General features: G+C 37.9%; 1 protein-coding gene and 1 long non-coding RNA gene across 3 annotated transcripts; both read right to left on the bottom strand.

The window, feature by feature from the left end:
• Window positions 1-30,074: 30,074 nt before the first annotated feature.
• LOC148323168 (uncharacterized) lies at window positions 30,075-47,960 on the bottom strand. Its single transcript, XM_088315654.1, has 4 exons — window positions 47,879-47,960; window positions 47,587-47,640; window positions 30,731-30,867; window positions 30,075-30,632 (listed from the first exon to the last, which is right to left on the bottom strand). Exons 1-4 carry the CDS (start codon window positions 47,958-47,960, stop codon window positions 30,429-30,431), a joined length of 477 nt encoding a protein of 158 aa, XP_088171780.1. The 3' UTR covers window positions 30,075-30,428.
• Window positions 47,961-51,396: 3,436 nt separating this feature from the next.
• On the bottom strand, window positions 51,397-65,443 carry LOC148323167 (uncharacterized). 2 transcript variants are annotated; one of them, XR_015846548.1, is made up of 5 exons: window positions 65,190-65,443; window positions 55,840-55,931; window positions 55,082-55,137; window positions 51,640-51,785; window positions 51,397-51,543 (listed from the first exon to the last, which is right to left on the bottom strand). It is a non-coding gene; the product is annotated as an uncharacterized LOC148323167 (long non-coding RNA). The 2 variants fall into 2 exon arrangements; XR_015846549.1 differs by lacking the exon at window positions 55,840-55,931.
• Between the last annotated feature and the right edge of the window lie 6,646 nt (window positions 65,444-72,089).

Here is a 72,089-nt window from a genome sequence, read left to right as displayed (position 1 = left end):
GAACTGGTTGCCAACCAATTGCAGACATTAAAACTCAGACAACTTTAAAAAGATACTTCACACGTATTCCATTTGCAGTAAAAATTTAATATTTTGTCTATAATTAATTATTAATAATCCACATTTACTAACTAAACAACTAACTAAACTGCCGCCTGTGCCTGCCAAGAGTTGTGAGGTGTTGAGTCAAAGAAGATCTTCCCTTGGGCAGTTAAGTTCATCTCACACATCTTGCTCGTTAAACATACTCGGCACGGCGTTTGTTTTTAATATCACCTGCTTGGAATGTCTCCTCTTAAACTGTAAATCACTCTGTCACAAATCACTGTTTGTAAAAATTGTGGAATAAAAGGCTTAACATGCCATTTCTGGTCGACCCCTTGCAAATTGCTGCTCTGCATTATGGCATTGTTTTTCTTTGTCTCCCCCTCGTTGTCCAATGTGTGTCTGTTGTTCAGCAATAAATTACACACGTTACGTCTCATTGGACCCATCATGGATGTACCAGTGTGTTGAAAATGATGTCAAAAAATTGAAATATCAACGTGGCGGTGCATTTTTCGGCTCTAATGCGTTTTTCCAAGCTAAACTAATTCATTACTCCCAATCACTTTGATAATGAATTTGAAATAAAAATGCAGACTATAAGTGGAGAAGAAAGAATTTCCAAATTCACTTTGACCTGTACAAACAATGGGCCTCATTTATTAACCGTGCATTCGCACAAATCTGTGCGCTGCTAAACGTGTGTCTGGATGTCTGCAGTCCACATCTTCTATGTTTGTCACTGTTTTGACACAAAATTTACTGTAAATGCAAATGAATCCATGATATCACTTTAATTTAATGTACACCTGTATCTACAATAGCAACCTATTTCCATGAAGTATCTCATCTGGGTATCTCTCCGTATTCAGTCAGAAATGTGCACTCTGGTGCCAAGACACTCTAATTTCTAGATAATGGTGCTATCTTACATCCTATGGTAGCACAGCCAATACACCTACCCATCAATCCAGTTGCAGACACCACACCCGTAAAATCCTCCAAACAGACCAAATTACCACAATGCACTCTAAATAACTGTTTCGTGGCTCTAATCTGTTCCAATCATCAGCAAGGCATTTCACCCTCTGCAACTAGCACTTTGCTATCTGTTTACTCTTGGTTTGCTGTCCCTGTCACATCGGAAGGTTGCAAAAAAAAAAAAAACAAAATAAAAAAAAGTCACATTTTTGTAGGATGCGGTGTTCTGGAGGAAGAGTCAAAGGCAATCTGCTGTCATTGTGAGGCTGGCATTGTTCCATCTGACCTCAGGAAAAGGAACAGCTCCATGCATTACAATATGCAGATGTCTTTTCCCGATGCCCCTTTGCATTGGTTTACTGTTCGATCTTGAGGCAAGTGCATCTGACGGCTACATTAGAAGGGAATGTTATGGTGGGCTAGTGGTTACTATAAAACAGACCTTGGCTGCCACTTTGTGTTTGCAAGCAGGGCTGAGCAGACACCCTACTTTAATTAAAGGTATTTACACAGGCCATATGATACCCTGCAACAATAGTTATGGATCTGACTTTTACCTGAAGCCAAACATGCACTAATGAAGACCAGCCTCAGTGAGACTATTGCTCCAGTTGAAACGTGACATTGTAAATCAGTCTCATAATAAAGAAATGGCCTTTTGGCTAGGGCAGTACTCTTTTCTTCATCTGACTTTCCTTACTCTAAAAAGGAGGAGGATTCATTATAATGTGTGATTTATCGATGGCTAATTCATAGCAATCATATTGATTGCACATTGCAGCTATGGTTAGCAGTGAGGTAATAAGGAAGTAATGCAAATATATTAACACAATTTGAATTAAACAGCTAAGACTCGAAGGCTTTAGAAACATTGCTTGATCTGTAGTATTTTGTAATGTGTTGTACTACAAACTAAAACTGAGATTTACCAAATTATTATATTCAGAACTTTAAATTTCATATAAAAATTAGAGCGTGGCAGTCCTCGGGAGTATTTCACTCAATTAATAAATTTTCCATTTTCTATTAACTATGCCCGGAGATGTTTAGTAGTGTTACTTAAAACATATTAGAAGTGGATATTACCTATAAAATGTGAGTAATAAAAAGTTTTTTATTCAACTGCTGATTCTCATCAACTGGCACATGACTAGACAAAAAAAATGGTCTTTGAGAGTAAATGTCGGCTCCCAAATCAATGATGAATATCTTTCTACAAGAGCTCTCTTGCAGTGATGCCTAATGGGTATAAAAAGATATATCCATCTCATTCAGGCCTCGACTATCAGAGATGTGTAATCTTAATGGGCAAAATATGAGAGGCCAGACAAATACTGAAGCTTTTAAGAGGTTGCAAAGTGGCAGGGGAGACTTGCAGACTCAGCAACTATGAAATAGCTCCATCCAGGATAAAAGAGACATTCATGTGAAATGTGTGGTGCATGCATTAGTTTCGGAGTAAGTTTAGCAGTCTGTAACAGTGTGGTGCGCAAAAATTAGACAAATTGTTTTTAATGACGAACTTTTATCACCGCTGTAATAATGGAAAGTAATTCAGTTTTCATTTGAATCTGTATTGTCGAAAATGTTTTATGACAACTTTGAAATATTAAATGAAGCATTTATAGTATACATAATTGAATCCCGTTAGAGCAAATGATTTTTGTTTTCTTGCATAAACTTTTAAATTTGTGTGACCAAAATGCTAAGTGTGAATTTAACATTCAACATGTTTGGCTGTTTTCTTCCTTTGAAGCTGAAATAAACAGCTGCATTTTGAGTAAATGGACAACTTGGGTGGGATTAAATGGATAGGTCCTAAAATGGTTCAGGTCTTTCATGGAGGAAAAGAGTTACTTTGTAACCATTGAAAGCTTTGAATGTGATCAAAGGGCCATGACATGACAAAGTGGGTTCCCACAAGATCCGTCCTTGGACCCCTTTTGTTCAATCTGTATGTGTTACCTTTGGATCAAATGTTTTAGAACGCTAATGCTGGCTCTCACGGTTATGCAGATGACACAGTTATATTTATCAATGTCCCCATAGGACAATAGTTCAAGTCATGGAGTGTCACTGTCGTGAGCAAATTATCCGGTACCCGATGAATATTTGCACCCGGAGCAGAATGAAAGAGAGAGAGAGAGCGTGGGCAAAAAAACGGAAGTTATACACATGGCTGTGTGAAGAAGCAATTGAGAGCCAAAGTAAGATTCTGAAGTAGCAATTAATTTGAGCATAGTGAATAAGTGCAATTAATACAGTCATCTTTACAATGCAACCGCCCCCCAGAAAATAAACATTATAGTTATCCTTTCTAAAACCAAGGACCTCCTAAAAAAGGTATCATTATACACATTATAGTGTTCATTATTACTGCCATACCTTATATTATTATTATTGTTTGGAGATATGGGGAAATACATAGAAACCAAATACTCATCCTATTTATTATCTTAAAAATGAGCCGTTATCAGCCGCTCACAATATCTAGAACCAACCAATCCATGATTTATCAAATTAAACACTCCTAAATTCCACAACTTCGTCAAATTTGAAACAGGGCAAATAATGTAATTTTGCCACTGTGTTAAAAGGCTTTTCAAAACAGGGTTGCTGCGTTCTGAGTTGTTTGGAGGTAAAAGGTATCTTCCGGTGTTTTGAATATAGATGATAATCCATGGACGGATGTTTTTTAAAAATTTTTTTTTAGTTGGAGCGGAAAGACAAAATGCATGGACGGAAGAGCTATAAAAGTATGAAGACGGATGTGGATGGAAGACAATTATTTTTTTGAATAAGGACTGAGGGGCGATGATGGAAGGATGCATCAGGTCATGGACGGAAGACAGAGAGGACTGTGTAAATTGCCTGGTGGATTTTGCATACATTTAACATCAAATATTGTATATTAATCAAATATTCTGTGTAAAGGGAAAATATGATGGCATTCAACCAAGGACACCAAGTGTTAAGATGTGAATTCAGCTTCAACTTTCATTTAGGTCGGACACCAAGATGGTTGCCTTAGGCAAGCAATTGACCCCCGTTGACCTCAACAATCCAATCACACCCAGAGGACTAAAACAAAGGGTGTTTGTGATTCATGGTTTGAAATTCTGGACAAAATGGAATTAGCCATATACACTGGGTCAGCTCAGCCATTAGGCTGAGTCCCAAATCATCCCCATAGCTCTTCCAATTAAGCTATCTAAGTTGGGCAGATGGTTGTGACGCGATTGGTGTGTCATATTGCCCTTATGCCCACATTTCGTACCCTCACTGTCATCTATCACGAGAGGAGCTGTAATTAGCTTGCTATTCTGCCATGCAAACGATTCCAAGCTTCTGAAAAGGCCTCCCAGTGTTTTGAATGACAGGGAAAGCATTGAAAGAGGGCAAATGGTAGGAGGGGTGAGAAGCCAATCATTGTGTGCAGCATGACATTTGAATTGTATTTCCGGCACTTTAAAGCAGCAATTACATCCTGTCTATAGAGTTCCTGCAAGGATGTTTTTTCTTTGTCATTGTTTCATCACAAATGTGCTATGAACTGATCATGTAATCCTGCCAGACTGAAGGCTCTATGTAAAAAAAGGCCTTGTTTTCTAAGATGAATGCATCACGATAGAAATTAAATGCCATTAGCTTTAAGAAAAGGTAGGAGCATTTTGATGAGTCAGTGAAAATTTGGGGTTTATAAGTCAGTGACGTGATCAAATGTGGTAATTTACAGTATGCTGATATACCTGCAACCCACGGCTCCAGAACTACATGTGGCTCTTTCATCCTTATGATGTGACTCTTAATTAAATTACAGTAGTTTGTTGGCTTTCTAAATGCAATTCTGAATGCAGTAGGGTGCCAAAAAGTTTTTAGGTTATTATTGTCACTGAAAATATGTATCACAAGCATCGATGTGTAACACCAGACAGAGATTTAAGGTACACTCGGCCCCGGTGGATAAGCCATAAATCCAAAGAAAGAAAAGTTTCTGAAGAAAATGATGCTAAATGCTCAGGCTACATGAAATATAATAAAAACAAACATCGCTCACACACCCTCACAGATGATATCTTGCGTATCATGTGTTCAGATGGTGATGGTTCACAGTTCTGATGTGCCGACAGCATACAAATGTCCACAAATTTGACTTCCCTAGCGTATATGTAGCTGCTCCACAACATATGAAAATAGCAAGTGTCATGCGATAATGAGACCTGTCAATGACTTACCGTTTTTAAAAAAACAGCAATTTATTTCTTGTATTCTAATATATACAGTAATTACCTGGCAACTAAAGTTGCCAGTAAATACCTGTAAATAAATAATACGGGACCGTGCGAGAGCTCCGGAGGAGACCGGCCGGCGTGCGTGGCAGTTAAGCCGAAGAGGAACAACTTCCGCCCGGGCATGAGCGGCGCGAGGCTGTCAGTTATGAATGAATAAATAAATAAATGAAGAATGCCACCTTTCATTTCACAGGGCACACCGGACGGCGTACCAGCAGGTAAAAGTCGAAGTAATTAAATAAATACAAAAAGAAGTAATTGAATAAATACAAAAATAATGGCTGGGGAATAAAAAAATAAGTTTTAATAATAATTTTTTTTGTTTTTTTGTTATAACATGAATTTCACTCTCTCTCTCTCTCTACCCGAATATATATATATATATATATATATATATATATATATATATATATATATACAGTGAACCCCCGCTACTTCGCGGTTCACCTTTCGCGGGTTCAGTGCTTCGCGGGTCTAAAAAATATTCGGGAGCATTGTAGTTTCGCCGAGCGGCACAAGGGGGCGCTGAAGCGGTTAGACGGCCGGCGTGCGCCGAAGAGGAGAGTGGACGAAGAAGAGAGTGGCCGAAGAAGAGCAGGTTCCCCCGGACACGATTGGTGGCGTCGGACACCGTGCGTGAGCTCCGAAGGAGACCGGCCGGCGTGTGTGGCTGTCAAGCCGAAGATAAACAACTTCCGCCCGGGCACTCGCGCGGCGACAACGACAACAACATAACGTTCACTCCCCTGCTGCCTTCACAGCCTCCACAGAAAAGAGGAAAACACAGAACCCTTGAACTATTTACAAAGTCGCTACACTATCTTTGTATCACCACCTTTTTTCCCGTGTCTGCGTTTGGAGAGTCCTGTTCAATCCTCCAGTTCTGCTGGAGGATCATAACATTCACAGGGCACACCGGACGGCGTACCAGCAGGTAAAAGTCGAAGTAATTGAATAAATACAAAAATAATGGCTGGGGAATAAAAAAATAAGTTTTAATAATATTTGTTTTTTTGTTATAACATGAATTTCACTTTCTCTCTCTCTACCAGTATATATATATATATATATATATATAGGTGCGAAGTATATATATATACACGGTGTTTTTTTTTTTTTGTTTTTTTTTGAAGGTGCGACGCTACTTCGCGGATTTTCAGTTTTCGCGGGTGGTCTCGGTCCCCATTAACCGCGATAACCGGGGGTTCACTGTATATATATATATATATATATATATATATACATATATATACAGTGAAACCCCGCTACTTCGCGGTTCACCTTTCGCGGGTTCAGTGCTTCGCGGGTCTAAAAAATAATCGGGGGCATTGTAGTTTCGCCGAGCGGCACAAGGGGGCACTGAAGCGGTTAGATGGCCGGCGTGCGCCGAAGAGGAGAGTGGACGAAGAAGAGAGTAGACGAAGAAGAGCAGGTTCCCCCGGACACGATTGATGGCGACGTTTCGCGCGGTTCGGACCGTATCAGAGCTCCGGCCGGCGTGCGTGGCAGTTAAGCCGTAGATGAGCACCTTCCCCGGGCACGGGCGGTGCCAAGCGGGCCCTAAGTGTAACCGAATGGAAGCTCCCGAGGAGGAGGGCATGCTCGCGTCACAGTAAGCCGAAGAGGAGCACCTTCCCCGGGCACGGGCGGTTCCAAGCGGCCCCTAAGTTTAACCGAATGGAAGCTCCCGAGGAGGAGGGCATGCTCGCGTCACAGTAAGACGAAGAGGAGCACCTTCCGCCCGGGCACCGGCGGAGCGCGAGGCTGTCAGTTATGAATGAATAAATAAATAAATGAAGAATGCCACCTTTCATTTCACAGTCATGATCCGTGCCTGTCATGATCCGTGCCTGTCATGCCGCGTGTGTTTTTGTTTTTTCAGCTGTGTGGGCGTTCCTCCAGCGATCGTCTCGTCAGCTGCTGCGAGACGCGCTGATTACACTGACTATATTGTGATTATAATAAATATCTTTGTATCACCACCCTTTTTTCCCGGGTCTGCGTTTGGAGAGTCCTGTTCAACCCTCCAGCTCTGCTGGAGGATCATAACATTCACAGGGCACACCGGACAGCGTACCAGCAGGTAAAAGTCGAAGTAATTAAATAAATACAAAAAGAAGTAATTGAATAAATACAAAAATAATGGCTGGGGAATAAAATAAGTTTTAATAATAATTTTTTTTGTTATAACATGAATTTCACTCTCTCTCTCTCTACCAGTGTATATATATATATATATATATATATATATATATACATATATATATATATTTTATTTTTATTTTTTTTAAGCATTTTTGAAGGTGTGCCACTACTTCGCACCTATATATATTTATATATATATATAATATATATATATATATATAGGTGCGAAGTATATATATACACTGTGTTTTTTTTGTCTTTTTTTTTTTTTTTTTTTTGAAGGTGCGACGCTACTTCGCGGATTTTCAGTTTTCGCGGGTGGTCTCGGTCCCCATTAACCGCGATAACCGGGGGTTCACTGTATATATATATATATATATATATATATATATATATATAGCGGCACGGTGGCCGACTGGTTAGCACGATGGCCTCACAGTGAGAGACAGCATCGGTTGTGGGTTCAATCCCGACTCCAGCCATCCTGTGTGGAGTTTGCATGTTCTCCCCGTGCTTGCGTGGGTTTCCTCTGGGTACTCCGGTTTCCTCCCACGTTCCAAAAACATGCATTGGCAGTTCGATTGAACACTCTAAATTGCCCCTAGGTATGAGTGTGAGCCCGGATGGTTGTTCGTCTCTGTGTGCCCTGCGGTTGGCTGGCAACCAGTTCAGGGTTTGCCCCGCCTACTGCCCTAAGACAGCTGGGATGAGCTCCAGCGCCCCCCACGATAATAGTGAGGAGAAGCGGTACAGAAAATGTATATATATATATATATATGCCTGGTTTTAAGATGAAGGCTAGTGCAATGGAAAATTATTACGTTTCCATTGCATCTTTAAACAAAGAGTGTAATCTGAAGGACTCAAAAAGGATCACACACGACTCTCCACCACTCCATTTTTTTGATGGAAGGATAATCGATTATAAAATGATTAGATAGGGACATCCCAAGCAAAAGCTCTCAAAATAAAGCAAGACAAAAAATGTGATCTTTGCCCTTTTATTTTTGCAGTTACAATACAATCCAATTTTATTTTCATAGCGCATTTCGCAACAGATGGAGCTGTAACAAAGCACTTTCCATATGGAGTAATATAAATTAGCAGGTAATAAGAACACAAATTAAAACACATAAAGACATTTACAATAAATGCCAGAACAATAGCAGAACAGAGACAGTCTCATGTTGAGTCGAAAGTTAAAGAATAAAAATGTGTCTTCAAACGGATTTTAAAAATGGACAGAGAGGCGGCTTGCCTAACATTTTATTGAAGCTCATTCCGTTGGGAAGGAGCAGCAACAGAAAAGGCACAATCCCCCCGAGGCTCCGCTTAGTCCTCGGCACCTCCAGCAGCATTTGGTCCACAGACCTGAGGCGTTTGCTTGGAAGCACTTATCGGAAGTTGAGGCATCATCAGCAGTGCTAGCGGGGTACAAAATGGTACCGGTAGATACATCACTGGACCCACTCGATTCAGCATTATCATTGTCACCTTCTTTATCACATAGAGAGAGGTAAGTGAGACATTTCTTTGGCCGCCCCCACTCAGGCTTTGTCCCTGCCTTTTAACTGGAGATCGTATATTTTGCTGTCTTTTGTTGCTTGTATTGATACGCCACTGGTGGCAAAAATAATTACATGTTTTTAAAAATGTAAAAAAAAAACATACAAAATGAAACATGAATTTAACATACATTGCGTCACTTTATCTTCATCCTGCAACACAGGATAATATTCCACAATTATTTTGAGTCATCGCAGTGATTTCATCCTTTGATAGGTATCAGGCTGTGTGTCCTTGGCTTGCTCGCAAAATGGATACAATGCTGGTAATTGTGTTTCTCACCAGCCTACATTTCGACTCGTTTGACATACTCAGTCGGATTCCTCTTCTCTGCTGCAGGGGGCCAACTCAAAATAATTCTTGCAGCATAGCTCTAACTCAGTGACGGTGTAAACCACATATTGTGGAGGACTGGGGAGCTGCAAGGTCCTCAAATGGGCTTTTATTCACGACAGTTTAAGGGCTGGCTGCAGCAAATTCCACGGGTGAGGATTCCATTTCAGGCGTCAGAGATGCAATTACTTTCCCCTGATTTAGGGTGAGAACAGAATAATCTCAAGTACTTCAAGTACAAAAATAGATGCACACTTTGCAGAGTTTTGTAGTGTGACACGTTGCTAGACAATAAGCACCTCAGGATCAATCATTGACCACAGTTATTTTCTTCTTATGAATTTCTCAGGACCGGGAAAGAGGTCTCTCAAATCATCTCTGCTCAGTGTTGACAGCAAGCACTCATCAATGTTACCAGCTAATAAAAAACAAAACAAAACATCAATACCAATGCATTAAGGATCATCAGTTTATAACAAATACGGACACAAAAACTATAAATAAATTAACCTTCCAGAACAGATGCTGCGACATCATCCATTTTCTACATCACCTGTCAAATAAAATTATTCTTGTTACTATAGAAATGCAGCAAACTATGGATTCCTGAACTAGACCCAATATGTCCCAATGATTTATTTCAAATTACTTTATTGCTCTAAATCTAGAGGGAATGCCAATTTCCCAATAAAGGTCTCGAAGGCCTATCTGGACATCGTCTTTCAGTTACAGTGCGACAGTTTTAGACTACAAACATGCAAATACTTTTGTTAAAGTTTTGCATTAGTGAGCATGTGGCCATGTCAACTTGTGCGCATATGGATATCTATTAAAAAAATTACTTAAGTGTCTTCAGAAACATGTCCGGCATATGCTAAGCTAACGCTAGAATATGTTTGTAAGCTCCGCTTTAAATTCAACACACAATAAGGAGCTCCAACTCCAAAGCCCGCCTCAGGCAGTAAAGTGGCGCTAGGTTACATGACTACAAGAAAGAGGTGCACGTTTAAATTTGTACATCTACATCTAATCTGTAACTATATGAGCGTCCGAAACAGAATCACTATGAACTACAAAGTTCTGTTGATATAACTTAAAAGTACTAGGTGCTGACAAATCTGAGTTTGATTGAGTTTTTATATAAACACACAAACTCTTCAAAGTAAATGTGGTATATTCCGGGTGATACCACTAGACTTCTATTGAATAACTGTAATTAATTGATTGGTACAAGCGGAGCTCGTTCAGAAAATATTAATTGTATTATGTTCATTACTTAATTTGTCTTTACTAAGAGAATCAGTTTAGGTTTTTACGGTTGAGAAATTACCACCAACAAGAAAGTTGGTACGTCCCCCTGTCGAAAGCGTTATTAGTACTTGGCTTTCCCAATTTACAGAGCAGTGCAGTTTCACTTGTGGTAACACTATTTAAATGAAGCTTCATGAAGCACTTGGGATAGTTTTTACTCCTCTAGATGTTATTCTTGGTTTAAAGCTAAAGGCGAGTGCAATTGTATTACAGTATTTCCACGACCATAAGGTGCACTATAAAGTCCCAATTCTTCCCCAAAACAGACGGGGCGCCCTGTACTGCGACGCGCCTTGTGTACAGACTGAGACCCATACACCTGTACACATGCTATTCACTCGAGCAACGGGCCTGATGGCGCATTGAGCATTTCAGAGTCAGCACACCCTGCTGGTTGACGTCTGAGACTACTGTGCGCAGACTGAGACAACTAAATTCTGTGATACCTCATTTGGTGATGGTTTTATACAATCAGTTAGAACAGACCAGTATCTACGTGCGGGAGAAAGATGGACAAAAGGGCAGCTGACTATGAGGCCGTAGTCTGTCTTATCATTCACGTTATTGCAAGCAACAAACATCACATGTTTAGACAACAGACTGAAAAAAAAAACACCGCCCAAAGCGCATCATTCACATCTCTGTAACCAGACATCTGATTGGCTGAGGCTAATAGGCTCCCAGAATGCCTCAGTACTCTATTTGTGTTATTTTTATTTCTTTTTGGGATGTGAATGGCATGAGTGATTTTTGTTTTGTTGATTGTATTTCTTTGTTTCATTGTTTGCTTGTATGCTGTTCAGTGATAGTTTGGGTTTTGATTTAAAACTGTGACTCTAAGGAGTGTGGTGACTCGTGACATCCCTCCCCTGACATTGGCTATATATGTGGACATGAGAGTGCCTATAGTTTAGATGGTACAACTATTTACAAAGATACCTCTTGTCAAATGAGAGATAGCATGCACGAGCTAGCATGTGCCTCATAGTGCGGCTCCTAGCATATGTGTTAAATACAGAAACAGCACCCACAACTAACGCTGCATCCTTTTATACGGCGTGTCTTTTGGCAATGGAAATACGGTACATTTCCACTGCATCTTTAAACCTAGTGTGCCATCTTTAGGAGTAAGAAATATCACAAGTGCTTCATTAAGTTTCATCAAAATCACTAAAATTGTGTCCAAATTGAAGCAAACAATTGAACGTAATTTTCAACAATTTAAGAAACTGTTCCCAGAAAATAATTCTCAAAACAACATTACATGTTGCATCTCCCTTCTAAGAGTATTTCCCTGGGGCCTGTAATGTCATGGCCTGTGTTTGTTGTTTTTGGTTTTGGAATGTCGTGTCATGTCTTTTTCTTCTGTTCCTCTTGTGTCTGCGTTGTCGTGCTTATTGTGTACACCTGCGTTTGTTTAACCAATTCCTTGCGTTGACCAATCAGCTCCCTCCAGCCTTTTGTGTCTTGCCCAGGTGTTCCTTGTTGTCTCGTAAATTTTTTTGTATTTAGTTTCCTAGTTCCTTTCGGTCCTTGTTCGTTCATTGTCGCCCGCCAAGTGTCTCTCGTCTGTTCCTCAGCGTCTTCAGCTTTCTCGGTCTAGGTTATAGTAATTTTGCTAGTGTTTGTTTTGTTACTGTATCCATGTTGTTTTGCACGTTGGTCTTTTTGTTTTTACTTGCCATGCCTTGTTTGCCTTTTTGTTTCCTTCAATTAAATACCTTATAACTTACCCCAACCTCGCTTTCCTTCTTTTGGGTCCTCCTCAACCAAAACCTGACAAATGGGGCATATGTGGATTTAAATCCAAGCACTAGTTTTTGGTTTTTTTTTTTAAACAATGGTCATCCAAACTGAACTTCAAAAATTTGTGTAAATCCACTGTAAACCACCATCAACTGATGGCATGTTGCCAAAGTGAAGCAGGAAGTGAGCATTCCATATATTGCATGAGAAAGAACTCGGAAGAGAGTTGATAATATTGAGCATTTAAAAACAAATGTTGCAGATTTTTTTTTCTAGAGATTTGAATATGATGTACATCATTCAGTTAGAGTAAGCTGACTAATTTTACATAGTAACAAATAAATCTGTGACAGGTCTCTGATTTATTATTTCTACAAATGGTGCGTTGTATTGTTTTGTTTCTTATTTTGAGGTTAAAAAAAGCAATGTGTCAGATAATATCATTTCTGAAATTAAGAACATTTTCTTAATTCAACACAAGAACTGCCATTGCTGGTCATTTTGATTGATGCACTGTGATCACGTGAGGCAAATTGTTTTATTTGTGTTGGGTGATAATGCACCAGACTTTCAAAATAAATAAATAAAAACACTCCAAAACGACTTGTGACGTGAACATACAATACAATTTTATTTTAAAACCAGCATTATAATCATGGTTATGGTGATAAATACTAACACTTATTTTGAAGGACATGTTACAAAGTGCAGCCTTGTCAATTGTAGCGGATGACTCCACGTCTGTTTTTTAAACGTACTGTTGCGCTGACATAAAAACAACAATAAAATATAGCATGCCATTGAGCGTCTAGGACCATCGCAGACGGAGCAAAGACTTGCATTTCCTAACAAGTCAAAAAGCGTGAACAAAGCCTTCAAAGTTTTATCCTGAGCTTTTCGATCAACCCTCCATGAGTGCAAAAAAGGATCAGAGAAGGAGTTGGTTTATCTAGTATGTGTATTTGCCTTTCTTGATTACAGCTATTGGTTGTAATTTGTATGCAGAGTTTGACATTGCACCACGTGCACAATCACCGACCGCAGGTGACACCAATTCACTGATTGTTTGACTGTCAAGTGAGTTTTTTTTTCTTCTGAGATGTGTTGCAAAAAATGAAAGCGCTTCCAAGACACCTGTTTATCTGGATGTCTGTCATTCAAAATGTGCCATTGAAGAAAATCTTTTAAAAATATAATAGCTCACAGAAGTGTGTGGACGTATTTAATAAAAAAGTAGATCATTCAATCAGTTAAATTTAATGTAGCTTTTAACCAATATTAGAAAACAGATCCCCTATATTATAATATGAAAGTAACATGAGAATTAAATTAAAAATAGGTTTAAGGTTGATAAGGGGCTTTGGACTTGATGCTGTGTCCTGATACTAATACACTGCTCATTGAGTGGTTTGTTCTGTGGCATTATTATTATGCATTATTTTTAAATATTGTTAAATACATTATATAATTATAACAAATTCATGTAACAAATGTGTTTACTTTTGCAGGTAAAATATGGCAGAAACAATCATACGATCCAGGCATTCAAATCCCTCCAAAGATGAGATTTTCTCATAAGGCACAGATGTCTAATTTCAAATTTACAAATTAACATACAAGAAGTAATCGCTCCAGAACCAATCATATGACATGCCTGGGAGACAGTCTTTGCAAGAGCAAAATAAAATGGGCTTTCTCTAATTAATGTAGAATTTATTTGACACTTTTGGCAATTTTTACATTAAATCATTCAATAAATCAATGCATTTATTTTAATTCATCGCAACCCCCCCCCCCCCCCTGTCCAATTAAAATGCAGGTGACACATACTCAAATATATGTGTGTTTTATCATGTAAACCTAACCCAATTGTTCAGGTCAGTGGCAGGTTTATTTTTGATTTATCTCCAGTGTAAAAAAGTAGTTCCCGTACTGTTATAGCCACGACGTGTGTCAAAATATGGGGTATAGCGTTGGAAATAACGTTAACTAGTCTACATAAGATAGATTGCCTAAATTAAATGAATATGACTGAATATTTAATTACTGTATTTAGTCAGACGTGTCTGTGTTACAGTTAGCCCCAACTATTTTATTGTTATCGAGCTGCTGTCATCAATAATAATAAATTCCCGTGATGTATTACGATGTTGTACACTGAGTCAATGCATGTGTGTGAGTCATAGTAAAAACAGAAAACGTACTCAATGAGTTTCTATTCCTCACGACATGAGTTTACCATAAAGTTATTTTATTTGTCTCCTGCCATGTTACTTTCTTATATTCTCAATCTTCACTGCTGGGCCTTTAGTGTCTTTGTGTTGTGGGGCAAAAGGTGTTTGATAAGATGCAGCTTCTGCATCTTGCCATCCGCCTACTTTATTCACCTCAATATGACCTCATCACCATCTGCTGATAAAGTCCTTCCATACAGGCAGCATACAGAATAAATAAGTTTTAATCACACGCGGTGCACTGGCTTGTCTGACGTCCATGTAGGTCGCATGGGTTCAGTGCTCACTCAGTGAAAGTGAAAATGTGAGTGTGAATAGTCTACCATGATGGCAATGCAATGTTGTGGTGTGGCTTCAAGGGCTCCAAGTATTATTCCAACTTTCCTCGCCATTAAAAAAACTCATCGCTAAAAAAAATTAGCATACAGCTAAAGGCTGAGACAAAAGAGAGGAAAGTTGGCAGGCTTACTTGCTAAGCCACTGATACCAACTCTCTTCCTAGCAAACGACCATGCACTCTTAACCAAAATGGATGAGTCAAGGAGTATTCAGTTTACAAACGACAAGCCAGTAAAGACTTGCTGCTTCAAGGCAATTGAACAACTAATTACCAAATAACTCTGAAATTTGCGCCGAGTTCCTCGAAGCTGTTTACTTTCCACCAGATACTAATGTTGATGAATTTGCGGTCGTGTTCATTGTACCTGTTTACATTCTGCCGGATGTCAATGATAATGTTGTGCTAATGGAGCGCCACAATAACATCAGCTCATGCCAAAACAAGCATGTGGTCGCTTTCATTATGGTTTCTGGCAAGGTTATTATAGTTATGCAATTTGAATTATTGTTAGTGTATATTTTATTTAGATTTTTCTTTCTTTAAAATGTAGTTAATTTTAATTAGTTTTAGTGGCGTTGTTAGTTTTTGTTTTTTCCAAAAACACTTAGTTTCAGTATTAGTTTTAAAAAATGGTTTACTTGTGTGCAAAATTAGAAAAACACTATTGTGTAGCATAAATTTAACATTTGTTTTTTAGTTTGTATGTTTTTTTTTTCAAGATTTTGTAATGTTAAACAACTCTGTATTATCAAAGACTTTGAATTATGCATGCATGCACCTTAAGTCTAATCAAGATGGGATGCCTTGTTTGCCAAGTTGACAACTTCAAAAGTGGCTGTGTGGCTTGAATTCTTTAAACCAAGTTGAACAACGTACCATTTTTTTCTATACTGTATGGATTTTTTCGTATATGAAATGAATGAAAACCTGCGCTTCGAAGGTGTTGCGTTTTAGGCTGAGTTAAATGACAAAAGCAGGGGAGCAATTCCAGCCAAAACCACACGCAAACACATCTTCTTGGAGGGATGACATCTGCAGTTTTTTTTTTTTTTTTATTGGCTGCTGCTTGATGACATCGCTTTTCTTCTTTACTAAAATAACCTTGGTTGCTAGGTACTTCAACAATGTAAAGCTGACTGTTAGTTTACCACGTTTTTGATAGGGTCGCTGTCCGGCCGAAGCCGGAAGCGAAGGGTGAACTCCACAAACGCTGACCACAAGAAGAGTTTCAGACCAGATGTTTATTGGGGCCGACAGAGAACAATCAATCCATATCCACACTATGATATGGACTAGGGAAGAACATAGATTTAGGAATATATATACAATTACAAGCGTCGCGAGCGACGGGAACAGAAAACGCTGGTGGACCGAGTCGCACCAGGAACAGAAAACGAGATTTAACTTAAAGCGCTTGCACAGCAAGGATAAACTACTAAACGATAATGGTCTTACCACAAAAGGGAAAGATGAGTCCAAATAACGAGAGCGAGAACCAAGGGCGAGCCGAAAGGTTGCTGAACAAAGTAACACTATGAACGGAGAAATCAAGACACGGAATAACAAGGAGCAAATGTGAGCATAAACCGTGAGCATTGCGGGATAATAATCCGACGCTGAGCGATCCTCGGCGACGGCTTAAGTAGTTCAGGTAATCAGCAGGTGATGAGCGTCAGCTGCGCGGCTGGGCGCGTCTGCCCGGTGACGTGCGACGGGGAGCGCGCGGAGGGAACGCCCACTGCTGAAATGAGAATCAGACGGATCATGACAATTTTTATCAATTGAAAAGTGTACGCCTTCAGATTTAAACTGTACAAAACTGTCCAATGCCAGACCTTGGTTTCTCAGATCACACCTCTCTTTATGCTTATCCTACCCTACTATCATTAACATAAGAACATCACAGCAGAGACCATCACTGCGTGCCCCTTAATGCTAGCTGCATACTGCAGCACTGCTTCACGTACACAGACTGGAACATGTTGAGAGAGTCTACTATCAGAGGTGGAGAGGTGGACCTGCAGGAATATATGCATCATCCTGCCTTCAATCAATCAATGAAACTTTATCTTCATGCCAATTTTCGTACAAGTGCAACTCACACACTAGAGACTACACACACAGGTTAAAGAAATGTCCCTTAATAACCTAAGAGACATGCAAAGAAAGAAAAAGAAATACAATATTGTCATAAAAAGAACGTGAGGATGGGCACTCATCATCGAGGTGAGGAAACATCATCTCAAGGTGCCGACTGCACGTGGACAAGATGATAAACTGCTGTCATAGGCCAACAATATGGAACCCCCAGGGCAGCGGCATAGCAAGAGCTTGCACTGGAAAAATGTGGTGAAAATGACTAAAAATTAAATAAATCATAAAACAAGCTTGTTTTGCTTGAATTAAGCCCCCCCCCCCCCAAAAAAAAAAAACTGCCAACGGAACAAGTGAAAATTGTCACACCGTTTCTTGGATTTAAGACATAATTCCAAAGACTGATATAACTGAAAATTTCTTAAAATAAGCTTGAATAACTTTTTAGTTATAGTTTACTTGGACAGACAGATTTTTTTGGCTCATAATAAGGTTGTGATGTTTGAAAGTTGTATTTTTTTCCTGAAAAACAGCATCTATTTGGGTAGCTTTCCTTCTCATTTCAAGTGTGTTTCACTTTTAGTAAATATTATATTTCAATATTTGTTCAAGATTTAAGTATATCATCTACTTGAAGTAAGATTAGAAAAAGGCATTTTGAGACACAGTTATCTAAAGTTTGGAAAATTATAATTAAGGTTTTTTTGAGTCATGATTGTAAAGGAAAACTGTTTTCAATTTAAGACATTATCCGCTCCAAATAAGAGTAGAATTAGTCTTACATTCTGTCATGTCTGTTTGATTATTTTGGTTTTTGACTTTAGTTTCACGTTTTGGCCCTGTGTTCCTGTGTCTTCTGTCTTGTCATGTCTATTGTGTCCACCTGTGTTCGTTAACCCAAGCTCTTGTGTTAACCAATCAGGTCCTTTGAACCCTCCGTGTCTTGTCCAGGTGTTCCTCGCTGTCTCGTCAATTTGTTTGTATTTAGTTCCCTGTTTTTCTTAAAATTATTGTCGGTGCATTGTCCGTGTCAGCTTTTCTTGTCAGACATTATGTCAGTGTCCACATACGTTGTCCTCCTGCCTGTCTCGCTTTATTTTCAGTTTAGTCAAGTCCTTGCATTTTGTTGTTTCCAGTTGTTTTGTACTTTTATGTTTTTTGATTAAATGGCCCTTAAATTTTCCCAACCTCGCTTCCCTGTTTTTTTTTGGACCTGATAAGGCTGATAAGATCCCACAATTCCTCAGTCTGATAATCTCCCAGAATGCCTCAGTGTGATAATCTCCCAGAATGCCTCAGTACTGTTTTTGTGTTATTTTTATTTCTTTTAGTGATAGGAATGGCATGAGAGATGCATGTTTTGTGTTAATTGTATTTCTTTGTTTCATTATTTGCTTGTATGGTGTTCAGAGATATTTATGGTTTTGATTTGAAACCATGACTCTAAGGAATGTGGTGGCCAGTGACATCCCTCCCCTGACATTGTCAATTAGATGTGCTGCCATGACAACCCTGATAGGTCTGAGCTGCAGTGCTGCTACTCATAGCCATGAGCATGCGCGAGCGAGCATGCGCGAGCTAGCATGCTAACACGTGCCTCGTCTATGTATTAAATACGGAAATAGCACCCTCAACTGGTGCTGCACCCTTTGATACGGCGTGTCTTTTGGCCGTAAAAATACGGTAAACAAACAACACTTTCAGGGCACTCATCACAAAACCTACAGCTCGCCTTAATATCGTTCTTAAACCGCTTGCTTATTAAGTGTTTGGTGGATAGAATTTTTTGATCTGTTAAAAAGATATTTCGTAAACTTTGTTTGTGATATTTATTTGATTGGAGTCAGACTTTTTTCTCATGGTATATTATCAACAAACATATTCCAGTTTGGAATAACATAAGGTAACGATTTAATATCTTTCTGGAACATGGTTCTTATGACAACGGTGTGGGTGCGCGAGAGTGTGAAGGCAATTGATGCATGACATTGTCGCAGTGACGTACGCACGGAGATCGGAGGCGGAAGTATAAAGATGCCTTTAGGGTAAGTTAGATGTAGGGTGTAATAGTAGGCTATCAGGTATAAAACACCTTGGGTGACCTTGTCTTTGGTAGTTACTGGCACACCTCCTACCGCTAGAAGGCAATTGGACGGACTAACAATCAGGACTCAAGTAGGAATTGGGGTCTTTTTTCCTGAAACACATAAGTAATCCTTCTGTCTTAATAATATTTATTTATTATATTATATATATTTGGCCTTTAGGTAGAGAAGTTGGTTGCAATCAAATAAATAATGAATGTTGCAATATAAAGAATCTTAACTTCTTAACCAAATGCAAAAGTTATGGAAGAAAAAACATAAATGGAAAATTTGGAGCAAGCATAGGATACACGTTCTGTTTGTTTACACTCACAAAAAAATGCAGTCAAAATGGTGATTTAGATTTTGCATTGCTCACCTCAAGGACACCAAACCCTGACATGAATCTCTCACTTTTTTCAGAAGAGCAAAAACAGATTGGAACAGTACTGATAGCGCACACAGAATTTTAATTTTCAATTTGCACTGCTGAAAATAAGATTCTGCATTTAAACACTTGAACAAACTGGGGAAACTATCTCTATCTTTGGCTTGCCTCAAACAAGGTGTATAACGCCATCGCAATACTTCAATATCAGTGAAACTCTTCACCTAGTTAGAATAGTGAATTGAGTCGTTAGAGGATTGAGGAGTGCAGAGAAAAAAGCCAAAAGGACTTGCGACGACTACATGAAGTTATTAACAAGCTTTCACCGTCACTGTGATCAAAGTGAAAAACAATGTTTGCATTTTTCCATTCCCATTGGTGGTTTCAGCATCTTTCTGGACACACCAAAAAACTACAAGGCAAGTGATCACTAATATAATATAATATAATATAATTTATGAGAAGTTCACTTACTATTTTAAGCTCAATTTTATTTGTAAATATGTAATCTATTAAAGTGGCTGTATTTATTGTTACTCTCCTGGGCTTCAGGATTACAGGAAAAAGACAATTACTTTACATTATATTTATAAAGTAAGTTGTTTTCTGGTTTAATAAATCAACATTCAAATCCTCGCAACATATTTGTGTCTTTTTGTTACCTGTATGACTGAGCACCTACGCTACTTTCTCATTGAAAATGTCAATAGAGTGTACATTTCTCATCAATTTGTGCGAGGCACCAACTTCTACAATGCAACTTCAACACTGAAGCCATCTCACCAACGCGAGTTTGGCAAAAATCATTCCGAACAGATCTGACTCTTGCACTAGATGTAAGCTCTCACCAGCCAATCACATGCCCCAAACTCAATGACTTCCTGCACTTCATCTTCGACAGGTTAGGAAAGGTCCTGGGTACTACAATGAAACCTGATCCACTTACGGCTCTTTTTCGGAATGCCCCCACCACTCCTTCAGTCCAAGTCAAACTATTGTTTCTTTTACTACTTGGCTAGCGAGGTAACTCATTCTGCTTAAGTGAACACACCCATCCCCAGCTATTCACAAAAGGTGGATTTGATTGGGGAAATTTTACAATGCATTAGGCTTGAGAAGATAAGATTTTCCCTCAATGTTCCCCTTCAGGCCTTTCACAAAACCTGGCAACCGTTTTTGCTTCATACCTTGCATATTGATGTGGATAACCAATGAACCATTGAATTGCTGACTGTGTGTTCATTTTTCTAAGTTCCTCCTTGTTTATTTATCCTACGATTCTTATTTAGTGCCAGTATTTTCATTACCGTTATTCTATTATTTTTCCATCTGCGCTTAATTATTATTTATTTATTATTTTAATTAATTATTGTTTTATTTTTTTTGTCCTGAGTGTGTGGTGTGAATGTTTGGCTGATTGTGTTGCTTGGGTAGATTATGGTAATTTGCTTTTGATTTTCACTCGCTCTGTTGGAGACATAATTTGCGTCACCGATTTGTAGTTGCTGAAAACTTGTTCTTATTGTCACCTGATCCAATGTACCCATCAAAAACCTGAAAAATGTCAATAAAAATATTTGACAAAAAATGGTGTTCTGTAGATGCATCTTATAAACATATTAGGTGCTTTTTTTTATGCACATTTTAGACATTTATTTTTTTATTTGGGTAAATGATTTTTTAATTATCTCGTGAGATGCCCCTTCACAATATAAGCAGCTGGAGGCTGCTCACAGCCTCACAAGGAAGGCAGGTTAGTCTAGAAGTGCAACGTACTGTGGCACAAGGCTGAGGCCTTGTCATGTTATGAATGGAGACTCTTAGTTTTGTTTTTTTTTTGTTCTTTTTCTAAACTTTCTGCATCCCCTTTAATATATTTTGTTCCCTGCTAAAATAAATGGCACTCATACCAGATGCTATCCAGGTTGAGATTACAACAAATGCGATTATGTGCATAATGGCCGTCAGATTCACGCAGCCTAAAACATTTAATAACGGCAGATGAGGAAGGAAGACAAGAGAACTTAATTATTTTTTCACACGAGGATAACGAAAAGCGATGGGCCCAGTTACAAATCTCCAACCTGCTCTGATGTACATCCTGCAGAAATAATTTTTTTAACCATTCAATGAGGTCCCTAGTTACATGGCAGTTGCTTCTCCGAAGGGTGGGGCAGCCATGCAGCAACCTGTCCATGAAGATGAGTGGTGAGTGTCTGCATTGTTCGGAAGTTATGCAAACACTGATGTCTCTCTGTCTCAGGAACTCAACCTTCCACTACAGATGACGCCATTTACTGGTATCACACAAGGATTAACATTTAATATGAGAGAGTAAATATGGGGTAATTTATGTACAACCATTCCATTATTTCCCTCCTGTTTATAATGTATTTGTTTAAATTCGCACATCACCTTACATCAGTCACTTCAGTTTCATTTTCGGCTGTAGCATCCATCCATCCATTATCTGAATCACTTCTCCTCACGAGGATGCTCATTCCTGGTCAACCTGGGTCTGGAAACAAATCAAGTAGATTATGATGTATGTCAGCACAGAATACATTTGAGCCATTTGGTGCCCTGAACATTAACATTTAATATGAAAGGGTAAATATGTGGAAATTTATGTACAATTACTCCAAGAATGGCGAAGCATGTTCTCTTGAGAAACATATGTACTCCAACAAGTACATCAAAGAAAACACATTGTAGCGTTGCAGAAGTAATAAAGCCAAGTGGTGAGCTTGCAAACTCTTTAATCAATAACAGAAATGGTTACTGTTGGCCATAACGGCACTGAGACAAACAACACAATGCAAACTGGTGTGCAGTTAATCAGTTTGCCTTCTTCCTCTGCTCTTTCTTCACGCTTTCTGACATTCACCCATCTGTTGCCTTCACGGCCTCTCCAGACAATAGAAAACTATAGAACTCATGTACTATGCACATGGTCGCTACAATATATCTGTACATGCCTGGAGGTACATGCTAGATATCCTTTCTTTTTACTCAATGTCATACTACTCTTGCACAAGAGAAAATTTTACCTTGGAGTCAGCCGTAATCAGAGCAAGTTGAGGGTATATTATCAGTCGTTGATTAATCCCATTGCAATTCATGCTGTGGCCACATCTCACAACAATCCTCGGGCCATGCGGGTCAATAACCTCACTTAGCCTGATTTGCTCCACAACAAAGTATATAAATGAGGCACTTAGGACTATTGCTGAAATCTACCAGGGCCTGGGTAATTTATGGCTCTGAAACTCCAGAAACAGCGTTTTGTCTTTGATTGCATTCCAAAATGGAGTCATTCTAAAAATGGTTGGCAGTCACATATATATATATATATATATATATATATATATATATATATATATATAACCTGACAATAATTTGTTATGGCAACTTTCAATGTACACCAGTGTCAGAGCATGCTATAACTTTTTTTTCTTTAGTTAAATAAATAAATGTAAATGTTTCAGTATTTCCCTCTCCATTCAGAGGGGTTGTTTATCGAAACGGACCAAGCGGAACCAAGAAAATAAGGAGGCATAACACATTCCTGGTCTTTAATGAGGTGAACTGTGCCCCCCCAAAAAAAAACCCAGACCCTTGTGCTTAGATTCAATTGATCATCCAACCAGGAGGGTCCATTTTTCAATAAGAGGCTCAATTTGTGTATTCTTTTGTTTTGCATTTTCTATTTTATCTATTTATTTCGGAGGTATCTGTGAATAAATAACGTTTTGAAAAATGGCCCCTGGAAATAAGGGATGTGGCCTCGGCCCTCTAGAGGAGAGGAGGTTCCATGTCTTGGTGGGAGTAATGGGAGGGACCTCACTGTGAATGCATCGCTAAAAATGTCAAAATAACAAGACCAACTGTCCCCAAAATGTACGTGGACATCTCTACATAGGCCCACTTCTACCTCTGAAAATGTAACAAATCGATCAGCCTTCCCATGGCTGACTTAAAAGAAAATTAAAAAATGAGCAGCTTATGTGTACTTTCTGACATGTCTGTTTCAATTAATAAGCCACAGAAGATGGGCAAACACAATGTGTTCCAAGAAGCTTTTCGAAAAAGTTGTTAGTAGGTCATCAGAATTTAATCCATAAGCGTTACCTTGACTTACTTTGTTCACCAAGGCCAATTGGGGACGACGCCTACAACAATCATCCGAAAATGATGCGTTCAGCGCGCCCAAACTCTGCTATGGAGTCGGCCTCCTCGCTGGAACTTTTGTGATATGAATTTTTTTAAAGTCTGTACATCCATCCATCCATTTTCTACACTGCATATATACTCACCAGGGTAGTGCATGTTGTTTTGCAAGGCCCAGTCTAACTCGAGCAGGGTGCTTTGTTTTGTTTATGATGTGCTAAATATGCACAGCTAATACAATATTTGCAAAGTATGCAACAATTTTCCAAGTAAATCAAACTGAGTTAAAATATTTAATTGAGTTTAATTTTTTCTATCTACATCTATACACATTTAAGTTTTACCACAATAAATAAAAAACAAAAACAGAATCTCCCTTGAATAATTGGTTTTGACGTACACCTCAATGGCAACTTGCCTTAGAGTACAACATACCCATCCATCCATTATCTGTACCGAGACACTGTAGTTTGTTATAAACTTCTAATGGTGCGTATTTGTTTCATTACGAGAGTTGGGGATTAATATATGTGATACGGTATGTTGTCGGCAACCTCAGTGACTTGAACAAGTGCAGAGATCGGCAAGTGTAAATTGCATGAAAAATGGATGGAAGATGGTATATTTAAGAGGGGGTTGGCCCCTGGTGAATATATCGGCAATATCCCGGCGCTAAATCAGCAAAACAACTTTTTGTTCGGGACAATCAGGGTCAAAGCCGTGTAGTCGCACATAGGAGGACAAAAACATCAGTTGTCCATGGCAGCAGCTAACAAGGTCCTGCTAATCCCGGCGCTTCTTCCAACCAAACATGTTCCCGCACAACCTAGCATTTTTTTACACGCCACCTCTGAGTTTGCTCGGACATGGCAGGCTTCATTTTACCGCCAGAGACCCAAAAAGCAGAAGTACTGTGGAGTCTCCACAGTGTTATCAGGCACAATTCATTTAAATCAAACAAAGACATGAGTGCCGTCTTCGCTGCCATGTTCCCCGAGTGCCAGCTTGTACCACATACATTGCTAAATATGGCAACGCTTCATTCATCAAAAAGGAACTATCGTAATGCGTCAGTGAGAAGACATACATATTCATGTTTAATGAGAGCATGTACCAAACTACAAAAACTAAACAAATGGTTGTCCACTTGGGGTTCTGGAGCACAGATGAAGCCGGATCACAGACCGTTATCGCCGGCTACTATGGATCGGAGATCATGGGTCACTCCAGAGCCGAGGACATGTTGGGTCATTTCAGTGTAAGTAACGTTATGATCGGTTTCAATCGCATCCGATTAGTCTTATTGATGGGGCAGAGGGACAAAATCAATAAATAGGCGGCAACTGTTATCGTCGTCTGTTGTTTGTTACCATAGCAACAGTTTACATTCACGTAAGGGCTAATGAGCTGTAAACAGGAATGCAGAATCAGACTGTTGCAGATATGTTGCATTTTGGTTCAAGCTTTACCAGTGATTAAGTTTATAGAAAATCGAATTTTCAAACAGTCATTACAATTATAAGACATATACATCTTTTTAAAATAATCCCAAAAATGTGATAATTCCAATTAAGGAGGACAGGATTTCATGGTCTTCAGTCAATGGGGTCGAAAATGAAGAATCAACAGCATCTTGTCTAAGGCCATGAATGGATATACTGAGCTTTGGCCCTTTATGGAGAAGCTGCTGCTTCGGTCACATGGACAAGCCACTGTTGAGCCATAAGTAAGGAGGTGGACATATCCAATATGAATGAGGACACGAGAGACTCACAGATACTGCTATGCGACTAGGTGAGGGTGTGTGGTGGAGTGGACAAAGTGTCACTCAAAAAAGGGCTGTTTAAAGAGCGTGCAACTGCACCAGCTAAAACCGGATGTTCTTGGAAAATGAGTGAAGGAAAAAGGAAATGACAAAACAGATGGACAAGAGGAAAAGGGATGAAAATGAGCTGGAGGAGCTACGAAAGAAAAGAGGAACAATGTCAACTTTGTGCGAAACTCTGGAGCAAGATGCAGAAAGCCTGGCAGCGAAGGCTGAGAATACACATCTGATTTAATGAGCCATTTGCTGTTTCTCATGGCATGTAGGTTTGTAAGTAGACAAACAACAAGCTGTTTAATGCTTCTTTGACACGCTCAACTTAACTTTGTTTCTAGAGCATAAAAACAACCAGAGAAACAAAGAGAGTAAATAAAAGAGAACACCTTTGTTACGTTCCATGCTACAGTTAAAGCAAAATAGAAATTGTGAAAACATAGAAGAGAGCCAATAATAAAGCAATCATGACCTCTTAGAAAATTATAAGAATAATGACGGACATATTGTAAATGGCCAAAAAACACAACGTTATTAAGTTTAGTTTCCAACTACTTTAATTCGCTTGCATCCTCCTCGCACAGGCTAACACGCAACAAGAAGCAGAGTCACACAGGTTCTCACGATATCTGCGTACAACAATGTTCCTACAGTAACAAAGTTTCTCGATCCCCATACCCACAACTTTGTGACGGAGAGACGAACAGACTCAGGGGCAACGCCTACGCCACTCATCTGAAAATGAAGCGTTGGATACATCCACATTCGCCTGAAGAGTCTGCCACCAAGCTGGAGCTTTGTTGCTCTGAATTTTTTCAAGGTCTGTCCATCCATCCATCTATCCATCCATCCATTTTCTGCACAGCATATCCTCGTTAGGGTCGTGTGCGGGCATGCTGGATTTTTTCAGCCTTTCGTTTGAGGTCAATAAATCCAAAGTTTTGCGCACAATGCTTTTCTACTTTTACAGGTTGAATTGGACAAGAGTAATAATGTGCATTTGAAGTTTAGTGGCTATTGGTTACCTATTTAGACAACAGAACTGACAAAACAAGCAATATTACAATGCTTGATTCCCTGCTGTGTCGTAGACAGCTGTAAACGGAAAACATCACAAGCTGAGCTCCAAAAGTGGGATGTGCCAACTCGTCATAAATCTCATACCAAGAAAGCCCTTAAATCACTACAGACTCTTTTCGAGGGGTGCATTTTATTAGTGATGTAATTTTTCATTCATACCTATTATAAAAGTGCCAATGTTAAGCATGATCAAGTGTCTTTTTAAAGAGGAAGTCAACCCCAAAATGTTCTTTCTTACAAGCGTCTCCACTAGTCTATACACAGTATTCTGATTAATCTCACGTTAATGCATTATGAATTAAAGCAGCAAAATCCAGACCAGGTGAGCCGTGATTGGTTGTTACCTGAGCCATGAGAAAGTGTGATGTCATTTTTGGTTGGCAGAAAGTGGCAAAATGGCCGCCCGAGATGGACATAAACGGATGGGGTTTTACTATTAACTCATATTCCACAAACACAATATTGATCAGAATGCTATGTTTAGACTAGTGGGGCTGTATAGAATATATTATTGTCAAAAAAATGTTTGGGTTGTCTTGCACTTTATTTTTTTCAGTCTCTCTTAATATCTATTTTATCCTGCAGCCTGGAAGTGTGGGTTTTTGCCATAATTCAGATCCCATATTATATTATATGAGAGACATATTTAGGACTCAGCTGTAGAGGAAACATTGTCGTAACACTAGCAAATTAGTTCCATTGCCATCAACGTTTTCCCAGCGTGTGCATCTTTGAGGAGGGATGGACGCATCTATTGTAGTGGCAGTTATCTTGGCTGGCATTCAGAGGCCTAAAGGATGACCCACACATCCAACAGTCACTTTAGATGAGTCTGCAAGAGCTGATCAAAGGCATTTGTCTCGGGCCACGCAGGATGCTGATTGCCTCCATGCACTTTCTGACACCACGAGGATTGTCTAAATGCACCCTAATTAAAATGGACAGTACCATGAGATGAAGAGTGCTGCTGCCTTGTGTTTTCTTCTTTCTTTCTTTGTTCTATTTCTTTTATCTCATTGAATGACCTTCCATTGACTAGCACAGCATTGGAGCTGCACATAGACAAATTCTTAAAGAAGAATCGTTTTCCCTGCCAGTGGCCCCTTTTAACCTGTACACGCTGGCAAAGCCATAAGCTCAATGTCAATGATGGCACGGTGCATTGTAGGCTTTCTGCTTAATGGAGAAGTCGGTTCACATGGCAAAGCAGGGCTAATGGTCTGGGGGAGAGTAATAGTGCACTGCATCAATACCGTTTCAGTATTGATGCAGTGCAGTAATACTCACATTCCACAGAGACCCAAAGTTGATCAGATTTTTTTTCTTTCCAAACCCCTATAAGCATTTGTAGAGAGGGAGGAGAGGGTCCGCCAGTCATTGCCCTTGACCGAGCTGTTTCAGGTAACCAGACTCTTTGCTGGCCACTAAGCAGTGGGAATCAATATCATATCAGGGCCCTGTGGAACATCTGACAGTTCAATTTCACACAAAGTCTTAAAATCAATACCTTTGGAATAGTTTTGTATTTTCCCAAAGGGTACCCATTGCAGTTAATCTATAGCGTCATTAGTATGGGTCACAGCATGCATGGTCATGACATTGTGTAACAATAAATATTCATAAAAGACAATACACTTTATCCTCTCGTGCTTCACTGCAGCCTCTAATTGAAGAAAATGTGTTCAGCCGAAAGAGGTCTGTTTGACTGCTGGTGCAACTCTTTGTAATTCATGTCAAAGACAATATAGGGGAAAGCTGTCAGGCCTATCTAAAAGATACAGAGCGTAGGAAATTGAACAAGGTTTTATCAAGCAGAAAATGCATTAAAGTGTTTAGTTTGGGATAGAGTGCTTAAGGGAAGGATTGTTTATCCCTGAAACATGGTACTTAGACATTTTTTTCACAGTCCTCCACTATTAAAAAAGTTTTTAGCCTTGTAGATTTCAATGACCATAATAAATTTGCTTGACTACCAACTCCACGCAAAAATACGATGCAGCAGTTTTTTTTAAGTTGTGACAAATAGAAAGAGTAGCGATCTTAAAGCGCTATGAAGTAGTACATAATTTGGATTTCACTGTGTCCTTTAAATCTAATAAACAAGGTAACACAATTCTGCATGGGCAATTCTTCAACATCAATGATACTGATTGAAAATTCAATAATAAAAAGGAAAAAAAATTGATTTCAGGCAGTTCAGATTCCCAGAAATCACACAATTATATTGTTTCCTTCTATTATTAATGTGATTATATTGCCAGTAATGCAACAACAATTCTTAATGCAAATGTAGCAACTATGACAAAATAGAATTTAAAAATAAATTAAAAAAAGTGTGGTTTCTTTTTAAGAAAGCTGTGCCTCAACTTAACTATTTCTTGGATTCTAATCAATTACAGTAGTTATTTGGCAACTAAAGTTGTCAGTAAATACCCGTCGACAAATAATACAATACGTCGTTGTAAAATGTTTTAGCAGTTAATGTTTTTTACATTTGCCTCTTTGCAAATTATACAGACTGTGACTGAAACAAATAACACAGTGTCACAGCTGCTCCAAAATACTTTTATTAAACTTAGAGCATTTCAAGATATGCAAACCTGAGTCCAAAATTATTAGGTGTGGTGCTGAAATAGAAAAACAAGGCATTTGTATTTTTGGAAAACACATCTGCCAGCTGTCGGGATCCCGCCATGTCACTGGCTGAACACTGAACACAAGGTTTACCTGCGTATTAGGCTGGTTGAGAGTTTGTGACTCTAGTGTTTGTATTCTTGCGCATGCTGAATGTAACTCCTTATTTTTATTTGAGTGCTTTTTTTGTGAGTGCAAATTTTCAGGTTGAACAAAGACAATTTGTTCTGCAGCTCTTAACACAACACATTGCTTTTAAACAATAAAAGGACATCATCAAACAATGTAGAACAGCTCTCTTTTTGGATCCTAAGCAGAAAGCCATTCATAGTCCATCAGCTGTGGAGTCATGAGAATTGATGGTGTTCTTCAGCTTTGACGTTTTCATACATCTTCCGAGGTTTATTCCAACAAAACATCTAAAATAAGAAAACTAATAACACTTAATGAAAAACTGTGCTCACTGCTTATTGACAAGCCAGCAGAATCAATCAGGTCATATAATACAAACCAATTGTTTGACCTTCCATGGGCAAATCTGCAAAACAAATTATGCTATTTCATCATTGCACTTCTTCAATCTAGGCATGCGGGTAAACTGAAATAGAAAATAACTATGCGATGCAATGAAACACTGACACACAGACAAATTATGTTGGGTCACAATGATAAAAGAGTTGTTTGTATTTTTGCCACAACACTGCATGCTAATAACTTAAAAACTGTCAAGTCAAAATAATATCTTGTAATGTTTTGTACTAGCATCGACTTTGTTTTGGATGAATTCCAGGGTGAATGTAGCTTGACCGGATTGAAGGTAAAAGGGCACATTTCTGGAGTTTCCAATGATTTTTAAAACCAACCAAGTTTTACCCTCACAGGGTCACGGCTTGCAGTGATGCATTTCACACCTGCGTTGAGCAAAATGAAAGAATGGCGAAAAATGTTCTTTAAAATACAACTACTATTACAAAGAAAAAACAAACAAATATGCATAGTTTAGCATAGTTGCTCATGAAATACTGGGGAAGTCACAATTTTTATAAATTTTTTGGGAGTAATATAAATTATTTTAAGGCGTACTAATGGATATGAAACAATGTAGTTTATTTATTTTGACATACAGCTATGAGTGTGCACATACAACTCTAGCTGGATTGTTACGGTTAGTATGACCCAAGGAGGTGAAAAGAGGACGCTAGAGCAAGTGTAGTCAGAAATGGCAGTAAGAAATGATTTGTTTCGATGTGGATGGAGGTGAGGCAATAGGTCCACGGTCCTGTTGAATGGAGTGTAGAGTCCGAGAGGGAATCCAAAGTCCGGAGAATGAAGGCAGTAGTGAGGCAGGGCTTGGGCTTAAAGGCAGGAAGCTTCGTGGGGATACAAGAAGAACAAAAACACAGGGAGACAGGTTAACACAAACATGCAGCAGGATAAATTCATCGAGCACAAGTATGGCCCGCAGTACCACAACAGAAGCGTGAATCATCCGGCGCCTGATTCCTGGCTGCGCTGAGTGTGGATGAGGGTGACGGGCTGCAGGTGCGCAGGAGCCTGAAGCTGCAGAGGCGTGACCAGGAAGGGAGAGAGGCATCCGCTCAAGTCCTGGAGGGAAAACCACAGACTCCAAAACAGAGAAAAACACAGGAACGTCACACTGTTGTCTAGTTTGTGAGATGATTGATGATTGCCTGATTAACATTACTGGCTGTAACAAACCCAGGGGGACAAACGTTACGTTATAGTAACACATTGTAACTGGCATCCAAACAAAATAAGCCTTATGCATGGGGTGTTTTCATATTGCTTTGTTTGAACCAGGGGTGTCAAATTCATTTTCGCTAAGGGGCCACATGGAGGAAAATCTATTACCAAGTGGGCCGGACCAGTAAAATCATGATCTATAACGAAAAATAATTGGCGTCAATTTCATGCAGAGTATTGCATGCTTTCCTGGTCTCCCTTCCCTGTGAATAGCAGATGTCAACTGTAAAATATGCAGTAATATACAAAATAATAATAATTAAAAAAAAAAGCCTCACAGTTCAGAGGTGCAGGGTTCGATTCTGTTCCTGCGTGGGTTTTCTGCGGGTACTCCGGTTTCTCCCACACATTCCAAAAACATGCATGTTAGGTTGATTGATCTACCAAAAATTGTCCCTATGAGTGATCGTGCGCGCAGATGGTTGTTTGTCTTTGTGAGCCGTTGACAACTGGGACAGGCTCTGGCATGCCTGCAACCCTTTCAAGGAGACGCGTATCGGATAATGGATCGATGGATGGATGAATGCAATGAAACACAAATATCCAGTGGCAGAAAAACACAAGTTGCCAAACCAATTGTTAACTTAAACAACACGGTTATTTTGCTCTAAACTCGGTTAACTTTAACTGGCTGTTAACTTGATGTTAAATTTAACAAACCTTAAGATCGCCACTAACTTTTAAACAGTGTGGTTATCTCTCAATATATATATTAACTCTAGATGTTATTTTTTTTAATAGAATTTTTTCGAAAACGTCACTGTGCATTGTGGATTTTTACGTGACGTCAGGGCTGAGATTTTATAGATTAAATATGTGCTGATGAAACATGTAATAAAAATTGAGCAGGTAGAAAACACGTGCCTGTATATGGTCTTCAATTTTTTTTGTGTTTTGGAACATTGGCCAACTTCGCTCTCATGAAGGCGTTTGATTATCCATTTTTGTCATGCATTTTAAAAAAAGTACTGTTCTCCCCATCGTGGCAGTAATCATTTTGGCGTGCCAATCACTCAGCATGCTTTGTTTTTTTTTTTCAGCAAAGGATGAGTGAAATTCAGTTATTTTGTGGACTTCTGAGTCAGTTTAGCCGTTTTTTTCTGCGGTACTTATTGAAAAAAAATTGTGTTTAACGCACCCAGGCTTCAAACAGACTAAAATGTAATTTCTTCATTAGCAGAGAAATTCCTGCTTCTTTTTTTCCTAAGAGTGATCTGGATTTTTTGGTTTTCCATTTTTTTTCGCAAACACAAAAGTAAACAAAATGAGTAATTGTGGGATATATAGGCACTCAACCACTCAACAGTGACGTCAACCACATAGTTAGCATTGACAGTGCCGGTAACTCATAACATATATGTTTTGAACAATGCATATTAAATGGTTGGTTAGCTAGCGGTGGGTTAAGTATTTTGTTATGGGTTAACCAGCAGTTAAAATAACCAAGTTCTGAACAACCGTGCCAAGGTAATTTTGTACTTAACAAAAAGAAAATAGCATGTACAAGAATTAACTGTGAAGGGATGACAGTTTTATGTAGTTTAATTTTAGTAGTTGAATAAATACCAAGTTTTTAAATTAAAGAATATATTGAATATCTAAACAGTCAAAATAATCATAATTATTATTTTAGCATAATTGTCTTGCCTTACCCCCTAACAGTTGGATTGTGGACCGAGGACTATATGTTTGACATTCCTGCTTTTGTCAGACAAATTAAAACACTGGTACTAAAGCAGAGACCTGGGGAATTAGAAATGCTGGAGAGGACACAAGAGATGTGTGATACTGGTTATACAGTATGTGCATGTCACAGCTGCTTTCGCTTAGTGGACATTTGCTGCTTAGCTCAGCTCCCTGTGCCAAGTCTTGTCACTCAACAAGTCATCGGGTCAGACTCCTCTCTTTCTCCTTAATGAACCAGCAGATAATGGCCTATGGGAGCTAGGGAAAGACATGTCACAAATTGCTATGTCCTCTGACTGGGATTAGAGGTAATTACTGTTCGCCTTGGCAAATCAATGGGATGGATACAAGTGCAAGACACAGAGGCCACACACTGGCTTTATATCAACACTCACAAGTCTGATCTCACGGGTGAAATTTCAACCATAACTGAAAATGTAATGATGCTGGATGGACTTTCTTCATTTTCATGACGGGTGGTCTAACAAGTATGGAAGTACTAACCAATAATTATTAAATATTTCAGTCAATGAGCTTTGAAGTACTGGTTTAATATCCTCAGATGGGGGACTAAAGTTGGTTTTCTTAGGACTTGACTTAGCCGAGAACAGCATGAGTTGACAAGTCAACTTGTTTATAGTTTGAAATCTGCATGTTAACAATTTGCCTTAAAAAAAAAAAAGAGAGAAAAAAGAGTGTTTTGCTTCTTTCACACCAACCTGGAAACCCAGTCAGCGTCACTTGTTTGATGTGAGCTACTTCATGGATCATACATTTGAACTAATGGATTAACTTGTCGACGACATTGACAAAAACAGGATGGCAAAACTCATGGTTTGCACCCCACAGGATGATCGCGACGTCGGAATTAATTTCCCATTACAAACCCTACTAGAAAGACAGGTAAGCCAACATCACAGTTATGCTGACAATACATGGGACCAATTAAAAATGTGATGGTAAACATTTAAGTATAGCTAAGTAACTTAACTAGGCGGATGGTGTTTGAGAAATGGCGGAATACTTAGTTTTGACTGTTGCATTCTGGTTCACATATTGCACGCAAACCCCAGAGACGCAGTGCACACGAACGCTAAAATTATTTATTAAAATTAAATGAGCAGAGAGCGAATGGGTGCCATGCAATAATAAACAAATATTTTGTGTAAACTACTTTAAATGCAAGTGGCGGGGAAAGGAAAGGTGAATTTATTTATTTTTTAAACTTTTCTTTGCAAAAAGTAAATATATTTTGAGGTGGCCATTGTCAGTCCGTCACTAAGTTTCAATCGTGTTTCATGCAACCCACGTTGGGCCAGTCCGTCCCTCGACGGCGACAGTCAATCTGCATTGAGAACATAATTTCTATGTCACCCACAGGCGCCGTATCGGTATAGGTTTTTAGGTTTTATTTTTGATTTATTTGGCTAGGTGTCAAGTGTGCGGCACCTGCGTGTAGCACGGTACCAGTAAGTCCGTTCGATGCCATTTGGCTGACTCGGACCACTCATGAGAACTTGCAGACGGACTGTGAGCCTGAATGGTATACAACGCTGTTTTATTAATTCATTATTTTTTATTTATTTGGCTTAGGAGAACTGGCATGACTCCTCCTTCTGACTGGCTCCCAGTCAGGCATTTCAAAGGTAGACAGATAGATAGAGATACTTTAATCACCCCTTGATGGAAATTTCACCTCAGAAATTTGAGCAGCCATCAGAGAAAAGTCAAATGAAAGCAGCATTTCAGGTGTCCTAAGGAAACGATTATTTCAATCTGAGCCAAAAGAAAATTGTACATACGTTGGTCATTAGTGGAAAAGTTCTCTCCTCCGATCATAGTGACATCAGAGAGAGGATCCCAGAATGGAGCACTTCTAGTACCTTGCCCATGGTATGACAGGGTTCTATCTAAAGATGCTTATAATAATGGCAATGTGGTGATTCTGAGCTGATGGGGAGGGGACGGGAAAAGCTAAATGAAAGCGCAGCAAAAAAGACAAAAAATATGGCAGAATTAGATGATGTATGGCTGGCTCAGTGTCCTTCTGACTTTCCCCATCAACCTTTGAAGACTCCGTGGTGGATATTGTTATACCTGTAATAAAAAGAGAGAGCTAGGATGTCTAGGAAAGCAAAACTGTCACTGTGAAATCCAAAACTGAGGCTAAATTGGTGACATATTGTGGGGTTATTCTTTCATGTGTGAAAATCTCATGTGCTTGAACGAATTCTTTTAACCCAAAACAAAGATTTGCATATTTAAATATGCTCTATCTAATAATAGTATAGATGGTAGCAATGTCAGTATGGAATTAGAATTTACACCCAGCGGTGAATTTACAGTGCTAACTCAACTTACAAACGTAATTGATTCCGTGACCCTTGAAACTTGAAACATTCATAAATCGCTTTAAATTTTCCCTTTAAAATTGATTGAAATGCAATTAATCCATTTGATCCTCACTAGCATTGTGAAGGTGCTGTTGCTTATATACAGTAAATGTATATACAGTAATACCCCGGTTATCGCGGTTAATGGGGACCGAGACCACCCGCGAAAACTGAAAATCCGCGAAGTAGCGGCGCACCTTCAAAAAAAAAAAAATAAATAAATAAAATAAAATACTTATATATACTTTGCACCTATATATATATATATATATATATATATATATATATATATATATATATATATATATATATACAGTAATACCCCGCTACTTCGCGGTTCACCTTTCGCGGCTTCAGTGCTTCGCGGATCTAAAAAATATTCGGGGGCATTGTAGTTTCGCCGAGCGGCACAAGGGGGCGCTGGAGCGGTTAGACGGCCGGCGTGCGCCGAAGAGGAGAGTGGACGAAGAAGAGAGTGGACGAAGAAGAGCAAGTTCCCCCGGGCACGATTTGGGGCGACGTTTCGCGCGGTTCGGACCGTACCAGAGCTCCGGCCGGCGTGCGTGGCAGTTAAGCCGTAGAGGAGCACCTTCCCCGGGCACGGGCGGTGCCAAGCGGCCCCTAAGTTTAACCGAATGGAAGCTCCGGGGGAGGAGGGCGGGCGTGTGTCACAGTTAAGCCGAATAGGAGCACCTTCCGCCCGGGCACGAGTGCGGCAACATTTCGCTTCGCTCGGGACCGTGCGAGAGCTCTGGAGGAGACCAGCCGGCGTGCGTGGCAGTTAAGCCGAAGAGGAACAACTTCCGCCCGGGCATGAGCGGAGCGCGAGGCTGTCAGTTATGAATGAATAAATAAATAAATGAAGAATGCCACCTTTCATTTCACAGGGCACACCGGACGGCGTACCAGCAGGTAAAAGTCGAAGTAATTAAATAAATACAAAAAGAAGTAATTGAATAAATACAAAAATAATGGCTGGGGAATAAAAAAACAAGTTTTAATAATAATTTGTTTTGTTTTTTTGTTAGAACATGAATTTCACTCTCTCTCTCTACCCGTATATATATATATATATATATATATATTTTTTTTTTTTTAAGCATTTTTGAAGGTGCGCCGCTACTTCGCACTTTTTTTTTTAAGCATTTTTGAAGGTGCGCCGCTACTTCGCGGATTTTCAGTTTTCGCGGGTGGTCTCGGTCCCCATTAACCGCGATAACCGAGGGTTCACTGTATATATATATATATATATATATATACAGTAAATGTATATATATATACAGTAAATTTATATATATATATATATATATATATAAATAATACTGTGAATATATATTTTCACGTTTAACTCAACTTAAAGTCAACGTATACCTCAGGAACCAAAAACCGTGATCACAAAACCAAGAATTTAACCGGTACTCGCCTAATATATAAATATACATATATAATCCCCAAGACAATCACTTGATCATTATTACCATTTCAGAATCAACTGGTGTGTCTGTGCTGGCGTATTGCTTCCTGTAGAGTGATGAAGTCTAGTGCTTTTCAAGCTGCTTGCTACTGCTGTTCATCAGCTGTTGAACAAACATCAAGTGGAGCAAGCTGTCATAGAGCCCTTGATTGATGGTAGACAGCTTGAGGAGTGTCACTCTTGCTCCCATACGCATCTGCTGAGTGGTATCTCAGATATAGATGATTCTGTCGGGACATTTGATGAGTTGCTTTTAAATGAGCTCTGAATAACAACTGAGACAGCGACATTGGACTTATATTACCAATTTAGAGATGAGGACCTGTGAATGTATCCCATTTTCTGACTAAAACATGGTGGCATGAGATAGGAATTAGTCTGCATGTGGAAATACAAATTGGCTCAAAAGAGTTTCACATAGGGCAGAGTTTCTTAAACAATGTGCCGTGTTAGATTATTAGGTGTGTCACGGAAAATTCCAATGTCAATAATTTTGACTAAAAATGTATATATATATATATATATATATATATCCACGTGTGTGTGTAAGTGCTTTAATTTGTATTCTGATTTCCCGCTAATTTATATAACACCGTATGGAGCTGTGTTACAGCTACAGCTTTTGTGAAATGCGCTACATAAATAAAGTTGTATTGTATTGTATATATATTAGGGGTTAGATATCAGCCAAAAATGTGATCAGTCTTCATCCAAAATCTCAGATCCTCGTCTTGTATCTAGCAGCCGCTTGATCTAGCATGCAGAGCCCATGTGATCAAAACAACTACTCCTTTAAAGTACCTAAAGAAGATGATGTTGACAGTGCGGTAACTTTTTTTTTTGTAATAAATATTGAAGTTTACGGTAAACAAACAAGATAAAATAATCAGAGCGCACGCACTACTGACATTCACTTTAGTGTGAGTGTAGGCCAGGGGTGCTCACACTTTTTCAGCATGCGAGCTACTTATAAAATGACCATGGCAAAATGATCTTCCTACTATAAAAATGCAAATTTATATATATATATATATACATATATATATATATATATACATATACATATATATATATATATATATATATATATATATACATATACATATATATACATATATATATATATATACATATATATACATATACATATATATATATATATATATATATACATATACATATATATATATATATATATATACATATATATATATATATATATATATATATATATATATATAGAAAGAGAAAGAGAGGGATTTTTTGTATAATGTATGTAGATGTAGCCAATCTCGGTGGCGTCTTTCGCTTTTCAACTAAGTTGTCTGAAAAAAACTGCTGTCCTGACAACTGGCTTTTTAATTCCTTCACCTTTCTCTTCCTTAGCTTGCTTTTCGGCAGAAAGTCGGTATCATATTTTCCATGAACAGTCCGAAAATCCCGCCCCACGTTTCCATTCTTTGGTATTGCGATGGTAGACTGGCAGATGAGGCAAACGCACTTTGAAAATGTCATCATGAAATCAAAAACAACTCCTCCTCCCATTCCGTATTTAAGTGATATGTTTTTGTCTTTTTACTTGGTCCCCCCACTCATGTTTATACCCCCCTTGAGTTCAAGAGAATAAAACGAGGGCTTAAAATTGGAGGTAACCAACTCGCTAGCTTGTTAGTTGTGCTGCAATTAGCACTGTTGTTTGTGCATGCGTGGTGACCTATGTGTCACAAAAAAAAAAATCAGGTGTCATCTGACTGGGCGCCCTGTATCAATCACATGACGGATCATGATAGGCTGACGTCTATTTTTTTATGTCATGTGATCTACCTACACTACCTTTGTGATCGACTGGCAATGAACAAACAGGAAGACCATCATGCTATGTCATATCCATCGTGCCCTTTAAAGGTTCGCCAGAATTGTTCAACTTTCAATTGAGATGCTCAATTTTATGTTTGTTTTTATATAACCTTTGTAATTTTTGTATGATAACTATCTACGCCCCTTTACAGTCAGAAATATAGCCATGCCCTCCATCCTCTTCCCATCTCTTGGAGGGAATCATGGCAGGAACTGGACAATATTTGTCCATTCAAAATCAATGAACAGACATTTCTAATAATTTCCAAAAATCACTACTTAACCCCACTTCAACCTCTGAAAATATCACAAGGATTAGACTCTCCATGGCCATTTAGCTTGACCTTTTTACTATGTCGAACTGACAAATTCACTCTACCTTTGGGAGGATGTTTTTTTTCTATGATACCTTTCAGGGGATGTTATTTATTTATTTATTCATTTATTTTTTTAAATAAAATTCAAGAAATAAAACCACGGGTATTATCCAAGAAATCACAAAAAACTTAAGTACTGGATGAGACCATTTGGGCATGTCCAAAATAAAGGCCCAGGCATCCTGATATCCTGTAATAAAAATAATTACGGTTATATAACAATTTCCAACCCTCGGGAAATTCACCACTGAACATGTGAAGTGTCTAGTGTATGGTTAACATTACAAGGTCAAAGTCAGCCTCCTGTTTCCTTGACAAACTAACAAATTCATCCACTCCCAGCTTGCTCATAATGGACTTTTCATGGACCAAGATAACCAGGTTCCTCTTTCTGTGATGCAGCTTAGTTCTGTGAAAGTGGGTTAAGATACGGATGGGACAGTGCAGAAAAAGAGCTTGCAGCTGAAGAAACCTCAATGACCAGTGCTGTAAAGCACAACCCGTACAGAGAGGAAATTTCTGCCTTGTGGAGCTTTAGGGTTTTGCACACTGTAGACCGGGGGTCTACAATCCTGTTGCTCAAGGGATTTGAATTGGCCTCTTAAGATTAGGAGAATCATTTTTTTTTCTATCGATGTAGCGGTGCTGAATAAAGTTGTAAAAGGAAGAAGACAGATCAAAAAAATCTTTTGGTACATTGCTTGCTATGCGTAGCATGCACAACTCTGCAGTTGGTTGTTTGAGTAAATGTAAGGTATATACTTTCCCAACTTCTGTTGGAGCAGAGCTTGAACTCCTCTCACTCCACTCATCACTGAAGATCCATCACAACACTGGTTCAGAATGTTGTCATCACTGTAACCAGAATCATAGAGAAGCACTTGAGGATTTCAGAGCTTATGTACTGTGCATCTATTTAGTCGAGGTCTAGCAATCCAATGAGATGGTCCACGGCTAGGCAAGCTCTGACAAACCTAATCATAAGTGACAGGTTTTTGATATTACACCTATCCCTGCTCTGTCACTTTTGAGGCAAAACCCCTCAGCATCAGCATTTTCTTAAATATTTTTTTAGCACTCTGTGCATGATGCTTGGCAGTGTGTCAATTATTTCATGTTGAATGTGATTTGATGTATATGATGGATTCCTTGGAATACTCCTGGCGATGCTTACTAGTTTTTTTTTTTTATCTTTCTCAAGGGTATATTCCATTAACTTAAGAAAAAGCCCAGAAGCAATATCATCATCAATGTGACCAGAAGCAAAGCGCCCATGTTCCTTTGTTCCACATAGACCAAACTCAATAACACAGGGGAACTTTTCAGCGTTGCCCACAGTCTTGACATAGTACTGTTTTTCCTCTATCTGCGTCTGTTATGTACGGATATAAGTAGGGACAGCTCTGTGAAGGTCCCCGGAAGTGAGAGTTGCTAGTGACTGTTGTAACATTGTGGTTACGTGAGTGTATACTGAGAGATGAGTTACTAAATTGATGGGTGTAGAAGCCAAATATTACATTAATTTTACCTGTGCTGGTAGTGAAGGAGTTTTAATAAAAGACCTGACCATCTCATCGTAGTCCATGAGTAATTTCTTCATAACAGTGTCTTTTCCAACCAATAATGTGTCACGTTTTGCCCAGGTCCTTAATAATAGCTGGGATCGTGCACTAGTGGTTATGTCGCAATGTAAAATGGGAAGTTTGGGGTTAAATGTAAGAACACCTGGGAAAGGAGGGGGAAGAATAGTCGAAGTAGCGCTTGCTGGTGTTACGCTGCCAACTGTTGGAGTGATGCGACTACTAATGTTAACTGATGTACTGGTGGCTACAACATTGGTTGGTGTAAGTGAGCACGAGTTGCTGAAGAATGAGCTGCTGCATCACCACCATGATCTCCACTGCTGGGACAGAAGCATGTTTTTTAAAAGGTCTGGAAAACAGATACATTGTATAGTGTTCTGTTCTATGTCACTTGTTTACAAGGTTGAGTCCATGAGGAGAATGAGATCCACGAGGTTGGGACAAGTCTGATGAACATTTTGTAGGAGTGGAAGAGTGAAGATGCAATTGTAAGATATCAGCCGGACTGAAATTGGGTGGGGGTGGGATTTTCTTTAGGGGTCTCCACGCCCAGATAATTTGTGCTCAGTCTATTAATGTGAGACACGACAGACCAGTGGGCGCACACACCATTCTCTGAGAATATGCTACAGCTTAGCGACCAGAAGAATTTGGTTATATGGTTTTGGTTGTTGTTGCCTGAACATAGACGATTTTCAAGAAGTTTTATCTCTTGTTTTTATTATGATTTTAGAAATTAAGGAATCAAAGTTTAACAAAGCTCATTTGCTTCGCATTTACAGTTTCTTGCTGCTTCCCATCAATAGAAAATGACTCTAGTTTATTTCCATACTGAATGGTGATTGGAAGTCGGTTCTCTGCTCACTTTAGACAGCTATCCCTCGCAGCAGGCCGATACTCTGAGTGGATTGAAAAGGGCAGATGGAGCGGAGTCAAGAAACATGACATAAGAGACAACTTAATATAGTTTATATTTGAAGAGGCAAGCAAAACATTAAGAAGTGGAGTGGAGGAGAGGAGAGAGACATGAGACAATAAAAATATGTGAAATCTAAAATATTTTGGAGGATTTAGTCTGGAGGCAGGCAACAGTTGCTCAAAACGGCCACTCTTGGCTGGAGCGTCAGCCACATTGCTGGAAGTCCATTTCTCCCAGTTTTTCAAAGTCTATCCATCTATTTTCTGCACCGCATTTCCTTGCTAGTAATAAGAACAATAATAATAATTTTAGCACTGTATTAAATAAGTCTGTATCTGATTAGAGGCACAAAGTAAAGGTGTTGGAGATGGATTTTCTATTTCAAAGACGACTGATGTTAGAAAAACTTGTATACAGTATACAACTGACTGTGATTGATGGAATAACCATACAAACAAAGGTTTCTTTGTTTGGAAAAAGGTCATTTGGATCATGTGTCATCTTCACTACCACTTATCGTGTACAGAGTCACGGGATGGTGCTGGAGCCTATCCCGGCTGACTTTGGGCGAAAGGCAGACTGCACCCTGAACTGGTCGCCAGCCAGTCACAAGGCACACACAGACAAAGTCAGTAAGTGGAATTGGCCCCACGCTGCCTGCACAGAAGTTAGTCAGCAGCCCTGAAAAAGGTCATTTTGGCGTATTCTACTAACTGCACAATTACAAGTATTAAAAATGTATAGTTTATTTACAGATGCTGTGCAGATTTGGATTTCGATTTTATCAAATTGTCAGAATCCATTAGACAAGATACACTAGATATACGAGATACTTGTCATGATTTGTATTTGTTATTTTTGGTTTAGTATTTAGTTTCATGTTTTGGCCTTGTGTTCCTGTGTCTTGTCTTGTCTATTGTGTCCACCTGTGTTCGTTTACCCAAGCCCTTGTGTTAACCAATCCAGTCCTTCCAACCCTCCGTGTCTTGTCCAGGTGCTCCTCGTTGGTTCGTCAATTTGTGTGTATTTAGTTCCCTGGTTGCATTCAGTTCCGGTTGGTCCATTGTCATTGTCACTTGTCCCTGTTGCCTGTCCCTGTCGTTGGTTTCCTGTCGTTGTCCAGGTTCGCATCCTTCCTGTCTGATTCTTCAAGTTCAGTTTTGTCAGTCATGCTTTGTTCATGTCTGTTATTTTGCACTTTTTGATATTTTAGTTTTTCCAAGTTCCTCGTTTGCCTTTTGTTTTCTGTTTATTAAATACCCTTTAAGTTACCCCTGCCTGGCTTCCCTGCTTTTGGGTCCTCACCAACCTCAACCCGGTACGTGACAGAATGGACCAACCAATCATGGACCCAGCGGGAAGCTCACGGCGGCGTGTTCGACGTCGCCGCTCGGCCTACTACCCCCCTCAGCCTGCCGACCAACCCCAAACCCTTCATGCAGGTTCTTCTTTTTGTTCCTCATTTGTTTCTCCCTTTTCGTCTAGTTATGGCTCACAGCACCCTGCCACCTAGTCATTCTCCTTCCCTGAATCAATTTTTGTCACCTTTTTCTTTTGAGTCCACCCCTGAATTCTGCCCATCAGACCTTTACTTGGGCACCCGGTTGGCCATCTATCCCGGACCACCGCGGGGTGGTCAACGACGGCGCTCAAGTTAAAGGATCTGCCACCTACTTCGGGAAGTATGTGGGGTACACCCTGAACTGGTTGCCAGCCAATCGCAGGGCACACATAGACAAACAACCATTCGCGCACACACTCATACCTAGAGGCAATTTAGAGTGTCCAATCAACCTGCCACCCATGTTTTTGGAATGTGGGAGGAAACCGGAGTACCCGGAGAAAAACCACGCAGGCACGGGGAGAACATGCTAACTCGACACAGGAAGGCCGCAGCCGGAATCGAACCCACGGCTTCTGGTGTGTCTCACTGTGAGGCCATCGTGCTAACCAGTCGGCCACTGTGGCGCCTAAAAAAACTCATTTCAAGTTGAGATATTAAACATTTAATTTTGTCAGTCATTCGAAAGCTATATGATTGTGTTAAATTGTATGATTCAGTCTTTAGATGCATATGCTGTATATATGACTTTTGAGGCATTTTATAAAGGAGGTTACATTTACTTTTAGTACAGAATGGTGCAAAAAAAAAAAAGACTAAGATGTTGATTTGGAATTTGAAAACCAAAGCAGTTCAGTTGGTCTTGATTGTAATTGTTGAAATTGCAGCTGGGTTCAATGATAGCATTCAAAGCAGCATTGATTGTGACAGGAAAATTTCAACAGGGATTTCATCATTCTTAAATATTCAGGCGGTCGGTCTAAGTCTTCTTATACATAAAGGAGCAGGAGCATATGACATTTTTTTTTTTTTATATTTGTCAAAACCTTCCTCAGTGAAGACTATTTACACAAGTGCCACGAGTACTGCACATGATAGATTAATCGAAGTGAAATGCTGCCTGAATATGGAGCAACACATTTTATAGTTCACCCAAATGGAAATGACTTGTCTGAACAGGTTAGGACAAAACTGAATTCATTAGAATGTTAACAAAATTGAGTTCATGGCATCACCACACCAGTCTTTCAGGAACTGAATAGGGCAAACAGAGGGATGCAAGTTCAAATTCTGTTGCTGATCCAAAACATCGATGGAGCGGTACTCGTCTCCCTACGTCAAGTAAACGACAAAAAATGTTGAAATTAAGTACAAAGCTTATAAAAATAAATGAGTAGAATAAGGTCAAGAACTCCCCGCGACCCTTTTGAGGAGAAGCGGTCCAGAAAATCAATGGATGAAGAACAAGGACTCACAATATTACACATCACGTGAGCAGAAAAATCAGCACAAGAAATCGGGAGAGTATTAAATAGTATATTTAAATTTGGCTAAAAAAATGTGTATCTAACATATTTCAGAAAAGATAAAGATGCCAATTTTGAAAAATACAACATTATAGATAATGAATTTAATATTTTTTGTCCACATGGGCTGTAAGCAAAAAGGAATCCCTACGTCGATAATAAAATTGTAAATTAGATCATCCTCGATTTTCATTCCTGTAAACAGTGTTGGAAATCAGTGGATGGAAAATGAGAAGGAACATTGCAAGGACTTACCATGGATTAAACAAAGACTGCACTCATTTTCCACCTTTATTTCTAGGAGAGCTACTTCAATAGCCCTTTGATGCAATACCTGCACTTTTCCACGAGCGGGGTCATGACCTGAATAGGATAAATTTGTTTCACAATGTAAATTTCTTTCATTTAAAGATGTTGATTTTCACATCAGATTTTGGTCTCCAAAAGAATTGCTTCATTTTGATGTGAATGTGTCGCTTTTTTATGAACATTTTATCCCTCCAAAACTTTGAGAAAGGTAAAAAAAAAAAAAAAAAAGAAGTTGTTATTTCTTTTCATCTTCATTTTGAACACAAACTTGCTATTAATGTGGCGACCAAAACCTAAAGTTTGTCACACGTTAACATATTGATATTGATAACATATGCACTGTGTTCTGTCTTCTCACTGTGCGCAGCTCTTACAAGATACCATTTTCTGGCTTTGACTACTTGCACATGGGGTTTTTGCATTTATAGCAATCTCTGGCTTTCCCGTTTGGTTTCTTGGGCACAGCACTCACTTCTTCCTCTTCTGCTAATATATTTTCCTTCTGTGGCTAGATTGTTATTGCTTTAGTCACCCACACCTTTCCGTTGATGCCGTGATGTAGGTTGATGGGTATGGGTTTGTTTCCAGTTGACTTCTCTAGAAAGCAGGGGTCCTCAATGAGGGCCGGTGTCCTGTCTGTTTTCTATCTCCCCCTGCTGCAACACACCTGATTCAAATGATCAGGATCATTATCTTGCTTCTGCAGACCTTGCTGATCATCGAATCATTTGAATCAGGTGAATTGCATCAGGGAGAGATGGAAAACGGGCAGGACACTGGCCCGCGGGGAAAAGGATTGAAGACCCCAGCGAAAAAGCCTCACTGGCACCTGAGAGAGCTTTGTAAGAAAGCACCGCCGGGCTGTTGTGATACCTGCATGGAATTCCGGGAGGGGAGCCTCGGGGAAAAAAAGAGTTGGTATTCAGGGTGGCAATAGTGATCATGTTGTACTGCAGCAGCAAGGGTCCACCTCTGTGTTTGGTGTTTGCAGGTGTAGTTGCCATCCATCTGGGCTACAGTATCTATACCTCCTTTCATATTGTTTTAGAAGTAAATCACTTCCGTCTGTTTTTTTTTAATTTTTTTTACTCCGGGTGCTTTCATCCACTGTTTTGCTGTGGTGCATTCTGTTGTAGAGCAGATCAAGCATTTTCTGTCATGATCTGTTTGGTTACTTTGGGTTAGTATTTAGTTTCAGGTTTTCCTTGTGTTTCTTTGCGTCTCGTCCGGGTCAATTGTGTTATCCAATCAGCTCCCTCGAACCCTTTGTGTCTTGTCCAAGTCTTCCTTGTTGTCTCATTTGTTTGTATTTCGTTCCCCGTTTCCGTGTCTTTTTTACTGCATCAAGTCATAGTGCGTGTTACTTTGATCCCTGTTATTTTGATCTTTTTCCCAATGCCTTGTTTGCCTTTTTTATCTTTAAATGAAATACTCTTTAAGTTGCCCCTACCTTGCTTCCCTGCATTTGGCTTCTCCACCATGCCAAACGGTGATACTTTTCCTTTTTTCCAAAATAGCAGGGCATGGTCACGCTTGCTACTGAACCCAAATTCAGTACTGAAGTGCATCCTAGATCTTCATCATAGAAAGTACATCTGGCTTGTTTTATCCAAATGTTCAATGTTCTGAATCCACCGCACAACTGACTGACAGTTTTACCACATGAATTTTGATTGACTCCTTCCTGTTTTTCTCTCAGAGCATGCAAACCCATCCATTTTATAGTTTTTTTCGTTTGTTTTACATCACAGTGATGCATCGCAGTTCTTCTCACTTTTACAACAATGGTCAATCGAAAGAAGTGTCATGGTCTGTCTTTGTATTTGGTTTAGTATTTAGTTTCATGTTTTTTCCTTGTGTTTGCTGCGTCTCATCATGTCCATTGTGTCCACCTGTTTTCGTCTACCTAAGCCCCAGTGTTAACCAATCCAACCCTTTGTGTCTTGTTCAGGTACTCCCCTCGTCTCGTTAATTTGTTTGTATTTAGTTCCGTTTGCCTTCAGTTCTTGACGGTGCGTTGTCCTTGTCAGATGTCCCTGTCAGACCCCATGTGAGTTGTCCTTCTGCCTGAGCAAGGAAGATTTTAAATAAAAATGAAAACTTAAAATTACAATCGTTTGGCAAAAAAAAAAAAAAAAAAGGGAGGGAACAAGTCCTGATGGGGTCATTTTTGACCCCACTTGTGAATCTAAGCGTTAAGATGGGACGACCCAGCTCCCACTTCTCATGCTCACTTGATAAGAAATATGTGTATGAACCTAAAGATAAGATTCACTTCCTTCTGATAACAGATTTAACAAAGTTTGGCGTACCTTCCTCACTTTAAAAAAAAATTAAATCTACTACTGTTGTCTCCGCGTAGCTCCCGTCACGCTTTTAACATTATTTTATTATTACTTTTTTTTTTTTTTAACATATTTTTGGAAAACTTATTTTTTGGCAAGGAGTTTATTCTGTTGCATTTTACTTCTACGTACAAATGTGATTTACACTATACTTAGTTTTGTGAGTTGTTTGCTCTTTGTGAATTGTAGAAATGTTAAAAACCTAACTATATATATGTGACGGGCCACTCCTTTTGTGGCGATTTGCAGCACCACGTCGCTGTCGCTCCGATACACCACGGACACTCAGGTGGATTTTGGGATAGTTTCTTTAATTTAATTCTGCAACACAATGTGGCAAGAGCAAGAGTGAAGTCGCAACCAGCTCGAGATAATCACTCTGCAATCCTCGTAGCTCTAACTGACTGATAACATAAACAAATTAAATCTGACTCTATAAAATTAAATAAAGTCCTTATTACAAGTGTGATCGTATAGTGTTTTAACTAGAATACAATTACAACCAACTTTCCTGGGAATACAATTCTATGACTATTTACAGTAAGAAAAGGAAAAAGAAGATATTCGCTCTCATTTACAGAGTGACCCTGAATGCATCACACCATAGAAGACACATAGCAGAACGTGACTACGTCACATCGCCAATGGCGGCAGCGCTTAACTGCAGGCTCGCGCAATTACATTCAAATAAATGAAAAACACGACAATAAAAACAAGATACAATAAAACAGAAAAGAGAATTACATTACCTGCAACACAATGTGGCAAGAGCAAGAGTGAAGTCGCAACCAGCTCGAGATAATCTGCACAACACACGAGTTTAGAAATTAGAAATCCCTTTATTGTCATTGTACTCAAGTGTGCAACGAGAGTTTATAAATCAATTTAACAGAAGTCGACAAAACGTTACTTTTATAACAGTACAGGAATCGATGTGGGCTCATGACAATCAACTGAACTACTTGAGCGCACCACAGCAACATAAACGAACCAAATCATAATAATGTGCATTTGTTGGACGAGCAACGAGATGCGACTTACCACTCTGCAATCCTCGTAGCTCTAACTGACGCCATGTGGGATGCAGATGCCACATTGTGTGCCGTTGCGTCACTTCCGCCATAATTTAACATCGTATATATTTTACACCGTTACATATAATTCTGTATTATTGTATATTTGTCTATATGTTTTTTTAAAAATCATTAAAAAGACATTTGGAAGAAAGAAAGGAGTGAATGGTGGAGCAAAAAATTATGGAGCTTTACTCTCAACACTATTTGCTGCTGTCCTGCACGCCCTAAAAATGGGCCATTCTTTAATGTTGGCTATATTCAAGAATCCATTGTGTTGCCAAACAAAGAAGAAAAAAGAAACAGGGTTAAATAATTTGACTATTCCTCATTTTTACTGCCAGGGCAGTATTTTTTTTCCTAGACGAAAAAAAATGCAGAGCCCTTGTTTTTTTCCCCCTAGTCAAACAAAACCATTGTTGCGATCACTTTACAGGGATTAAGAGTATTTTTGTGGGCGAGTGTAATAGCCTCAGTATATTTTAACCTCCTTTTAATCAGTGGGGAAACAATCCAATCAGAAACTTTATTGAGACAGAGAGCATTGGTTTCTGCCCAAGCCAAAGAGAACTGCTTATTTATCTAGCATCTGAGGCTCCTTTGGTTTATTTTATCAGAGTGAAATTCCAGTATCAGCCTTACTTTCTAAGAGGAAGCAGGCCTTGTCTGGCTATTTTCAGTCTCAGCAGATGTGTGGATGTGGATGGGAGGTGGATCTGGTGGAGTCGACTTGCCGTGTGAAAAGGTGAAAAATAAATCCTTCAGAGATGAAATGATTCTCATCAAAAAGGCACAGTGGCACATGTCAATTTTTATTTAGTAAGTAAAAGTCACAATTCTCAAACGATTAAAGGACATATTGTGGGAAAGTGACTTGTGTACTGATTGTTTGGTCTTTGGTGTCCCTGCCCACCAATCTAGCATTATATTACACAACAAAGGGAACCTTTATAAATGTGGAGTATTTTTGCTAATGTGGCTCTGAGAAAGCTGCTCTGCATTGTTTCCTAACTGTAGCGTCAGTTGAAATAATGAAGCTTTACTGGTGGTCCGAAGTTTCTCCTTTTAATTCCTTTTGTCTTGTACACAAACCTCTTGCACCGTAAGAGCTAGAAAATAAACAAACATGACGCCATGAGTTACAATTATCTGTATACATGCAAAGTTCAATTAATTAAACGTATATTCAAATTACAAACATAAATCTATAGACAGATAAATATTCACCTTATTGCCACTTTCAGCCGGGCTAAGTTTCTTTAAATTATCAATTTAGTCATCTGTGAATCCTTTTTTTTCTTTCTTCCGAATCGTCATGATACTCACTGTAAAATTCAGTGCGTATTCAGTCATTATCCACTTCTGTGTTCCTTCAAAGTAAAACTTCCGCTCAACAGGAAGTCAAAAGAAAAGTCCGGTATTGCAGAAAATTTCGCAAATAGGTCCAAAGTCCATTACACGAACAGTTACGATAATTAACATAAGATCTATCCGCATATAAGTTTTTCAGCCGATGACTTGATCAGCTAGCCTGCAGTCAATATTCAGTTTAAGGTAAAAATGTCAATTTCTGAACCTTTCAGAATAACACGTCGACATGTGTGAGTGGGCTGAGTTACTCCTACACTAAATCGGCGATGCACGGACGTCATGAGGCAAATACACGTCATTTCCTTTTGTTACTATCTACCATAAATAAAAACACAACAAATTCATGTCCCTCTCCACAGGAATTAAGCAGTTGGTGTTCTCCTCGCTCCAAAAGTTAAAACTCATTTGAAGACTCTTTTTTTATACTTTGGTTTTGGACGCAACTTGAGACTGTTCACTGTTTTGCAGTTTTCTGGTGTTTACTGTATGTGTGTTAGTATAATTAATTTGAATATTAAATGACTGCTTTCACCGTCTTTATAATTGAATTATTACTGTCTTATCTTAATTGCTTTGTAAAAGCTGCAGCTGTAATGTAATAAAAACTTGATTTGTATAGCACATAGCTTGGCACTGTCTTGCAGAAATAAACAGGGATGTCCCTATCTTGGATGCCAATAAATGTTGCTCCAAAGACCATTATCTACCTTTCAGCAATAATGATGTCTTCGCAATCGTGCTAGTTGCACATGCCATGGGCAGTCATTAACACACATCCATAACATAACACATGCGGGCGTTTGAATTTTGCGCTGAAAACGAACATTTCCTCTTGTGAGACCCCATCACCCTTTTCCAAATTGCATCAGTCTATCTCAGATAAGCTCGGGTCCAGAGACGGTCGCTGCATTTATGGGTATTGTTGATAAATGGCTTCTGCGTTGCATGACAGTTTTAAGTTGCATTTGTACATGTAGTGGCAACTGTGTTAACTGACAATGGTTTTCTGAAATATACTTATGTTGCAACATTACAAAATGATGCCTGTTTTAATGCAGCACCGTCTGAGGCATCAAAGGTCATGGCATTCAATCTTGGTTTTTGGCAGAGGTGGGCATTCATAAGTGCTTTAGTCCATCTGTGAGTTTTTGTCAGTGGCCCACCTAGTCGGTCTAAATCAGCCAAATTGCCTAGAGAACAGACTTACTGGTACTGCATCATACGCAGGTGCTGCATACCTGATACGCAGCCAAATAAATAAAAAATTAAATAGGGTTGGAGACCTTTCAGTCCCCCTGACCTCAATGACGTGTCCCATAATGTTTTTATTTCATCAATCACCACACTTTGCCTGTGTGTGTCTGTTATTTTTAGGCTGTCGTGGACGGGGGACGGACTGGGCCCACGTGTGTCTGCCTGACGAACTGACGGGGTCTTGGTGACAGATTGATTATGCCCTCCTCTAGTTTTCGGCCTCGCGACTTACATGAGATTTCTCCAGATTCTCTGAATCATTTCACAATATTATGAACTTCAGATGATAAAATCAATAAATTCCTTGTAATTGTACTTTAAGAAAAATTGTTCTTCAAGTGTTGGACGATTTGCTCATGCAGCTCCATCCTTGCTTGTGAACCAATGAGCCTTTCGGAGATGATGCTTTTATAAACCATCCTGACACTCACCTGGTTCCAATTAACCTGCCCGCTGTTCCAAATAGGTGTTTTCTGAGAATTCCACATCTTTATCACTCTTTTGATAACCTGTCCCCGCTCTTTGGGAATCCACTGCAAGTAAATTCAAAATGAGTAATATTTGAAAAAAAATAAATAAATAAATCTTTCTAAAAACTTTTGGAACATTGAATATCTTGTCTTTGTAGTGTATTCACTAAAATGCACAAAAAAGATCTGCTAATCATTGTATTCCACTTTTATGTGCATTTTTTTCAACGTCCCAAATAAATTGCGGTTTGTGAAATGGTTGTGTGTGTTGCTTTATAGTACACATTGCTTTAATTTTGCATTGATGGTTTTACGATAGTAGAAATTATGTTACAGTCATGTTGAGACCGTAGAGGTGAAAAGGTCACCCAAGAGTAAGTGGAGTCAGAAGTAGCATGAACGAGGAGTTTATTGTGGAGAAGGTATTGACAGCTGGGAGTCCAGAGGAAGGCAGGCCATGTGAGAAGACACGGAGAGGCCAATGCAGCTTCAGGGGGTCCAAGGTGATGACGCCGGGCTTAGGCGAACAGGCAGGACACTTGGAGACAGCACACAAGAGACCCAAGGAAAGCAGCTTGTATGGCAATGTTCAAGCAGAGCAGACTCAGATAAACATAGGTGTGAGCCAGAGTACCACTGTTGAAGCAGGACGATCTGGTGCCAGATGCCTGACTGCACTGAGCTTTTATCTGGTGGTTTGATTGTGAGTGACGAGCTGCAGGTGTGCCGGATCAGGAGTCTGAAGTTGTAGGGGCGTGACCTGAGGGATCCGCCCAAGCCCTGTAGGGAGAAACAGAAGCTCCAAAAAGCAACCCATAAACACAGGACACCACACATTAAGAAAAATAGTTTTTTTTTTCTTTTACATTCAAAGCTAGCTAAGAAACATGAAAGTGTCACGGACATGGACCTGTGATACAGGCCAACTAAGAAATAGGTCTTCAGTTTATGTTGAAATTATATATATATATTTTGTCTTGATAGTTGATGACAGCAGTTGTTGTAATCTTCCGTGTGACGAGTCAATTAGTGTAACTATGTATGAAATCCTCAAAAAGTGAAAAGCATGCAAAAAGGAAGATGTTCTTGCAAGATTAAGAGTTTATTGTGCAGTAGTAGTAGTAGTGTTCAGGTCTATGCAAAGCAAGGTGCAGCCATCACGCTCACAATATCATATGCTCTCTCTCCTAATTTGTGTTGTTAGTACACACTTCAATTATGCTAATTCAACGCTGTCACTGTATTATGGTCGTCCTTAACATTGACAATGCAGTGGTAGTAAGAAGCATGATCATTCAAATATTTTAGAATGACGTTTTCATTTATATACTGATTGTACAATTTAATATATATATATACCTACAAGGACATCACATGAGTAAAGATGAGTAAAAAGAATTAAAGAATAACCTTTTGAATCTTTGAGGCGAATATTCCATGAGTTTTTTTGCCATTTGAAAGGGGTTGCCATGTCACAGTTGGATGGCTTTCCTGTATTCTCTTTCTTTCAGTTTAGGCTTAAAGTACACAGGAGCAAATAAATTCAACCCAAGATGTCAAGTAGTTGAGGCGCCCCAGCAGAATACTTCATGACTTGCAGAAAGAGCAGCAGCAGGTTCCCACCGCCAACGGTAACAACTGTGAAAAAATCAATCCCTCTTGCCTTTCCCACCCAATGTTGCATGCATAAAGGATCAAGAGGCTACCCGCTGGTCTAGTGTGGTTTGCTCACATGCCCCATCTTGCAGGAGACTTTCAGAAGATGGTCATTCTTCAGCTTGACTTATGCTCATGCTGCCATTTCGTGACATCTGCACAGCCATCAACAACAATCCTCTTAAAATTGCCTTCACCTTCAATGTTGTTTACTCTCTTTCTTTTATTAAATCTCGTCAGGATGACAAACCTCACCTTTTTCATGCCTTGTCAGTTCGGGGAGCGAAATGGGGACAACCTGTGTGTTTACATTAGTGTGGCGCTTCTTCCCCACTGTGGTATTGATGTGGCATTATGGGGCTCGGGGTTGAGGAAGCGCTGAGAGGTAGCCGGAGAGGACTAAAAATATGAGTTTCTAGAGAGCTTAATAGTTCTAAAGGTCTGTGGGAGTGCAGCATCCCCCCCTCTGTGTTATTTTTTCTGTCTCCCAGCTAATAAGATTTAACTTGATGAGTAGAATAGCAGAAGAAAAAGGGAAAGAGACAGAGGATGAGTTTGGGATGTTTTCAGTTTTTTGCAGTCAACAGCATCCCTAGTGGCCATTTCCAGAGTTGAACTCTGCAGCTCATCTGATAGTTTCAACAGAGGTTCTTTTCTTATGACATGAATGTTATGCACGGGCCACATGATGGGCCACAGTTACAGCAATTAGACAGCTTTGGTATTTCTTCATAGATGAATTTACATGTGTCTGGAAAATGAAAAGAAAAAATGTTGCAGCAGACAATATTGTTTTATTTGGTGTGTTTTTGGAATGTTTTATTGAGTTGCCACTGTTTCCGTCAGTATTACAGCCGACTCGCGCGGACCCAGTCTGTTCATCGTTGGCGATACCGTAACTTCTACATCACACACAAGCAGACAAAAAGCCAAATCAAGAAAAAAAAATATATACAGTATCAATGACACACAGTGTCATGATTGGTAAAATAAAAACAATATGGGCATCCTCAGTGATGTCTGTGGGACTGAAAGTGAGCCAACACTATTTAATTTTTGTTTTTTTTGGTAATTTGACTGCTCGTCAAGTGCGCGGCAGCTGTGTGTGATGTGTAGTACAGAAAAGTCCTTTATTGATGCCGTTTAGCTGTCGCCGACGACTCAGATGGACAATTGCTCACTGACGGACTCATCGGACTGAGGCCCTCCCTGTATTTCACGCTCATGCACACACACACACATTATAAATTAGCAGTATGACTTTAATGCGTTAGTTACAATGAATTAATTACAAATAAATTCATGCATTAAAAAAATGCATTCTACTCACAGTTTGCATTTCAAACAATGGAGAACAATTGTTCCATACATTCCAGAATGTTTGTCAGTGAGTGCACTCCAAGTTTTCACCTGTCTGATCAGTAAGAGTTCAAATAAGAGGACTAACCCAATTTCTATGACTAACAAGAGGCAAATTTTTGTAAAAAAAAAAAATACTACCTGACGGAAGCCTTGTTAAAAGCATGCTGTTGTGCAAATTGAGCAAAAAGGTGTCTAATCGTCCAGTTCCAAGGATATGAAAAATAGGAAGATACTAGTGATCTAACAATGTTTTTTTTGACCGATACAGTACATATCGATAGAAATAAGGCCAAACAACAATTCCAAACAAAGCAATATACTGCATTTTTTCTTTCTGTATAGTTTGATAAAGGTGATTTAGATGATATTTTGATGCAATATTTAGATACAGTAACAATGTTGTTTTCCCAACCAAATCATTTAGGACAATATTATTCTTAAAAAAAAAAAACAGACCTCAAATGGCCCTTTAACTATTGGTATCCTCTTTTCCGTTTGTGTTTTTACGGTGTTGTATTGAAATACAATTAAAGGCATTTTTCCAAAGTTAAAAGTATTCAAGTCTGTATCTATTATTTTATTCAGGCATCCTCTACAATCCATTAAAGCGAAAAATGCTTTGATTTTCAGGACAAAGAATGTTTGATATGATTACGCAAGACTAATTAATTAACAAAGTGGTAATCACATTTTTATTTTTTTTGGGCATTGTGGGGAGTGGGGATTTGTATTATCCGTATTATATAGGGGAAAAAAGTTTAGTCATCTCTTTGGACATGGACAAAACGAATCTATTCATAGCATAACTGGGTTCAGTCCAAGTACCACGAAAATAAAAACATTCCATTTTAATGTTTTTTGAACCATTTAAATGGATGCATGAGAGATGTTTTGGCGTATTAAGTATTAATATTGAAATTGTTGTGATGCCTCCATTTTATGTTTTAGTGGCTAGCCGCAAAGAGCTGCAATAACAGAAACAGATGGAAAAATAGAATACATTTGCAGGGAAAAGAGTCTGTAGTGATACTGTATGTGTTGGAAATGGAAGGACATACCCCAAAGTAGTTTGTACTATTTATGTTCCTCGGATAGCTGGTCATCCTGCTGGTTTCTATGGAGTAAACAAAGTGAAAAATAAAAGCTTGCTAAAAATACAATTGTAAAAAAAATAACTAAAATGTTCCATTTGTCTGATTGTAATGTTTAATTATTGATATACAGGAAATGGTGCCGAATTTGTAAGTCCTAATGCACAGAACTGTAAGCGGGTAGAGATAGAACAAATTGATTCTAAATCTGTAATGGTTGCAAATGTTTTTTTTTTCATTTAAACAAGTTCAGTTGAACGCACAGTCACATATGATATTCATATTTTATGACCCACAGATTTGCTAAAGTCTCATAAATTAGACAAAGAAAAAATATATTCATAAACACAGTGACACAGTACACGTATTTGTAGTTTTAAGATTTAAATAAAATGTGAAATAAAATACATACAATTTTTAACTGCATGTGCAACGGTGTATCCCAGTCATTCCTAAACTTTTCACGGACCATAATTTTTTTTTTTAAATGGCCAAAAAAGCAGCATTAACTTAAGGCTTAGTGGTGACATTTCATTGTCTCATTCAGGGTCTAAATAGTCCATAGGTGTAAATGTGAATGTGATGGGTTGGTTGTCTGTACTGCATATCAATCAAACTTAATTTATACAGCGCTTTCTAATATAGAAATGTAACTCAAAGTGCTTCTCATGAATTAAAATCAACAGGGACCCAAACACTGGCCACCAGCATGGAACTTCCATTACAGTGCAGCGGGACAAACAGCAACGTAGGAGGACCCCATGAGGCAGGACCACGGGCCATGGCCCACCAGAGCTCCCAGAGCAGAGTGCTCTCTCTGAGGAAACATTGAGCATAGCAAACTATGACGACAATAGTAAATGAACAATGAACTCATTAACATAACAGACAGACAGACATGGATTAAAATGATTTAAAGACAAAAAAACCGACCTAGCTGCATAAGAATAAAATACACTAAATAATAATAAAGGATTGGAAATAAAGCAAACGTTAAGACAAGTAAACACAATAAAAGCATATGATGGATAGTTGAAAACTAAATTAAAAAAGTGGGCCTTTAGCCTATTTTAGAAAACAAGTTCAGGGGCTCAGATAAGATTAACTCCAGCCCAAGGTTAACCCCGATGACTCTGCCTTCACTAACATCAACAAAAAAAATTGGGTTTCCAATTAATAACATATTAATTGGACATTGGTATGACTTTACACAATCAGTATTAGAACAAATGCTACTACGTTATAACTGCTAAATATACCGGCGGTAGTCAAACTGAACTATACATTCAATACATTTGAATAGTTTATTTCACTGGAATGTTGTTCAAGTGGTCCGGAAAATTGATTTATGGGGAGTGTTGGGAAGCTCATGCCCATTAATTGCAATCAATCACATTTTTTCTACCACTACTTTTGTGAAGCTTTTAACAGGTTTGCAATGCAAAATCTCCAAATATGAAGTGTATTTTAAATCAATGGGAGTTTTTCTTAGAAACAATTCTCAAAATGTATACAGTACATTTAGTTGTAAGCAACACACTCCAGCAATGTTGGTTTGCAAAGCCCAGTGGTAACTTAAACAGGGTGTTTTGTTCTGAAATGACATAATAAAGATGTACAGCTAATATCGTACAGTGTTAGAATTTAGCTTAGCAAGATATGCAAATTAATTTTTGAAGTAAATAAAACTGAGTTAAATTATTTAATTGCGTTAATTAAAAAAAATATCTTGATAACGCTTACATTTTGACAGCGCTAATATATATATATATATATATATATATATATATATATATATATATATATGATGAACAATATATTTGAAAAAATATTACAATATTTACATTGCATGTAGTTATGTTGCTAACTTGCAAGAGGTGTCCAACCGATCCTAAAAAGTTGACTCTGACTAGCTTTACCAAATGGAGAACGACAGAAAAAAAATCTGAAGTATGGCTTAAAAGGGAGAGTGACCTTACTCACTTTTCTTACATTAAAAAAAGTGAGTTTGTGAAGAGAAGTACTGAGAAGCAAAATTATATTCTGTTATTCTGATGTTTCAGCTGTTTGTTTCGCAAATACGTTCAATGTTTAAAATGGAAACAAAAAATGAACCAAAACATTGTCAATTTAACAGTGTCATTATCATTAAGAAACAAGGAATACATTTTTGAGGGTTTTGTCAGGATTTATCCCAGTCCACTGCTAACATTTATTTCCTCCAATCCGCACTGTACATCACAAATGCTGGTTGCTTACATGCTTCATTCACGGGCAGGCGGTGGGATTAGCTGGGGAGAAAATTAAGGGGAAAATCTGCCTTTAAACCCCTCCTTTTCTCCCATCTCACAATGGCTGCAATCCATAAACTTGTGCCAGCTGTTGCCTTGTGCTAAATCCTGCTTAAGAGAAACAGACCTAAAAAGCCCAATCAACAGAGTCACTCAACTGTGAGCTTGTTGTGCCACCATTTACTCTGGCTGTAGCTGCAACTGCAGTCTGATGCACATATTACAAATGACAAATTCTTATACCCGCACTCAAGGGAACAAGTAACATGCACTTATATATATATATATATATAAAGGGTTGATCACCCGTGAAATGTACTCACCCTGGACAGGTTGCGATCAACCATTGGGCACTTATTGAGACAGACAACAAATATTAATGACCGCAGTCTTAATATGGTAATGAATATTTTTCTTTTATTTGGGAAATGCCATATATTCATTTGCAATGTCAAAAAAGGAGGGGAGCGATATATACTTGCTTTTTTACAGGTCATACCAACATTTCGCTGTGACAACCTCTGATGCGACAAGCCGAAAGTCGCAATGCCATTTGCATGTGACAAAAGCTTTTCCAACTTTTCAAATGCGTGTGTTGCAGTTTGAGAATGCGGAGACAGACACGTCACGAGTTCAGTCAGAGGTTAGTGTGGCAGGAGGAGGGACATCCGTGGATGCCGACTGTTCCGTCTCCACCACATCATCGACACCTCCGATCTCAAATCTGCATCACCATCATTCAACTTTACATGAACCCAGACCAGTCTGATGATTTGACAGAAGGTCAGGAGGTTTTTAGGATCAGTTGTTTACGTTTTAATCCGCAACACAAACAGTCAATCAGAGAGCGCGTTGACCTGAAGTAATATTTTTTTTTTTACCATATTATTTATAGGAATTGTATGTATGCGTGTAGTACTTAGTAAGAGTATTAGTAAAACATTGGGTCTGAGTATTTAAATACAAAATATATGAATATATACTCTTCCATGGTCCACACGTAACAATTGTTTACGTATGGGTTATAATAAATACTGTTCAATTTTGAATCAAGTTAGCTTTAATTCAATAGATCTGTAAATATTCTGCATTTCATTACAATTTATACAAGTTGTATATCTATAGAAATGCATGTGTGTGAGTTTGAATTTATGCGCCATTGCACACTATATAGCCTGAACTTTATTCTCTTATACAGTCATCTGCTTGTTTGAATGTGTCCCATTTAATGTTAACATCAATATTGTTCAAGTCAATTTATTACAAAAATTGTTTTTGTAGTTGTGCTGTTTTAAATATCTATATAGCATTAATAATTGTATTCTCGCTTTCTTTCTTTCTCTGTGTTTCTTTCAAATCCACCCCTTACCATACTCCAATGGGATGATTCACCCATTTTCTCATTAAAAAATAAAATAAAATGCTGCAAATTAACACAAATGGCTGGTTACTCAGGGTTGCATCCGCCAGACTTTGAGAGTGGGACACTATAAATATTTATGAGATGTTTAATAAGCCTGCAACAACTATGCTGTTCTCAGACATGGGTCGGTTCAAACCTGGATTTAGCCAATTTGGAACATTGACCTCATCCAATCACATGGCCTGATCTTCTCATCTCGTAAAGATACGTGTGAGTTCATGTGGAGTTCATCATGGCGGCCATTGTGGCATTGGCGAATGAAAGTGGCCGAATGAGGGCTGTTTACTTCAAACGCGCCCTGCAGCCATGATGCAGCCTGTTGAGCTAAATGGTGTTATAAAGCAAATATCGAACTTCTCTGTCTGTTGTAAGGCTGTTTAATAAGTTAAGTCTTGAAGGATTTGTTCAAGGGCAGTCTCTGTATCCCTGCGGTTCAGCATGTTCAATATTAGATTCCGATTTCCCACCACATACCACCTGAAGCTAGAACTTGTGAACTAAAAGCGGGACAAACTAAATTATTATATTTTATACCTCCCCAAAGTATTAAAATGTATTATTAATACCTCAGAGACAGTTGCACCACATCTGGAACAGACAGGAAACGTTTCACCCTCTAATAACATCAAGCACGCACTGGAGAGCAATCACTAAACCAGGTCAGATATGTTTCAGCATGATTTTATCAGCTTTTTTCACTTTTCAGTTATTATTTGATCCAAATCCTGCATGAAGTTCAGCCATCCATTTTCTATCCCATATTCTTTTCAGGGAACACGGAAGCATGGGATACACCCTGGAATGATCGCCACTCGCAGGGCGTATTCACAACAGTCAAACAACTTTTACAACATTGACACACACATTCACACAGATGAGCAATTTAGAGTCTTAAATTCAACTATACTAGGTAGTTTTGAATGTGGAACCCAACACCCAGTGAAAAGTCATACAAGCATGGGAGAACAAGTAAGCGCCACGCAGAAAGGTCAGACCTGAGCTTCAATCCCCGAACCTTTGACTCTGAGGGAGACATGCCGGCGACAACCGTGCTATGCAGCTCAACAGCAAACCGTTCGTATAAAGCAAGGAAAAAGAAGTATATTTAAAAAGAGAGGGGTCGCAGTAAAAGCTAAGCCCTTACATATACTTTGGCCATCATGTGCTTTGCTGCACATATTATATATGTATATCTATATATATATTGATATATATATATATATATATAGGTGTGTGTGTGTGTATGTATTAATGTATATGTATATATTCATAGATTTACCACGCGGAGATATAAGCCTCTACAAAATAGTATATTAATAATATATTCATATTTCTATGTTTTGAACATTTACCAATATTCAACGAGCAGTCCACATTTGTGAAATTATTTTTGTATGATACATATGTATGATATGATATACAATATAGATAGATAGATAAAGAGTGTGTATTTTTTGCATTAGATCAAAAACTAAAAGTATTTCTGTTTGCATCAGCATACTGTATACACTGACTAGAATAATTATAAAGACAGTATTCCTAAAAATATTTCATTTTCAAAATGTAATAATATATAGAGATATTTTCTATAGAAGATACACTGCTGAAAATAATATTTCAAGTTGAATTGCACTCAGCCTAAAATTAGTAGTGTGTATCTATCTATCTATCCATCTCTCTCTCTCTCTCTCTATATATATATATATATATATATTACAAAATTTTGAAATTTTATATATATGTGTGCGTTTGTGGATCAGATCAACACCACAGAATACTGTATACACTGAATGTAATACTTGTGAAGACAATATACATAAGAAATATTGCATTTAAAAAATGTAACAATAATATGTGGATATTATCTATATGTTTTAAATTCTGTATTTCAAACAGTTCGCCACTGCTGAAAACAATATTAAAAAAGTTGAACTGCACTGAACCTTTTTCCGAGTAATATTAGTGTGCGTGTGTGTGTGTGTGTACTGTATATGCCGATGTTAAAACACAAAACCCTCAAAATTGAATATTTCATTCAAAACTCCAGTTTCTCCACTCCAGCTTGTGATCTGTATTTACATTTGGGGGAAAACATTTGTGACAATGAGACACATTGCTCTGGTGATTTAAGCCAAAGTACGGCTATTACTGCAATGCAATTTCATGGTATTATACTTAAATAAATGAAATGTTAAATACTACTAAGAATCTGATGACATGAATTAACTGTAAAAATAAATAAGTAAATCTGTGATTACAAATTTTTCATCCTTACTTGACTCTGCTATGGAAATAATGTAATTTGAACTGAATAAAGTTCTTTCTGTTTCTTACTTATAATTAAACCTAAAAAAAAACCTCATCCGAGATAAAAGAATCCACGAGTTTAATATAGTTTTGATTAGGCTAGCAAGTTGTTCACTATTGCGTATTATGCTTCGGTGGCTAAACTCAATAGTATCAATCAAGGGTCTATGTGCTATGTCATTAATGGACTCGGTCAATGGGCCTGAGTGGTACTTCATTACCATCCATTCTAAGCCTTCATCATATCTGTATCAAGCCGAGTTGACGAGGTCGGCGCAGCACCAAGCTGCTATGTAGGTTAACCCCAACAGCACTTTGATCCATGAGCGGGAATAAATAAAGTGTTTAGAGGGAGGTGAGTGCTCGGTCAGCTCGTCTGTGCGTATGAGTGTCACAGTTGTGTCACGCTGAAAGCAGGCATGAGGCTTTGGTTGAGGTAACATGGAGCAAGTGGGCCGCCTACAGGACAAATTGGCGATCATTAGAAAACCGCAAGCTGAACCCTAGCAACAAAAGTACCTCCAGCAAGGCCACACACCCACAGATTGGTCTAATTGACTGTCATCATTACTCTCAAAAGACACAGTTTGCATGTCACAACATGAACGAAATACCAAAATGTTTCCACTTATTTGCTTTCATAACAACTCAAACCGAGCGGTTTCAATTCACGCAGTGAGGCCACCATGTTCCCTTAATGAGTAGTTTTTTGGGCTAACTGGAAATAAATACAGTCATTTTGATAATCCAATCTTGATACATAGTCAAATTCTTTAAATATAAATTTTGATAATTGAGTTGAGCAGTCCTGAGATTAATTTAAATGCTGAAGTAGCCCAAAAATGTTAAGAGCAGCATTTGCGTGTGTTTAAAAAAAATAGATTACTCAAATAAATGCAATGTAACTGTGATTTAGTAAAAAATAAATATAAAAAATTAAACATGGTGAGAAATACAACTGAGTTGGATGAAAACCTCAGAAATAAATGTCCCCATGCCAAGACATTCTTGTTTCAACTTTGCTTTCCCAGCCACAATCATTTATTTATTTATTTTAACTTCTGCTTTGTCCAAGGTCAAGCCTATGGCAATCAGTCCCCTCCAAAAGTGCAGCACTTTTCAGAAGAGCATATGTCGCAATATTTTTTCGGCCCTGCATTTGAAGTATGGATTTTTGGCTGCAAAAGAAACGTAAGAGAAGCTCTCTGCCTTGAAATGAAATGCATGTACATGCCACGGTGACAAAGAATAACCTTTTTCCAAAAAGTTCCTTCTACTCTTATTGGAAAAAGTCCCAGTGCTGCAATGATACAAAAATATACAGGAAGTGAATTTGATTTGTGTGCATTGAGTGTGACGCTTAGTCTGTATCCGTTGAACGCGACTGTGATATTTCCAACAATTTCTGAGTTCTGTTGAACACGTCTTTCTCTCTCATGCTTTCGATAACCTCTCTGTGACCATCCACACTCACCCACTCCAACAACAGCAAGAACATTTCCACTCAGACAGAAAAGCACTCTTTCCCCAAATGTATTTCATATGTAGAACACTACTTTTTTTTCCTGGCAATAAAAGTTTGATTTAATGTGAAAAAAAGTACAAAAACAACCAACTAATATAAAAAGTGAGGACAGAATTTACGGCTTGGTCACCAGAATGTCAATGTTAATGTCTTGGCTTATAAATGACAAGGAAAAATATAGAAAAAATTATTTCATCGAGATTTGCTTTGCTTTGTTTTTTTTTTTTTTTTTTTGCTTAATATTTAAGAATTCTATTTGCAACCACTGTAACAATGTAAAAATAAAAAAATACTGTCAAAACATGGTAATGTAAATAAGAATTCTGAAATTACAAGATAAAAATAAGTTGTATGTTTTATATATTCTGTACAAAATGTGTATGTATTATATAATACATTTTTAAATAAAATGTCGATATCCATTATTGTGGATTTTCTTTCAATTGCATATATATATATAAATATATATATATATATATATATGTATGCAAATAAAAAAATATATAAAAAATATTTAAAATTTAAAAAATAATGTCTTGGATAAAAAACACAAACATACTACCGGTCCCTGGGTTTAAATGCATTTTAAGTTAAATTAAGTAACCGTAAAAAAATTAATTAAGTTTAATAACTGTAAATTGAATAATTGCTTAATTGTTTAAAATGTATATCTCATGTGTAAATTTTCATTCAGGATTACATTTATTTTTTAGGGTGATTTGTACAGCGCTTCTAAACTCTCAAATGAAAGAGTTATTTAAAATGCTTGAATTCTTGACACCAAAACCTTTTGGATGGTCTGAAGATATATCAGTGATGCAATATTCGCACGGATGAACCAGAAGGAGAGAAGAGAAGAGAGAGTGTCAATCTCGTTCTAATAACATCCTATAGCTGAGGGGCTATTGACACACATTGGCCTAGATACACCCAGATGCCTCGCTGTTGGTCCACATATGGTACTGTATGTACAGCTGAGCCCATGTATTGAGAGGAAGCCCAACAGTCAGTAGACTCCTGTTTAACATGAAGCATGACCCCAAAATGCACGAAAGTTGAGAGTCCGCAATCATATGGCAGTAATTTCTAATCTTGCTTGATGATAATTGCTACATTGACTTTTCCGAACACTTCCTGCACAAGGATCCTGTTCTGCTATAGCAAAATAACTTTTGCTATTTCACTACAATCTTTAGAATGAATGAACTAGAGAAAATGGTTGATGGAGGCGATGGAAAATGATGGCAACAAATTATTGCAACAAAATCCAACATTAAACTGTGATTTCCCACGCCAGTATTGTACATATTTGCATGGAATAGAATTGAATAGATGAAGCACTTTTTGTAAATACGAGGACTATGATCACGTATCATTATGTACGCACAACTAAAGCAGTGTCACAATACATACACTACGTCAGAACCATATCGGACATGTTTGCTTAAGATATATATTTACACATGAAGTATATTGTCTAAAAAAGTCAAAGTGGTTTTGTCTTAATTGTATACATGTATTTATTAATATTTAGCACTCATTTTTTAATGGACATTTGTGTGATTTGGATAGCATGTCAAAATATTGTTTTGTAGTTTTTCTGCATATTCTGTGCACTCACACGCACACCCGCATGCACACCCCCCCCACACACACACGCACACACAAAAACACATTCTGAGTCTTCAAGGACAGAAGCTTGTTATTGTTGTCCTCCGAAAATAATTAACCAAATCAAATTTACCTTATTATTACAGTCTGTACTTACTAAAATATATATTTGTCAGCCATAACATTTTATGACTATTCTTACAAGTGTACAATTACGTTAACAATAAATGCATACAAATATAAAATTTAAAAAAAAAATAAAAAAGCTTTTTGAGGAAGTTATAAGTAAATAAATTATTTTGGTTGGTATATATCTGTAGCGTTGTTAACTTTTGTATCGTTATAACAAAACCAATAAATTTTAATTTATTATTAAAGTATATATCGTTAGTTTTACACCACCAAAGAAGTTGAGTGAGTAATGTGATGAATGTGATAAGACAAGAGGCTAGAGGACAAACTGAGAAACGATAGTCAAAGTTTTTGTGAAGAAATAGGTCAACCAGTTCTAATGCGGATGAACTTTTGACCCAGATGAAGGAGAGCTACTGTTTCAGTAAAAACCGCCTTTTTTGCCTCTTGTTGATTTATTTCTCCTTTAAAATAAATATTTTCCAACAACTGTATTTATTACATTAATAAATTATAAGGAACTGCTTCAATAACAATAGTCACTAAATGTGGTTATGATAAAATATGGTAATTTTACTGGTGCAAGAGTATTGAACTTTTGCAATTACAGCTCAATCGCTTCATTGCCATAATTGTCATTTTCTCCCAAATGTTGTCCTGACTATTTTTTGGATTGTTTATCTCTTCTCTTTTCAGAACTGGTGACCTAATTTTTGCCCACAGCATTTCAATAATACCAAGCTGCTGCTCCATGTACACAATAAACAAGATGGCGGAACACAGTACCTTACATTTTGCTCATCTCTTCTGTCTTTGTGAGTCACATTGGTGGGGCTTTTTATAACAACCAGACATTAATCCACTGTTTCATGATCTTCAAAAATCCACGTAAGTTTGAAATGATCTATCTTCAAACAAATAAATGCAACCTAGCTGTTTGACATCAACTCAAGATTGTGTGTTTTGTCCCTGCTTAGTCTTTTTTCAGTGCTATTTCGGCCCTTGCTCTAGCCGCGCAGGAGCTCATAATATCAGATTGCAAAGCCAGTCTTGGCCAAATGTGAATTTTATACTCTAGTGAACACAGGCTTTACACTTTCATTAGCTCACATTCTCCTCAGCGGTGCAAATGCCTTGTCTGCGGTTGAAAGAGAGGGGGCTCTCACTGATGGGGTGGAGGATGTGGGTTTAGGGTATGATGAAGGAAAAATAAAAAAAAAACCTTCACCAAAGTAGAGTTCGGCCCGAGGCACGCAGAGCACTTTGGAGAAAAAACACAAAACAAAATGGGATTCATTGAGCACATATTGCTGATGTCCACACACGGTTAACGTACACAAACCACAGCAAGCCTTCTCAGTCGGATGAAATATGAAACAATTCACCCTCGGTGTCACAGTTTTTCTCACTAAACCTACCCTTTGACTATTTGTTAAAAAAAATAAATAAATAAAAGAAATAAATAAATTGTATATATATATATATATATATATGTGTGTTTTTTTTAACAAATGTAATAAAAAATCCATAGTTAATTGCAATCAATCACATTTTTTCTACTACTATTTTTGTGAAGCTTTTAACAGGTTTGCAATTAATGCAAAATCACCAAATATGAAATGTATTTTAAATCAAAGACTGTTCTGATATCTTTCGTTGATCCTTCAATATGATCTAAATTGAGTCATCTTTACGGGAATGTTTCTTAGAAACAATTCTCAAAACTTAGACAGTACATTTAGTTGTAAACACCACACTCCAGCAGTGTTGGTATGCAAGGCCCAGCGGTTACTTAAACAGGGTGTTTTGCTCTGAGATGATGTGATAAAGATGTACAGCTAATATGGTACAGTGTTTGAATTTGGCTTTGCAAGATATGCAAATGAATTTTTCAAGTAAATAAAACTGAGGTAACTGAGTTAAATTATTTAATCGCGTTAATTTAAAGAAAAATTATCTTGAGATAACGCTTACATTTTAAAGAGAAGAAAGAAAAACATTAAGTCTCTCAATGTGATGTTTTGCATCGCAGTTTGATTCAAAATTTGCAATTTGCGCCTCAACACAGCACATGAAATAGCGAAACTGAGAATCACAGATTTAGGTTTTTCCATGAATTGAACCAGGTCGCATGCAAAGGGCTTACTCTGGTTACTCGTGCAGCTAAATACATTGTGGACTCGCTTCTGAGTCGGTAATCAACCACTCTTTGTTGGCGAAGAAAATACATTTCTGACAATATTGTTCTCACAAATGGACTGTGAGGAAAGACGACAAATTAATTTGAATTGCTCAGCAAGCCTTAGACTGGCACATAATTGTTTTAGACTGGAATTATGGGCTTGGGTGATCGAGTACACTTCACAGAAGTCTGGATGGAACCGCTTTTTTGTGGCGCGGATCCAACTTTTAAACAAAGAAATAGCAGGAAAATTATTGCGTGTCTGGACTCTGGAGAGGAAATCATACTTAAACAGAACCATAAACCAGAAATTATTTAAATTCCATTACGGCGTACGTCAGTGGAATATAGCTGTAACCTGAGAGTTAATTAATTAATGGTAATATAGTATAAGATATTTTTATTATCAGTATTGTGTATCTATCTATATATCTATCTATCTATCTATATATATATATATATATATAGTTTTTTTTTTTACAATAGATCCTGTTCTCAAAATTGCATTAGAGTAGATTTTTTTTAAATTTTATTTTATTTTTATTTTTTTGGGGGGGTGAATTTAAGCTTCAATTTAAAATGAAATGTATATTTTGGTTTGTAGTCTCCTCATTGAAAATGTTTCTAGACAAAAAAAATACTCGTAACACAATGTGACTTTAACAAATGAAAACAGTTGATTATCTCTAATCTCGTTGCACACTTGAGTACAATGACAATAAAGGGATTTCTATTCTATTCTATTCTATATCATAAAATATTTTTTTCCGGATCATAGTTTGAAACTAACTATGGCAAGCTTAAAGCATTGACACAGTGAAGAAAATTTCTTGCCAGGCAGCAATTATGCAATGCTGTTTTAATATCAGTCCAGTACGGGAATGACATGCTTCACGAAAACTGCAACGCCTAAGTTGTTTTAACGCGGATAGCCTCACGTCTATTCGATTGATACCTTAAACGAAATAGTATAGATACTGTATATCCATGGCCCATTAATTTCCCCTCAGATCCAACAATTCAAATTGAGAGAAAACTTCTACTTGACACAGATGTCTTTTTCAATTATATTAATCACATTCTTTAATACCCAAATTATCATTTTTCTGGGCCTTTGCGTGTTCAGAAGGAGAAAGTGGATGTAAAAGAGGCATGCATAAATGGTGACTGGCGAGTGCAGAGAGGAGAACGAGAATCATTTGTGTCAGTGCTCCCTGTGAGAGATGAAAGCAAATGCTGCCTGTGTCTTAATCTATTAAGCTAACGAGTGGAGTTTGGCCAAACTCCATGCGATCCGCTTCTCCCTGCCAGACATACATGGATGGCTGCATAGAAAATAGCAACTCGCAAAAAGCTGTCCTCACCTGATAGATTTAGGTTTCAGCTAGGACTCTGCGGGTCTATTGTGTTTAATTTGTGTGGAAAATTCAGCCTACTGAATTATTATTCCTCTTACTACTTTTATTATTATTACTCATTATCTGCTGCAGTGACTCCTCTAAAAAGAAAGTCCCCATAGGCTTTTTAGTGCTTGACCTCTGCATACCTGATTTGGAACGGAAAAGTAGCATTGGGACGCAAAATATCTGTAGACACTGGGGGCGACGTAATGTGTGTTTTTTTTTTTTTTTTTAAAGGTTTGTTTCTTTGGACTTTTTTTATGTATAGTAAAGACAAGCGAGTTCATGTAGAGGGCAGAGATTGCTGATTTGAATGGAGCGAAAATGGAAACATCTTCAGGGCACTCTATGACCTGTCAGCCTCATTTTTGCTCGAGTGCATCCGATGTGTGTGACCATGCTATTCTTTCCCTCCAATTTATCGTTTTTCACAATCTCCGCCCCTCGTTCCAAGTCCTGCCAGGTCAGGTTTGGTCCACGGAGACACCTTCAGCCGCTTCTCTACTTCCCAAGCGCACACATTATTTGTCAATTGCTGAGAGCAAATTTGCTCTTAAAACTAATGGCCTGTTAAGTGAAACAGACCTGATTACTGCCTGACAGAAGGAATTAAGGCCATACGGCGCCAAAGGAGTGGGCTAGCATTCACGACTGTGAATAACCGCGTTAATTTAATATGTTACGCACACAGTAATATGCAATTGTTTTTTTTCCAAACAAGTGACTTAAATAAAAAAATTAATTAAATCAGCCAATTAAGTAAGAACTATCTGACTATAGTGTTACAATAGGAAAAACATACCTTATATAGTTCTTATTGCCTAAGAAATATTATTGGGCTTAAGCTGTTAAGAACAACTTTGACATGTACTTAATACTCAATATGAGCCAGTTAAATGCAGAACATCAATCATTGTTATTTTTGTAATAATAATAAGAAAAATAATAACACAACTTTTAGAATAATAATAATAATGATGATGATGATAATAATAATAAGTGTAGCAATAATACCCACTTTTTGACTGATATTAAACTGCGGCAATTAGGAACATAAATATAGCAAAGAGCTACAAAAAGGAAAATTGCAAATTGGAGGGACAGTTATGTTACAAACAGAATAGAATAAAGTTCTACTCTGACATAATTTACAGAACATTTAATGGAATATTAATACAATACAATACAACTGTATGTGTATAGTGTATTTCCTAAGAGTTGCAGCGGTAACTAAGCGTTTTACACATAGTAAAACACAAAATAGCAATAATTCAATAAATTGCTGCCTTGGTGTGTTTGGATGCATAAATTAATTTTCCCAAAGTGAAAATTTTTCAATAATAATATATGAATGAAACTGTTGAATAATAATGTAATTCTGATGTTAACATAATTTTGGCATGATTCATTTGTCATTAATAGTGATAATTGTAAGTTAGTAAACATTTCCCCATTGTTGAAAATCTTGGCTGCCTCATCATTTTCTATTGATTGAAGCCTTTTGTACTTCATTGCTCTAGTTAGGAACTGTCTCCTTTGGGGAACTCATAAAATGATGCCTGTCTGTCAAACCTGACACACCATATTTTAAAAATGTTTTAATTAAACATGCCATTCATCTATTTCTGTGAAACCCATTGCTTGATTTCTTCAAAAATCTAATGGCATCAAAAATACTTTGCTGTGCTGAAACCTCGTACTCACACAACTTTTACAAATAAGGTTCTGTATCAGTAAATAATTTCTACATCTTAGTTGTTTTATTTAATGTATGAATAGACACTGTATTTGGCAGGGAATTTGTACAAATTAGCACAATAATACACAAATTATTATTATTATTATTACTAAACTGCATATTCTGATACAAAGAATATTGGAAACAGCTTCCAGTATATGCAGTTTAGTTCTCCACTGCGACAAACAAAAACCCCAAAACAAACCTCTTTCAAAACTGAATCTCATCATCTTTGAAAGTAAAAATTTTTGATATGGCTCTTATATTGTATATCACTTCTGGGTGTCCCATAGAATTGTACCCAGACAAAAGCAGCCGCTAACTAATTGTTTTGTTTTTACTTTGCAGATTAAATTGTAATTAATGAGCTAGACTTAACTTTATAGAAAGGAAATTGTGGCAGTGAAAAAAAAACAATGCAATAATGTTTGTAAATTCATTACATATTGAAAATTAAATGAATTTTAATAAATACCGACTAATACTTATTTAGTCTACATACTTTTTTCAGGAGGACACGTACACAAATACACACACACACGCCCCCCCCCCCCCCGCCTCCCCACACACACGCACGCACACAATGGGAGTAATACACGAAAAGCACATAGAGTTTTAAAATCAGATCATAAATAATGCCTGTAGAAAAATTAATTATCCTGAATACTTATAGCAGATAAAAATATTGTTATTGATAAAATAACATGTAGCAAATTAATTTAATCTTTTTTTTTTTTTAATGCATGTTTGTGGTAAACTAGTGGACAAAATTCATGACCCAATAAATAAATAAACTACATGAAACAAATACTGTAAATGTATTAAGAATAATTCCCATACTATGTTCATTAGTGCTACAGAAGATATAGAAATATTAAATGTTGTAAAAACAAAAAAAGTACACTGACTATTTTAAGATTTATAAATTAATTAAAAAATATATTCTATCATACGTAGTGTAACCGTTCACATACATTTGTAACTTGTCCTTCAAAACTGGTATCTTCCCATCGAACATTGAAACAGCAAAAGTTATCCCAATCTATAAAAGAGGAGATAAACATTTATTCCCAAACGACAGACCAATATCGTTATTGCCACAGTCGTCAAAAATTCTAGGAAAAAAATTCACACAGACTTGACAATGAAAAACATCCAACGCAATGGTAGTAATGGAAGAAATTGCAACTAGTATAGACAGCAAAGAATCTAGTGTTGGGATTTTCACCAATTTAGAAATAGCTTTGAATGCTTTGGATCATAATATATAAATGGAAAAATTTGAGAGATGTTGTATAAGCGGTTTGGCATATAAATGGATAAAAAGTTATCTTGATGATTGAAACCAATATGTGCACTTAAACAACGTAAAATCGAACCATTTGAAGATAACTTCGAAGGGTTCGCCAAGGGTCTGTACTCGGTCCTAAATTATTTATACTATATATCAATGATATCTGCTGTTTCTATTAAGTACTTCAGGAGGTTCTACATTGTCCCGACTTTAGGATGAGTCTTGTAAACCATTTTGTCTCCAGCCCCATAATGGCGTCAAACTATGGTCCCCATGGGCCACTTTCCTGCATGTTGTCCTTCTCTACCTGCGGCAACACACCTGATTCAAATGATCAGGATCGTTATCATCGTTACATCACCAGCGTAGGAACAGAGCTCGTTCATAATCCAATGACCTCCTCTATTTGCTGATGACCCATAACATTGTTCTTTAATTTTGTAAAAGAACTGTTTCGATACAAATAAATTGTCTTTGAATTAAATAAGTTTATAATCTTTGGCACTACTCAAATTAACCATCAAGTAAGAATCATTGTTGAATTTGAGAAAATGAAATTAATTACATTACTTTCCTTTGTAATTAATTAAAAACTATGGTAGAACTCTAAAAAAGAAAATGTTGAAATTAAAATATCCAAAACTATAGGTATTCTTATAAAACCAAAGAGCTCCTAAATAAAACTCATCATAATACACATTATACTGTTCATTATTACTGCCATTCGCATCCTATTGTGGAGAACTTAGGTAATAAATAAATAACAAATACGTAGTCTATCTAAAAGCTACAAAAAAGGAGCTATACAAATTATCAACCATTCAAATTATGTTGAAGAAACCAATTCATTATTTATCAAATTGAAAACTCGCAAATTCTAAGATTTAGTCAAATCAACTTTGCCACAGTATCCAGAAGCTGTTCAAGGTTAGAGAGGGTTGCTGTCATTACTTAAGGGGCACAAATGACTTTAAAAAATTCAAAATAGGAACTAACAGAAAGCAACTAAACTAACTAAAGCAAATGTGTCTGTTAAAGGAGAAGTCAACCCCACAAACCTTTGCAATATGTT

Source organism: Idiotropiscis lumnitzeri, chromosome 14, assembly GCF_059441095.1.
Source record: "Idiotropiscis lumnitzeri isolate Australia: NSW breed Sydney's pygmy pipehorse chromosome 14, RoL_Ilum_1.0, whole genome shotgun sequence".
Classification (NCBI taxonomy): Eukaryota; Metazoa; Chordata; class Actinopteri; order Syngnathiformes; family Syngnathidae; genus Idiotropiscis; species Idiotropiscis lumnitzeri.
This window is presented reverse-complemented; position numbering and strand designations above follow the sequence as displayed.

What these genes read in the sequence shown, in the direction of transcription:
- LOC148323168 (XM_088315654.1), bottom strand. Translation starts at nt 47,960, where the DNA reads ATGGCGGAAGTGACGCAACGGCACACAATGTGGCATCTGCATCCCACA. An exon ending in GCTACGAGGATTGCAGAGTG is followed by an intron (nt 47,641 to 47,878) that starts GTAAGTCGCATC and finishes TGTGTTGTGCAG; the next exon opens with ATTATCTCGAGCTGGTTGCG. An exon ending in TGATTCACGCTTCTGTTGTG is followed by an intron (nt 30,633 to 30,730) that starts GTACTGCGGGCC and finishes ATCCCCACGAAG; the next exon opens with CTTCCTGCCTTTAAGCCCAA.